This window comes from Xenopus laevis, chromosome 5S, assembly GCF_017654675.1.
Source record: "Xenopus laevis strain J_2021 chromosome 5S, Xenopus_laevis_v10.1, whole genome shotgun sequence".
NCBI lineage: Eukaryota > Metazoa > Chordata > Amphibia > Anura > Pipidae > Xenopus > Xenopus laevis.
The window spans coordinates 128,306,248-128,378,336 of NC_054380.1; the positions used below are offsets into that span (position 1 = coordinate 128,306,248).

At 40.1% G+C, this 72,089-nt stretch overlaps 1 long non-coding RNA gene and 2 other non-coding genes across 4 annotated transcripts; all 3 read left to right on the forward strand.

The window, feature by feature from the left end:
* The first annotated feature begins 19,854 nt into the window (after positions 1–19,854).
* LOC108718254 lies at positions 19,855–26,682 on the forward strand. Of its 2 annotated transcripts, XR_005961658.1 has the most exons (6): positions 19,855–19,960; positions 24,548–24,680; positions 24,990–25,166; positions 25,693–25,757; positions 26,403–26,441; positions 26,544–26,682. It is a non-coding gene; the product is annotated as an uncharacterized LOC108718254 (long non-coding RNA). The 2 variants fall into 2 exon arrangements; XR_005961657.1 differs by lacking the exons at positions 24,990–25,166; positions 25,693–25,757 and having other exon boundaries at positions 26,544–26,665.
* Positions 26,683–27,797: 1,115 nt separating this feature from the next.
* Positions 27,798–27,931, forward strand: LOC121394384. Its single transcript, XR_005961705.1, has one exon.
* A 2,521-nt stretch (positions 27,932–30,452) lies between these two features.
* LOC121394385 lies at positions 30,453–30,587 on the forward strand. Its single transcript, XR_005961706.1, has one exon.
* Positions 30,588–72,089: the final 41,502 nt, after the last annotated feature.

Below are 72,089 nucleotides of genomic sequence, written 5' to 3' on the forward strand. Positions count from 1 at the left end.
TCCCAGCTCTCCCACTAACTATCGACTGGTCTCCCTTCTTCCATTCGCATCCAAATTACTAGAAAGGCTTGTTTACAAACGCCTGATCCAGCATCTCACTCACAACTCCCTCCTCGACCCCTTGCAATCTGGCTTCCGCCCATCACACTCACCAAAGTAACCAATGATCTTCTATTGGCAAAGTCTAAAGGACCACACACTCCTCCTTGACATTCTACACTCAGCTGGCATTCGGGACACTGCTCTTTCATGGTTTACATCTTATTGGTCTGACCGTTCCTTTAAAGTTTCCTTCTCTAACTCTACTTCTACTACTTTCCCACTCTCTGTTGGAGTTCCTCAAGGCTCTGTTCTTGGCCCCCTGCTGTTCTCGCTCTATACAACTTCACTAGGAAAACTTATTCAGTCATTTGAACTTCAGTATCACCTTTATGCTGATGACACCCAACTCTACTTGTCTACTCCTGATCTTTCTAATTCTGTCCTTTCCCAAGTCACAGACTGTCTCTCTGCTGTCTCCTCCTGGATGTCACAGCGCCACTTGAAACTGAACTTTCTAAAACATTATATTTCATTATATTTCCTCCATGATCTTCCCCTGTCCCTCAGATATCACTCACCGTAAACAACCCACCTTTCATTCCACCACACAGGCACGCTGTCTAGGAGTTATCTTAGACTCTCATCTGTCTTTTTCACCACACATTCAAACACTTGCAAAATTTTGCCGTATTCAACTGCGCAACATTGCTTGAATACGACCATATCTCAGTTCTGAATCAACTAAAACACTGATTAATTCTCTCATCTCCCGCCTTGATTACTGTAACTTACTCCTCACAAGTATTCCAAAAAGTCACCTTTCACAACTCCAATCTGTTCTAAACCCGGCCGCTAGACTCATTCATCTAGCTCGCCGCTCAACATCAGCTGCTCCCATTTGTATGTCCCTTCACTGGCTCCCAATCTCTTCTAGAATCAAATTCAAATTACTTACACTCACATTCAAGGCCCTTAATAATGAAACCCCTCCCTATAGTTCATCTCTGATCTCCAAATACTCTCCTTCACGAAACCTACGCTCTGCTTCTGATCTTCGCCTCACTTCTCCTCTGATCACTTCTGCCCATTCTCGTCTACAAGACTTCTCTCGGGCTTCTGCTTTTCTCTGGAACTCTCTGCCACAAGCTGTCAGACTTTCTCCTTCTTTCCAAACTTTCAAGTGCTCCTTAAAGACCCACCTGTTTAAAGAGGCTTATTCGATGTACCTTAATTAATCATTGCTGTATCAAAAATGACAAAGTGTTTATATAATCCTAATGTCTCAATTGTGCCCTAACCTTTAGTTTGTAAACTCTAATCTCTAGGTCCTTCTAACCCTATTGTACTCTGTACTCTTATTTGTTATCCACCATTTATTCCCTGTTTGCTATAACTGCAGTAAAGCACTGCGTATCTTGACAGCGCTATATAAATAAATGATGATGATGATAGGGATGTAGTCACAACTCGACCCAATCACTGCTTACAACACCCTTTTATCACAAGGTACAGTTCTTGGAACCAACCAACAAAAAAAAGCTTAAAAGAACATACCTGTACCAAACATACTGTAGCATATAAAGTGCAGGACCTACAAGGGAAAAAATGAGGAGTGATTCTTTCAAAACTTTTATTATTCAGACAGACTAGGATTAGAAAACAACAAGTATTTGCTCCAAAAATGGATATAAGAACACTGAATATGGCTTAATTGTCCATTGTTCACGGTTTAGGTAATCTGTAACAGTTCCTACAGAAATAGGACTTGATCTTGGGGTAGCAAATACTCTCATTTTGTTTCACTGTATTTTGACTTGAGATTTCAAAAGCATTTAGGTACATGCTACCCTGGCCAAGAAGCCACTGGATGCACAAATAAGCATCTGGAAAATATCTTGTTTTTATGTCTGGCCAAAACGCGAAAGACATCAGTAGACCCTTGGAAAAAAAGGACCCGCACCTTCAACTATAGAACAAAGGCTTGGGTCTCTGGAAGGGGAATTTTATGTTCCATAAAACTGTAGTAATAATGTAAAAAAAAGTTCCCTCTAGACTGGAGACTAAAGGTGACCATACAAAGGCAGATTTAAGATGCCAATTCAGACCCTTCAGAAGATTTCAGCAGCTTAACTGTCCATGAATGGGGCCTTCTGATGTGCCACCTTACTGAAAATCAGGCAGATGTCAATTGGCCAGGTTTTATTTTCCTGATGTATAAATATAGGTAAAGACTTCCCTCAAAGTATCCGGTTCATCAACACAGAGCCAGGTATCGTCACACCTCCTGGAGAACCGTTGCAGCCAAACAGTGATCCTTTATTATCCATTATTTTCCTGATGGATTGAGGTCTGCATTCGCTGGCATAACACCAATTATGATCCAATATATGGATACGGTTTTGGTAAAAGACTTTCTTTCCATTCTCACATTATTAGGTTCATCACACAGAGTTAGGAGACGCCAATTCCTTGTCTTCACAAATTAAGATACATCACTCTGGAGAACCATATCCATCAAACATGTGATCTTTATTCAATTGCACTACATGTTTCGGATCTAACTGATCCTTCTTCAGTGAACACTGGGACCTGAGGAAGGATCAGTTAGATCTGAAATATGTAGTGCAATTGAATAAAGAATCTTTAACGGTCAGCATCCAACACCAGAACAAACACCAGGCACTACAGGCTTCACCAGTAGTGTGACCGCCTTTGGGCCTCAGGAGGAGCCCTCGGCTTACTTGGATGCCACCTGGACTTAAACGAGAGGTGCAAGATGAGGGTTCTGGATAGGCAGAGGGGCACAACTGTAGCGCAAAGTCTTTTGGATAGAAGGTCGTAGTACAAAGGGTTAGGCAATAGAGTAGTCAGATCAGGCAGGGTCGAGGCAGGCAGAGAATAAACATAGTCAGGCAGGCAAGGGTCAAACCAGGAAGTCAATCAGAGGGGTTTTAGCAGAATCGAAGTCAGTAATCAGGCAAGGGTCAGGATTCAGAAGTCAGGATCATCAAATAGCCAGGCAGGGGTCAAAACAGGAATCAGAATCAGAATAACAAGTTAGCACACGGCTCAGAAAGCACCAGGAACAATACCTATCATGGGCAAGGTCCAGTAATGAAAATGGGCTATTTAAACTTTTGAATTTGGCGCCAATTGCACGGTGATGTCATCACGCCAGCGCGCCTGCGCCTTTAAGAACCGTCGAGGCGCACGCACGCTCCCTAAGTGACGAGCGCCGGCGTGAGGACAGAGATGGCGCGGTGTGGCGGGCGTCCCCGCTTACGGTGTGGGTAAGCCCTTACAGAATCACTTGTTTGACGGCTATGGTTCTCCAGAGTGATGTATCTTAAATTATGATCCGATCTTTGGCCCAAGGGCCAAATGGTCAAATCAGCCCAATATTCCAGGCATACCGGGGATAGATCCTCTCTGAGACCTTGCCAGACATCCAGATCTAATTTTGTATGGCCAATTTGAGGTCTCTATGTTTCTTCTGTCAAGAGACATAAGAAGAAGACAGTAGTCTATTGCTTCAGAGTACCAAGGGTTTTTTTCTTTTTACTAGCTGCGGGAACTGATGTCTGCAGCAACAAATAGAACCCCTCCTGGAATATTGCATGGTACCCTCAGCAGCCTTATGGCACATGGAAACTATTCCTTTGCACTATATGTTACAAATGAAACAGAAATGATAGAATGGATGCCATAGCCAGGTCAGCAGACTGGGCAGTCAACCCTGAAAAAGCCACGATACAGCACCAGAAAACGAAATGAGCAAGAAAGCACAATATCCCAGCGCAGAAATGATTTGGCCAGTGTATACATTTCCATTTACCTGTAATTGCTTTTGTGAGGACAAATACATTACCGTGTATAGTCATTAGGAAAACAAATGGACAAAAGCGGTTGTTTGCATTGACAAAACTGGCAAAATTTAGGCGCTTTAAAGAAAAAATCAAGAGCATTATATCAAAAAGCTTATTAAATTGTACTTTGTAAGGGCCTGGACAGGAATCATAATGCACTGGGACTATATTTGATCCAGTAAATAAAATAACAAAATAAGTGCTTCACCTTTTCTTCCTCACATTCACTCTCTAGGTCATGAATTCAGCCATGTTAACCCTTGGGGACCCCTATTCTACCATTTGGATGAACACCCCTTTTAATGTACTTTTTTGAAAACCATCTGTAATGCTGGTGAACCAGGAACCCAAGGAGACCGCTAGGAAGCACCTTGACGACCCTGGTCTTCACCAACACCCTTTTGGGGCCCTGGGCTTTCTGCAGCAGAATTGACAGGGAACCTGAACACCTATAGGATACTTAAAGTACAGAGAATGAGAAGGCAGAATCAGCGTCAATGGCCAGGCAAGGGTCGGGCCAGGCAACACGGATCGGAGTCGAAGGCCAGGCAGAAGTCAAAACCAGAATATCAAACACGGACAAGGATTAGCCAGGATTGGAGCAAAAGGCAGGAAGAAATCAAAACCAGATAAGTAATCAAGAACAAAGCTTTAGCAGGAACTAAACAAACAGAAGCCAGCTTGGGCAAGGAGGGAACAAGGAAGAAGCTATTTAAATGCAAAAGAACCTATGGGAAAAGAGAACTCAAAAAAAAGACAAGTAGGGGAACCAATAGCAGAAAGGATCTGAATCAATCAGCGTTTAATTACTTATTAATTAATGTGCCATGCCCTGAATCAGAACGCGCCGAGCGAGCATTTGCAAAAGTGCGCTGGAATTAGAAGGCGGATGCGCTTCAACCCGGAAACACGCGTGTCTAAAAGTAAGTGTGGAGGAGCAACCGGCGGGGCGGGTCACACCATCTAAGAAACTGGAGCTGTCATGGAATAGACAGGCAGCGAATGCTGTGATGGACATTGACATGTTCACTGTAAAGGAGAAAGAAAGGCTAAAGTAAGTAAGTAAGCTTATCAGAAAAGCAGTGTTGGGCTGGGCCAGCGGGACACAGGGAAAAAACAAGTTGGGCCCCCGCCAGCCCAGACCTGCTCCCTCCGGCTGCCGCATAAAGAAATAAGCCTGTGCGCGCCGTGCATTTGCATGTGCGTACATCGTGTCTTGTTCGCGCATTGCGCTGTGTCCGTGTATGCACGCTGCGGACTAGGGAATCGGAGGTCGGGAGGGGGCTCCTAGGGACTGTGAGGAGGGCCTTTCATTTGCAGCCCCGGTAGGCCCCAAAGGCTCTAGTCCGACCCTGCAGAAAGGTCTATATAAATAAACCAGTAAACCCTCAAAGTAATGCTGCTCTGAGTCCTCTGTCAAAAGAAACAGCACATTTCTTTCCTTCTATTGTGTACTCATGGGCTTCTGTATCAGACTTCCTGTTTTCAGCTTAAACCTCCAGGGCTAGGGCTTGAGCATGCTCCGTTTGCTCCTCTTCCCCCCCTCCCTTTTCCTCCTTCCTTTCCCTATTCCCTGCTGTAATCTGAGCCCAGAGCTATGAGAGAGCAGGGAGAGACCCAGGGAGGAAGTAATGCCACATTAAGCTAATATGGCAGCTGCTATCCTAAACAAACAGAGAGCTTCTAGAGCTGGTTACTCAGGTACGATAAAGGATTCTGCAGAATAAATACAGTGTTATAGCCTGTACTATTGTGGCTAATCTATTGGCAATAAACTTGCCTTCATAGCTTTCCTTCTCCTTTAAGGAACCGTTGTTTGTTAATGCCAGCACACAAATCTAAAGGGAAAATGTCACTGTGAGGAGCGGCATTACTCTATCAGCCTGACCTTTGTGAGCATTTCAAAACAAGCCAGGTAATCAATGCCTTCTGACATTGGGACCTACTGTAGACATAACCTTCCTGTCTGGCTTTCAAACTAGAGAGTGGAATATGGCCACAAACAAATAAATGCTGGCGTGTTAATGATTATAAATAAGGCAAATGTCTGTGTATTGTAGCACCATGACAGCCATATAATATCTTGTAGTCCTCCCTGCAGCTCATCAGGGAGGCAACTGCTCTGACACATCTCATGCTGGTTTATACACAAAGGGCTTTAAAGGAGAAGGAAAGCTACCGAAGCAGTTTATTGCCAATAGATTAGCCACAATAGTGCAAGCTATAACATTATATTTATTCTGCAGAATGCTTTACCATACCTGAATAAACAGCTCTAGAAGCTCTCTATGTTTGTTTAGGATAGCAGCTGCCATATTAGCTTGGTGTAACAAACAAGGGAATGTTGTGCTCACCACTAATTTTTAAAACCATTATGCGGGGGTGCAATGAGGCTGTGACCACAAAATACACATAGACACATACAAGAGTCCTGTGCACTCAACCCATTATCAATATATTTAAGACAGAGACATTTTGTGCTACTGAAAAATGTGGTCACAGCGTCATTGCATCCCCGCCTAATGTTTTAAAAATTAATTGCCTGATATCTTGGCGACAATCGGTCAGATATCAATTGAGCAGGAAATTCCTGTTGAACAAGGAACACATCAAAATGCTGATGTTTGTTGTCCCCACTGCATGATCCCCAGGATCAATGATCAGTAGCGATGGGCGAATTTTTCCCTTTTTGCTTCGCTGATAAATTTTCGAATTTCCCGCAAAATTTGCGAAACAGCGAAAAATGTGCGAAAAATAGTGAAATCGGAAAGTTCACAAAAAATTGTGAAATTCTAACATTTTCACGGAAAAATCGAGCAATTCAAATTTTTTCACGAAAAGAATGAGCAATTCAAACGTTTTCCTGGAAAAATTCGAAAATTTTCACTGAAATTGAGCAATTCTAACGTTATCACTAAAAAATTAAGCAATTCGACTGTTTTCACAAATAAATCGAGCAATTCAAACATTTTCACGGAAAAATCGATCAATTGGAACATTTTCGCATAAAAAATTTAGCAATTCTAACGTTCTCACAGAAAAATTGAGCAATTTGAACTTTTTCACGAAAAATCACGCAATTTGAACGTTTTCACGAAAAAAATTAGCAATTCAAACGTTTTGCCGGAAAAATCAAGCAATTCGAAAATTTTCACTGAAATCGAGCAATTCTAACGTTATCACTAAAAAATTAAGCAATTCGACTGTTTTCACAAATAAATCGAGCAATTCAAACATTTTCACGGAAAAATCGATCAATTGGAACATTTTCGCATAAAAAATTTAGCAATTCTAACGTTATCACTAAAAAATTAAGCAATTCGACTGTTTTCACAAAAAAATCAAGCAATTCAAACATTTTCATGGAAAAAACGATTAATTGGAACGTTTTCGCGAAAAAAAATCAAGCAATTCGAACGTTTTCACAGAAAAATTGAGCTATTCGAACTTTTTCACGAAAAATCGGATATTGACGGACGAATTTTCACCGGCGAATTTTCGAATTTATTTGCTGCCCGTGAAACATGGAAATTCGCCGCAAATTCAGGCCAGGCAAATTTATTCGCCCATCACTAATGATCAGATCAACCTGCACATGAATGGGCAAATCAGGGCCAGAGGTTATCAAAAGAGTAGATCTTGCTGTGTATGGCCAGCTTCACAGTTGTAGCATTGCACTCCATTGTTATCTGATGCCCCTTCATTAGTTCTTCCCATATGCTGGGAAATGATTGGAATCATGACCAACTCAAAATAAGCAGAAAACTCCATGTATACCTGTAACAGAATGAATGTTTGTTGCTATTATTGCCGATACTGAATGACACCATAAAATAGCCATTCTACTATTGGAACCCAGTTTAGTGGGAACATTTGGGAGCACATTAGCCCTTTAAAAGTCTTCCTTGACCGGATAGCAAGTGCTTGGCATTTTTCCTGCTCTATAGCTGAGTAGTTCGGACCTTTTTAAGGTAACATTATGATTTTTATTACTAAAATGGCTATTATTTTTTTGATTTTCTTTAGGATTTACAGTAATTTGTGTTCTCTGAGCCTGTAACAAATACTAGCCAAAATATATCTCATTCATTTTTATGTTGTGTTGGCAGTAGTTGCCATTATAGCATATGTCACCCAGTAGGACATCTGTGTAGCGCTGCTTGGGTTATTTGGACCGGCATTTTGCTTATTGTGACAAGGGACAGGCACTTGGAAGAGGAGGCAAAGCTACAGGGAAAGGCTGCCATTCCTCACACAGCTGGGTTATAATCCGACCATCATTATAGGGGGGAATGTAATAAAAGTCGCAAAGAGCAAAACAATTCGCGCCAATAAGAATAAAAATCCACATCTCGCAATGTAATATTGAATAGGTCCGTATTCGGCCGTATCCGAATCATACGAATCGAAGGAATAGCGCATTCGATTGAATTTGATTCAAAGTTTTTCGCCAAAAAAACTTCGATTGACTCCAAATTGGTTCTAGGAGGTTCCCCATAGGTAAAACAGCAATTCGGCAGGTTTTAGATGGCGAATGGTCGAAGTCAAATTTTTAAAGATATTCAACTTCGATAGTCAAATTTTCTAATTTTTTTCAAATCAAATTTGTACTTTTCCCTAGACACAGTATACAAAAAATCGCTCAGAATTCGAATTTTTTTCATTCGAAAATACACCTCAACCGTTTATAAATCTGCCCCTTAATATATTATAGAATGCCCAATTGTAAGCAACTTTGTCATTGGTCTTCATTATTTATTTTTTTATAATAATTATAATTTTTTTTAGTTATTTGATTTTTTCTTTGGATTCTTCTCAGCTTTCAAATGGGGGAAACTGACCCCATCTAAAGACGAATGCTCTGTAAAGTTATACATTTATTGTTATTGCTACTTTTTATTATTTATCTTTCTATTCAGCCCCTCTCCTATTCATATTCCAGTCTCTTATTCAAGTTAATGCATGGTTGCTAGGGTAATTTGGACCCTAGCAACCCGATTGCTGAAACTGCAAACTGGAGAGCTGCTAAATGAAAAGCTAAAGTAAGTAAAAAACCACAAACAATAATAAAATTTAAAAAAAATGAAAAATAATTGCAAATTGTCAGAGTATCATGCTCTACATCATACTAAGGGGTATATTTATCAAGAGTCGAATTTTGAATTGAAAAAACTTCGAAATTCGAATTCATAAAGACCAAGCGAAATTAAGTCAAAGGTTTTTTTTTGGTCAAATAGGTCCATTTTCGAACAAATAGGTCCGTATTCGGCCGAATTCGAATGGTACGAATAGAAGGAATAGCGCATTCGATCGAATTCGATTCAAAATTTTTCCCAAAAAAACTTTGATTTTTCAAAGTCCACCAATTGACTCCAAAAAAGTTCTAGGAGGTCCCCCATAGGCTAAAACAGCAATTCGGCAGATTTTAGATGGCTAATGGTAGAAGTCAAATTTTTAAAGAGACAGTAAATGATAAATTTCAATATTCAATATTTTTTTCAAATTTGAATCGAAATTGGACTATTTCCTAGTCGAAGTACACACAAAATAGCTCGAAATTTGAGTTTTTTTCATTCGAAAATTCAACTTGACCTTTGATAAATCTGCCCCTTCATATATTAATTTTTTTGAAATTCGATTCAAATTGGACTATTCCCTAGTCGAAGTACATAAAAAATAGCTCGAAATATGATTTTTTTTTCATTCGAAAATCCCCCACGACCTTTGATAAATCTGCCCCTTATTTTTATTTTGCCCATTTGAGGTTTTTTGAGTTATTTCACTTGTTATTCAGCAGTTCTCCAATTTGCAGCTTCAGTCATCTGGTTGCTATGTTCCAAATGACCCTAGCAACCATGCATTGATTTGAATAAGAGACTGGAATATGAATAGGAGAAGCCTGCATAGAAAGATGAGTAATAAAAAGTAGCAATAACAATACATTTGTAGAGTTACAGAGCCCCATTTCCTGGAAAGAGTCAGAGAAAGAATTTAAAAACTCAAATCAAAAATAGGGGGGCCCTGGTCACCACTAGCTTTTTATAACTTGTGTGTGGGGAGTTACCTTTTTGAGCGCTGATGTCTACGTGGTCTTTTAACTGTGTCTTTTTTATTCGCAGGTTTAATTTGGCGAAGTATTGAAGTTGAAGTTTTTTTAAAGAGACAGTACTTTGATTATCCAATGGTCGAATATTTGAACGATTTTTACTTAGTAAATTCGAAGTCGTAGTATCCTATTCGATGGTCGAAGAATCCAAAAAATTACTTCGAATTTTTTACTTCGAAAATTCACTTCGACCCTTAGTAAATCTGCCCCGTACTGTAAGTTGAATTGCCTGTGCATAGCAAATTCTGGCATGGGTAGGTCTAGACTAGTGATCCCCAGTCAGTGGCTCATGAGCAACATGTTGCACCCCAACACCTTGGATGTTGCTCCCAGTGACCGCAAAGCAGTTAATTTTTTTTTGAATTCCTGGCTAGGAGGGAAGTTTTGGTTGTATAAAAACCAGATGTACTGCCAAACAGAGTCTCCTATTGGCTTCCAGTCCACATAGGAGCTACCAATAGCCAATCACAGCCCTTATTTGTCATCCCCTGGAACTTTTTTCATGCTTGTGTTGTTCCCCATTCCCCAACTTCTTTTACATTTCAATGTGGCTCACAGGTTGGGGACCCCTGGTCTAGAATCTTCTTTTAACCAAGTGGCTTCTTCCCTCCAGCACAGGTTGCTAAGGGGGATGCTATACATGGGCAGATTTAAAGGGGTCCCTTCACCCGAAAAAATTATTCCAAATCCTATTTTATCATGTTAGTCAAGCAAAATGAACTTAATTACACTATATAAATTATTTGAATCTTGTTTCCTTCAGTCTAGGAATTCATAATTAAAGCAAGCAGGCAGGAGCCATTTTGTAGACACTGTTATTAAGATAAGCCTTGCATCATCTCAGAATCTTGTTTGTGCACCAGAATGGGGGACCTGATGTCCATCCCCATGTCCTGGCTACACAATTAAATGGTAAAGAGAACGGGGGAATGTGGGGAGAGCAGTGACATCTAGGAAGTGCTGAATGGAAAGTGAAAGTAATTGCCTGATCTGCGTCTATGCCTAAGGCTTAGAGGAGGGGCAGGCAATAGTTGATTGACAGCTGAGATTTTTAAATGCATTTACAACAGCTGTGAATGCTTTAATAAAAAAAAGAATTTGGATTTCATGTTTAATTTGAAAAGGACTTTTATCATACAGCTTTTTATGTCTGGGTGACAGGTCGGCTTTAAGCTGCTGACCCAGCCCCACTGGAGTTGGCAATTTATCTGCCCCTGTATGGGGTCCACCGACAAGTCTGCTTGACTGATATCTGGCTGGTGTCAATCAGGGCAGGTGTGAAAATCCCATTGGACAATGACTGCATTGGTGCACTGATGGGAAACCCTTGGGTTTCCCTGGGCTCCAATGCATGCAAGTCCCTTAGGAACAATGATACTGTTGGTAGCAAAATAAAAGAGGTAAGCTCCCCGACTGCAAACAATTGTGTGTGTGGATCCGTTTAAATATGTTCCCCTGTAAGTGAGCGCAGACACTGAGCTTTTGCCGGGAAGCTCAGAAGATTGCCGTAGAAAACAAGAGGATCTGAAGATGGTGCCCATGAGCTCTGCATGCTCTCTGCTCGAATATGCCAACATTAATGCCAAGGGTACTATGGAGGGAGAAAGCAGGGACGGGTGGGGTGTTTTGCTTAACAGGGGTTTAGTTCTCCTTTAATCAATAAACCCAACAGCCGTATACAGTAAAATAGTAATTTAGGTTGAAAAAAGACACATGCCCATTGAGTTCAGTCTTCTATGTCTTAATGAAACCCGCCTTAATCCGTAGTACAGGTATGGGATCCATTAATGCGGAAACCTGTTATCCAGAAATCTCCAAATTAGGGGAAGGCCTTCTCCCATAGCATCTTTAATAATAAAACAGTATCTTGTACTTGATCCAAAGTAAGATATAATTAATCCTTATTGGAGGCAAAAAAACAGCCTATTGGTTTTTTTTAATGTTTATATGATTTTCTAGTAGAAGGGGTGGTTCACCTTTTAAGTAACTTTTAGTATGTTATAGAATGGCCAATTCTAAGCAACTTGTCAATTGGCCCTAATTGTTTATTTTCTATAGTTTTGTAATTATTTGCCTTTTTCTTCTGACTCTTTCCAGCTTTCAAATGGGCGTCGCTGACCCATCTAAAAAACAAATGCTCTGTAGAGCTACAAATGTATTGTTATTTGCTACTTTTTATTTATCATCTTTCTAGTAAGGTCCTATCCTATTCATATTCCAGCCTCTTATTCAAATCAATGAATGGTTGCTAGGGCAGTTTGGACCTTAGTTACCAGATAGCTTAAAATGCAGATTGAAGAGCTGCTAAATAAAAAGCTAAATAACGCAAAAACCTTAAATAATAAAAAATGAAAACTGATTGAAAATTGTCCCAGAATATCACCCTCTACATCATACTAAAAGTTAATAGTATGAAGATCCAAATTACAGAAAGTTCTGCTATCCAGAAAAACCCAGGTCCCAAGCATTAAGTATAACAGGTCCCATAATTGTATCCTTATGAATATAAACATCATTAAAGTGGATAAAAATAAAGTAAACAGCAGAATAGCCCTATGAGCAAGTTTACGATGAGTTTATGGATGACTTTACATCCCATTTAAAAGACTCCCTTTGTTATAAAACAGGCTCTGTTTCCCCTTTACAATAAAGTATAACTTCTTTTTAAAACCAGTTTTATATACTTTCTGTTTTGTACCCATAAAAACCAATAGCACAGAACATAACATCCGCTGTCCCTGTAGTCGAATTTATTGGGGAGTTTGTAGCCACGCAAGCTCTATAATGCATATTTTCTGCTCTCCTTGTTTTAATAATACAAATAGGAAAATAAATTGCAATGCACGATTTTGGAAAATAAAAAGCATGACACTAAGGGGAAACCTATGATGGATTCCTAATATCGTGGCAATGTGTTAGAAGACTTTAAGGCATGATGCTTTTCTACAGTATCACGTCTTTTTATCAAAGAAAGTTTTTTTCCCCTGTTATTATTTATTTGAGGTATTTGTCTGCACTCCATCAAGGGGCCGAGGCTCTGTGCAGTTATAAGAGCAATGAAATGGTAATAAACTAATAGAAGTAATTCTCATGCTCCTTGACAGGCAGCAGCCCCTGGCCACAAGGCTTCATCTCTCATCTGGAAATGGAAGATAAATGTTTTTTATTGATCTTGGTGCTCAAAACCCCAGAAAGATCTGGGAAACGCTGAAAAGTAAACAAACCATTTTTCTCATTGGTGGAAACGAGATGATGGCACTTTACTGAAATGTTGCCATCGAATCATTAATTACATTTCAATCATTGATTTTAGTTCCTTCTTTTCTTCTCTTCGCATTTATTCCTTCTGCAAAGAGGCATTTTCCCATTTCAGCAATTTGTTAAATTCTAATGGTAAAAACTAAAAATTCACTTTCGAATGTTTCAAGATTTATTATACCCCAAGGTCAATAGGCATTTTTCAGCGCAACAATTTTTTTGGCTCCAAATGCATTAAATTCAATGGGCATTTTTTCTTAAGGTGACTTTTTTTCATCCAAATGCATTAAAGTCAATGGGCCTCATTTATCAACACTGGGCAAATTTGCCCATGGGCAGTTACCTATAGCAACCAATCAGTGATTAGCTTTTTGAAGCCAGCTGCAAGTAGGACAATGAATACAGCAATCTGATTGGTTGTCATGGGTTACTGCCCATGGGCAAATTTGCCCAGTGTTGATAAATGACCCCCAATGTGTGTTTTGGCGCCAATGGACGGCAAATTTTCGCCACGGTTTTGAGAAAAAATTTGCAGATTGGCGAAGGGAGGAATTTTACCGCAAATCATTTACTGCTGAAAAAATCCGCTCATCACTAGTGACAGAAATTCGCAATGACATTTATACATCTATAAACCCAGTGAGGATGAGGAATGAATGGATAGTGGCAAGTTGTTTTGTGTTATATTGTTTCAGGAGTTGGAACCAGCAGTGCAGACAGTAGCAATTACAGTTACACCTGTCTATAAACCCAGTGAGAATGAGGTATAAATGAATGGGAATTTTCTTATAGCTACATTGTGTCAGGAGTCAGAACGAGCAGTTCACCCAACAGAAAGGGACAGATATAAAATCGCAATGACAGTTACAAATATCTATAGACCCAGTGAGAATGAGAAATGAATGAATATTGGGAGCTACATTGTTTGAGGAGTCAAAGGCAGCAGTCCAGGGAACTGTAAGTGGCGCACAGACACTAGACATCACAGTTACACAGTACAATGAGGAATTAATTAATATTGGGAAGTCAAGGTTTTGTCAAAACATAAATCAAAGGGTGGTCTAGGTTTCCCTCAGCTTAAAGCATACTACCAGGCTACGCATTTGAACTTTTTGCAAAGATTTTTGGACTCCAATAACCCCCCTCAATGGGTTCAACAAGAAATGGAAATTTCTGCTTGCTCCATTGGCCACATATGTGACCTAATTTGGTCCCATCCTAGATTGAGGTCAAACCGTTTGAAATCTTTCCCAACGACCAATACTACTTTTAGAGTATGGGACTCATTTCAATTTAGAGACAACTTAACCTTGGGCCTGCACCCCTTGCATTCTTTAGTAACATTTCGATATGCCCTTCCACACTCCAATTTTATCCCTTGGCTTAGAGTAGGACTTTTGAGGATTTTTTTCAGTTGACAACTTTTATGTCATTTAGCCAACTGCAATCAAAATATAACATACCGCAACATTCATTCTTTTCGTATCTACAGTTCTCTAGCTTTCTGAAATCTTTTGCGATTGATAAAATTAAACAGATGTCTCCAGTTCAATCTAAACTCACCAATTTGGTTATTCAGCAGTCTAGGATCTCGAAATATTATTTGACGTTGTTAGATTGTACTTCTTTTCCCTCAGATTCTCATCAACTAAAATGGGAGATGGAATTGAAATCCCCAATTGATCCCATAGATTGGAACAATGCCTTTCACTTACTTACTTCCACAACACCATCTGTTCGAATCCTTGAAACCAGTATTAAGTTGATGTACAGATGGCATATGGTTCCGACTAAACTATTTACAATTTATCCCTCTACCACTACGAATCTATGTTGGCGACAGTGCGGTTGTGTGGGTTCTTTCTCTCATATATGGTGGGATTGTTCAAAAATTGTACTATTTTGGCAGTTCATTTTTCATATTTGCTCACATACTTTGGGTGTTTCGATAACTCATTCTCCTAAACTAGCTCTTCTGAATATGGAAATGGACCTTATCCCATGGAAACGTAAACTTTTGACTACGCATATACTATCAGTGGCCAGGCTAGTAATCGCGAGAAATTGGAAATCACCACAAACCCCAGATGCCAAAGAGTTTCTCAATATAATGAATGATTCTAGCAGGATGGAATATTATATTGCAAAGAACAAGCAGTCTTTATCCAAGTATAATGATAAATGGCTACCTTGGATCAATAGTACTTATTCAGATAGCTCTGATTTTCATAATTGACTATTGAACAGATATAATCTGCTAAATAATTGCAATGTTTTTTTTTTTTTTTGTATGATTGTTCCCACAACTCTAAGGTCGGTATCTGGTATCTGGTTTCTGGTATCTGGTATTTGGTACTTGATATTTGGTTTTTGACACTTGATATCTGGTTCGAGGTTTTGGGAGTTTCATGCTCCATCCCTACAGCTTCGCATCATCCTTTTTTTCTTTTTCTTTTTTATTTGTTTGTTATTTGTTATGACTATGTTGTTAACTGCCACTCATAATAACTTATTTTGGGCAATGTACTATCTTTCAATATACACGCTATGTATAAATGACATTTGTCCTTTGTCAATAAAAAATTGTTGGAAACGAATTAATATTGGGAAGTTGCTTAGAGTTACATTGTTTCAGGATACAGAACCAGTAGTTCAGAGAACAGCAACGGACATAGAGACAGTGACAGACAATCGCAATGACAGTTACACATGTCTGTAAACTCAGTGAGAATGAGGAATAAATAAATATTGTAAAGTTGCTTAGGGCTACATTGTTTCAGGAGTCATAAGCATCAGTTCAGAGAACAGAGAGGGGCGCACACATAGGGGCCCATTTACTAAGGGTCGAAGTGAATTTTCAAATTCAAAAACTTTGAATTTCGAAGCAATTTTTGGGTACTTCGACCATCGAATAGGCCATAATTTGATTTGAATTGAAAATACTTCACAAATTCGACGATTCGAAAAATCGAAGTACTGTCTCTTTAAAAAAAACTTTGACTTCGACACTTCACCATCTTAGACCTGCCGAATTGCTGTTTAGTCTATGGGGGAACCTCCTATAACCTATATGAGCCATTGGCTAAGTTTTGAGATTTTGTAAAATCATACGAATCGAATGATTCGAAGGATTTCATCATACGATTGCACAATTTCAATTTAGCAGAATATACCTTCGACTTCGACTGTCGTACTACACCTATTCGATGGTCGAATTTCGAAGTTTGTTCACTTCAAAATTCGACCTTTGATAAATCTGCCCCATAGTGACAGACAATAGCAATCACAGTTACACATGTCTATAAACCCAGTGAGAATGACGAATGAATGGTGTGACGTTGCATAGAGGTACATTATTTCAGGAGTCAGAACCAGCAGTTCAGAGAACAGTAAGGGGCACACAGACAGTGACAGGCAGTAGAAATGACTAGCGATGAGCGAATTTGATGGGAATCTACAAAATGCAATTTTTAAAAGAAATTTCAGCGCAAGAATTTATTTTCACTTCAAATGCATTAAAGTCAATGGGAGTTTTTTCTTAAGGCGTCTTTTTTTGTCCAAATGCATTAACGTCAAACTTCTAATGGCAAAATGCGGAACTTCACGCTGGTGAAAAAATTCGCTGATCGTTAGTTCTAATAAAACAATGTTGCAGATGCAGCTAAATAACAGACAGGTACAAATAGCTATAAATGTGCAGGTGTATCTAATGGAGAAGGGGGATATGTTTTTTTTTTTACTAGATACAGTCCGTACAGTCTGGCATTTTAATGGAATAAACTCTGGCTCTGCCTGTTCAGGGATGGGCTGGTAGAATAAAAAAGAAACAAAGAAAGTAGAAAATAAGAATAAAATGGTAGGGAACCTATTGGGGGTTTATGAGCTAGTTTTATAACCAGCATTTCTTTTCTGAAAGAGATTTGAGCCTGAGAGCGGTGTGTTATATTATTTAGCTTGCATTTTGTAGGCTTCTTTTTAAACACACGCATTAATGTACAGGCTGAACAATCTTACCAAAGAGAATATATAAGTCTAGACTAATAGAAATATTATAGAAATAATCTCCAGTTTGCACTAGAGTCGAGAAAAGAGTCCCCTGAATAAATAAAAGGACAATAATGTAGAACAAACCAGAAAAACAAGCTTAGGGGCTAAGTATAAACATTTAGGGACTTATTTATCAAAATGTGATTTTTTCTCAGAGTCCAACCAAACTAGAATCCATGATTTACCCTTATTTATCAAAACACGACAAAATCGCATGAGGGTAAACCACAACTTTTTCCAAAAGGCGCAGATCATAATCATTCTTACCTTCCCAGTCTGATCACGTGGGTAGGCTCAAGGTTGGAGAGCAATGCATGAGCTGCCCATGAGTTCTGCCGCAATCTGTAAAACTGGTATTCTGCCATCCCCTAAATCAGGGTTTATTAACCTCTTTTTATGGCACCTTGGGACCAAAGAATCAGTATGGATTATATTTCCATTTAATTACTATTAACTGTTGCATAAGAAAATTTCATTAAAGGGGCAGTTTCAACATAGCGCAATAACAATTGAGAGGTTTCCACCTTTCAGCACTTTATTCAGTTCTGTTGGTTTCAGAAAGTTCACCAGAAATAAAGACTTTTTTTTCTATTACTTTCCATTTTCCACTTGTGGCAGTTTTTCTAATTTTGAAGTTTAACGTTTCATTTTTAACCTTTTCATGTCTTTCTGAAGCAGCTTATGTTTGTCCCTGCTGAGTAGTGATGTGCGGGCTGGCCCGATACCCGCGGGACCCACAGGTTTACGCACCAATCAGGCGGGTTCGGGTCGACCTCGCACCTCCTGATTGAGCTCTTCTTCCTGCTCTCCCTGCTGGCCACCTTGCACTGCCGATCCGCCGGCTACCTTTTTTTTTATAGACCCGTGCCTTATCGCGTGGGTCTATAAAAGGAATCCAGTAGTCACGGTCGGGTAAAACCGACCCACATCACTACTGCTGAGCAGAATCCCTGAGTTTCATTAAAGGCAGCTGTTAAAATTGATACAATAGTTGCTAATATTGCACAGATGCTGCTGAGAAATGTATCAACTAATGCAGCAAATTGTAACCGTAACCAGAATCTGAATCTGAGCTGCCAGACTGAAACACCAGAAACAACAATAATGAACCTTAAACAGGGATGTAACTACAGAGGAAGGAGACTTTGTGGCTGCATGAGGGGCCCAGGAAGTACAGGGGCCTGCGGTGGGCCAAACTGCTTGGGTGACCAAGGCAGAGTGCGCGCATCACCCCACCCCTGTATGGGCGTATGTCTACGCACGCTCGTTCACGCGTGCTTACTCCTGTGTCTGAGTGGCAGAAGTGCGCATCAGAGGCAGGAGAGGACGTCCTCCACTTCAGGTGCTAGGAATTAGGAGCAGCCAGGGAAAAGAGGTACATGCTCGGCGCCCATTCACCCCTGCGCCCAAGGCACGTGTCTATTCTGCCTACCCCTAGTTCCGGCCCTGACGGGCCCCATAAGGCCCAAATTAATGAACAATTGTAACACATATTGGTAAAAAAGGACATTTGGGGGGCCCTAAAATTAATTTGTTGTAATTTGTTGGGCCCAGTAAACGCCCCCTCTCTTCCGCTCCGTGCTTAAAGATCAGCATCGGAGCGGGTCAAAAGGGGGCAGCATTGCTAGTTCATTGGGAACAATTGCGCTCTTGCCACTAGCGGAGCTGAATTTCTGGGTTAAAACACAGAAATTTGTCTCTTAAAGTTACAAGAGGCGGCTTTTTGTCGCCCCCTGTAACTAGAATTGCCAACTTTTTTGGAAAAAGATACCAGCCTATACATTTATCTTTTTTCCCTATTAATAACATTGTTCTCAGCCATCATTTTTACCGGCCAGGTGGCAACCATACTTGTAACTGGCCACTCACTGCCGCCTAAGGCAAGGTTCTCACCTTAGCTCATGGCAGGAGCGGCCCTGGGCCCAGTAACATCTAGTTACGCCACTGACTTCAGTGACTAAACTTCTGATTTGGAAACACAGTCCAACGTAAAACACGGAAAGTAAAAAAAGAAAAAAAAGTCTTTATTTACGGTGAACAATCTCAAAGCTACTGAACTGAAGTGTTTGGAAGGTGAACAACCTATTTAATTAGAAGATATTTTACTAAACAGGAAAACAATCTGAAACGAAAGTAATATTCTACTTCTGAGCACAATCAAAAATCACCCCTTGAATAATGAACTGCTCCTTGGCTTAGAACCTAACAGGCTGCAGCTGGGGGAAGAAGGAGGCTTGTCAGTTCAGAACAAGCTCTACTTACTGAACTAATAAAGGGGTTTTGTTGACTCTTTAAGGGGATCAAAGGAACACACTATTGAAAAAAACCACACCCTATCCATAAATAAAGTAAACACGACGCACTGTGGTGTACTGAACACTGTAACAAGGATCAGGGCTTATGAAAGGGAGATATAACTGCCCCAGTGAGGGATTGCCGAGGTTTTATATCTCGTTTGGGTTGTTGCCAGAATGAAACATGGCCGCCAATACAATTCATTGAGACGCGTCACATAGTACAGAGCCTTCGGGCGCCGAACGACGGTGACTACTTCCGGGACTGGCTTTTTTAAAAGCTTCCGTTTCCGGTGTGTTCCTTTGTGGCTCTGCGTTTGTAGGCGGAACACATGCGGATTTCTCAGGTACAGCGGGTTTGTTTGTCATTTTTTCTTATTTTTTTTCGCGCTCTTATTCTAAGTGTCGGTTCTTGCGATATCAATTGGCAAATGTAATTTTGCTTTGGAAGAACAGAGTGAAGGGTCGCAGTGCACTTGCAAAGTTCGGGGATTCGCAATGTTCGCCTGTTGATCGCTTGATGAGAGCTGAAGTTAAGCAACACACGAAGGATTGTCTCTGCTTCTTTAGGAGAACATTTAACGACAATTCCAGAAAATGGGGTTATTCACCTTTAAATTAACTCTTAGTATCATTTTTTATTTGTGGTTTTTGTTATTTTGCTTTTTATTCAGCAGCTCTCTTGCTTGCAACTTCAGTAATCTGGTTGCTAGGGTCTGAATTCCCCTAGCAACCATGCACTCATTTGAATAAGTGACTGGAATATGAATAGGAGAGGGACTGATGATGAGGAATACAAAGTAGCAATAATAACAACACATTTGTAGCCTTACAGAGCATTTGTTGGATTTTTTGGATAGGGGTCCGGACAGGAAGGGCCAGGAGAATAAAGCAAATATTTTATAAAGTGAAGACCAATTGAAAAGTTGCTTAGAATTAGCCATTCTATAACGATGTAAAAGTTCACTTGGTGTTATCCACCTTTGGCTTAGTGATGGTTCACCTTCAAACAACTAATTGGTTTCAGATAGATCACCAGAAATAACAGACTTTTTCCAATGACTTTCTATTTTATATGTGTGAGCGTTTTTCTAATATTGAAGTGTAATTTTTTTCACCTTCTGAAGCAGCTCTGGGAAGAGGGGGGTCGCCGACCCGGTAAACTGTTCTGAATGGAGACATTTAGTTGATACATTTATTTGTCCCTGCTGAGCAGAATCTCTGGGTTTCATTACAGGCAGCTGTTAGAATTGATACAATTGTTGCTAATACTCCAGAGATGCTGCTGAGAAATGTATCATCTCGTTGTTGCAAAATTGTAACCAGTTAGAGTCTGTGACTGAATTACTGAGCTGCCAGACTCAAACACCAGACACGAACATTCACCTTTAAACTTAGATTTTGGGAAAAAAAAACAGTAAAAAATAAATAATGGAAAGTAATTGAAAATTGTCTTTATTCCTGGGGAACAATCTAAATAACAACTGAATTGAAAAAAGTGTTTGGGAGGCGAACAACCCCTTTAATTTTTCGTATGATGTAGAGATTGGTATTCTGAGACTACTTGCAATTGGTTTTCATTTTTTATTCTTTTCAGTTATTTAGTTTTTTTATTCAGCAGCTCTCCAGTTTGCAATTTCAGCGATCTGGTTGCTAGGCTACAAATTCCCCTAGCAACCATGCATTGCTTTGAATAAGAGACTGGAATATAAATAGGAGGCCTGAATAGAAAGAGGAGTAATAAGTAGCAATAACAATACATTTGCTGCTTTACAAAATGTTTGTTTTTAGATTGTCAGTGACAAACTGGACAGAATCAAAAGAAAAAGGCAAATAATTAAAAAAAACTCTAAAATAATGATCAAGTGAAAAGTTGCTTAGAATTTTCAACTCTGTGACATAATAAAAGTTAACTGAAAGGTGACCCAACCTCTAATTTCTGCTTTTCGTATTCGTTAGGCCTCCAGGTTTTTCTGGGAACATTTTATATCTGCACCATTGACACTACTGCAAATTGTATCCCTGTGTAGCGCTATATAGTCCAATGTAATATCATTTAAACCCCACCCCTCCACTGTAAGCCCAGAGCTCAAGATTGGAACAGTTACAGTTTGGATGGAGTATTCGCGCGCCCCCCCCCCCAGGTTCCAGATAAGTCTATCTTAAAAGGGGTTGTTTGCCTTTAAATAAACTATTAGTACAATGTAGAGAGTGATATTCGAAGACTATTTGCAATTGGTCTTCATTTCTTAATTGCAGTATTTGCGTTATTTAGCTCTTTTTTTATCGGCTCCTCTCCAATTTGCAGTTAATGCAAGCTGGTTGTTGAGGTCCAAATTACCATAGCAACCATGCACTGATTTGTATTGGAGACCAAAAGATGAGTAATAGAAAGTAGCAATACGAATACATTTGTAGCCTTAAGGAATTTTTTTTTTTTTTTTTTTAGAAGGCTCAGTGACCCCCGTTTGAAAGCTAAAGAGCCAGAAGAAGGCAAATAATGTGAAACTATAAGAAAGCAAAATTGAAGACCAATTGAATAGTTGCTTAAAATTGCAATTCTATAACATACTTAAAGGGATACTGTCATGGGAAAAAAAATCAGTTAATATTGCTGCTCCAGCAGACTTCTGCACTAAAATCCAATTCTCAAAAGAGCAAACAGATTTTTTTATATTCCATTTTGAAATCTGACATGGGGCTAGACATATTGTCAATTTCCCAGCTGCCCCAAGTCATGTGACTTGTGCTCTGAAACTTCAATCACTCTTTACTGCAGTACTGCAAGTTGGAGTGATATCAACCCCTCCCTTTTCCCTCCCAGCAGCCAAACAAAAGAAAGCAGCTCCCGAACACAAGATAACAGCTGCCTGATAGATCTAAGAACAGCACTCAATAGTAAAAACCCATGTCCCACTGAGACACATTCAGTTACATTGAGAAGGAAAAACAGCAGCCTGCCAGAAAGCATTTCTCTCCTAAAGTGCAGGCACAAGTCACATGACCAGGGGCAGCTGGGAAATGGACAATATGTCTAGCCCCATGTCAGATTTCAAAATTGAATCTAAAAAAATCTGTTTGCTCTTTTGAGAAATGGATTTCAGTGCAGAATTCTGCTGGAGTAGCACTATTAACTTATGTGTTTTGAAAAAAACATGTTTTCCGAAGACAGGATCCTTTTAAAGGTAAACCACCCTTTACCCACTGTAAAATCTATGGCTTCACCATAAAAGTATCATTGACAGTCATAGGCAGCGAGGGGAGCAAAGCCCAAAAATTCCCCCATAGAATGCAGTATAAAACATACAATGTCCTATAATGGGCTTTCACACCAAAAAAAAATACAAAACAAAACCGGAAGTGACATCAACTAATGGCATATAAACGTAATTAGTTACACAACCGACACTCGGTACATATAAAATCAATCAATCAATCCATACAATTTACAACCCTAATTTGATCAAAGCAAAAAGTATACAAGGAAGCAGATAGACTGGGTATAAAATGAATCCCCACTTGAGAAAGGCTGAGACATACAGGTAATTCATGAAAACGTTGGAAAGATCCAGCCAGGAGAAATTCTGTAAATGCAATTAGCCTGCAATCCTGTCAGCCCAGCAACTTGCGTTTATTAGCCGTGCCTCTGCTTTTTCAGGTGACATATCCACTGGCCCTTTTCATAGACATATCCACAGGCCCCTAGCAACACCAGTGATTTAGACAGGAATGAGATGTTTATAGATCAGAACTATCAGATAATCCGCTGTTTCTCAGGTGTTTCATGTCCTGTCTCTTTTTGCAGAAATGGGGTTGATGCCCGAGATACCGTAGGAATTGCAGTTCAGATGAGTTCTTTAACAAACCAAGTACAGAACTTGTAGGTAGATTACATAGAAGAGGGTATCCCCCTGGACCTGCTCCAAGCATCCCGTGACAAAGTGTAGCCATCACATGATCTAAGGTAAATGACAAAGAAAATAGGAGTAAGCGTTTAGATAAAAACCCTAAGGAGGATAAAGAAAAGCATAAGGATAATAAAAAAATTTTTCACGGAATACAGTGAGGAGTATAACTGTCTGTAAAATTATAAAGAAATACCTCCTTATCTTATACAATGATAACAGGCTTGGCAAGACGCTTCCCCTTGGTAACATTAAGTTTGTATCCGGAAAAGCACATACTCTGGGGAACATACTGGCCCTGAGTTTGGTTTTGTCCCCCGCTACTAAAGGAGGTAACAATTGGCTTTCTCTTTAGTGAATTTAGAAATACCAGAATAAGGGTTTCTATAATTGTAATTCAAAGCGCATTGTTTATCTTCTGGAATGCACATGCTGTGCTAAACAATATGTTGGCCGGTCCATTCGCTGTTTGAAGGACAGGGTAAGAACATATAAGGGCCATTGAGAACAAAGATGAAAAGTAAGCACTTTGAAGTCTGTTCTCTGGGGGGGGGATTCTGGATTTGAAAGTGAGTGTTACAGAACAGGTAAAGATCCCCCATAGAGGAGGTGATACCCTCAGACCCCTGAATATAAGAGGCCTTTTGGATTTTCAATCTAGATACAAGGGTACCGAAAGGTATCTCTATATCTCCATCTATATATCTCTATCTATATGTGTGTTAACAGGTTATTTTGACTTTCAGCCTTTAAATTACATCACAATAAAAGTAATTTATATTATCTGTTAGATTTTCTCAATTAACAACATATCTTACTGATTTATTTTAATTGTGATTCACATATTGCCCAGCAGATGTCATTTATGTTGCCTATTTAAGGAAATGACACTGTTTGACCTGAAAGCCTATGATTAAGGGATTTGGTTCCCGAAAACGCGTAAGGCCATGTGATCCTCTAACTGTTGGAATAAATTATTTTATCTCATGCGGAGTGCGGCCTATCTGCTTTTATTTCCATGTACTACAGCTGGGGGCTGAGCACCTGGATTTGGAGTGGAGCAAGTAGAGGATATTGACCCATGAGGGTTGAGTCAGGAGCGGCCATCTAATTGACTGTTGATGCCCGAGATTGCCCAAGCAGTGGAGGAAATGGATTGGCTGTAAGTAATTAAAGAACTCCTATAGAAGGTTTTATGAGGGTCATAGGATGTTTTATGAGTGTGATACATTGTTGCTGTTGGTTTAACCAAGTGACAGTAGCTTGTGATGAGTTCTGCAGTGGGTCGGGTATCCGCAAAGAAAGCGGGCACCCTGCAGAATGAGAGGAGGAGTTTCAGGTGCGGGGATACCCGCGGTTCTGCGGGCTGGCTTGCGGGTCTCATCTAAATTTCTTATCTTATGTAATGTCTGTTTTACAAAACTTGTTCCTGTCCCCACCCTCTTTTGATGATGTCACTTCTGGTTTTCAGCACAGTCACTTCCTTTTTGATGGTGGTTGCAGGTCTGGGTCGGTAGCGGATCAAAGTGGGTAAATATACAGTGTCCGGGTCTTAGAAATTTAATCCAAGCAGGACTCTAGCTTGAGTGCCTGTATTCCTTTGTGATAATTTGATCCTGAGATCTCCATGTCAAGAGAGGTGAACCAGGTAAACAAAAAACAACAAAAAAAAAAAAATCTTCAAAATGCGAAATGTAAGGATTCATACAGTCAGCCCAAAATATGCTGTGTTAATGTAATTAGTGGCACTGTGTAGTTGTGGGATCTGTTATCTGGAATACTTGGGCATTTTGGTTTTTTTAGAATAGTTTCTGTAACTTGCAGCACATGCCATAAGAATACTGAAGATATTAAAGTAGACCTGTATTGCAATGTACATGGATTTATTTAGCTTGGTTATCATTAATGGCCTTATAGTGGAAAGAATTCTAGTCTTTGAAAAATAAAGGGTTGTATGTTGAAATAATGGCAGAATAATATTGTTGGATTCAACATTGTATATTATCACAAACCAGACTTATTTTCATCATTGCAAGGATTTATTGGGTTCTGTAGAAAAAAGCAGCCCAATTTGTTAAACCTGAACCCGACCCGCAACCTGCATACTTACTCGTTTGTACCTGAATCGCAAGTACATTATCTGCAACCTGATCCTGTTTCTTGATGGTCAGCAGGTCACGAAGTTCTGTCATTGTACATTGGAAGTGACATCATTAGAAATGGGCGTGATCAGAAAAAAGTGAGTAAAACTCGCTATTGAGAAGACCCGCTACCAGCAAACCCTTAGAACCGCTGACCCGCGTCTATACTCGCTCCCGAAACTTCTACCTGCAACCCGCAGGTACCCGACCCGCTGCAGGGCTCTAGCCCAAGGCAATAGTTTGGGGAGCTCTGAGGTTCTGCAATACAAACCCATGAAAAGCTTTTTACTAAAATGGCTAAAGTTAGTAGCTGATTAACATTTAGCTTTTATTGCTCACATTGTTATGGGTAATGAGATTTTTTTTCAAATCCCTGATTGTTTTGCTACCCAACCCGAGGTAGTAATTTATTAAGTCAGAATGTCAAAAACTTAATAAAATACAAATTTTTAGAGTGGGAAAACTTTGTGATTTACTATACCCCGAGACTGCTAAAATTCCGAATACGAAAGTACTCCATCTCCAAGCTGTTGGGGTCCTGTAGAGGTCAGTGGCAAAGGTCCCATTTCAAATCAAATTTGAGTTTTTGGCATGAAACCTGAATTTTCTTTTTTTTTTTTTTACTAAAGTCGAATTATGATAAATAACCCACCTAGTGTCTGGCATAGGAGAAATGTCTAAAGTTTTGTCAGGTCTATGCTAACTGCAGTTAATCTACTCTTTATTGCTCTGTCTTCCAACAGATATCCAACCTGATCCTTGGTGATGGGGATGTTCTGATGGTAGGTCAACTCTCTATAATACATATTTACAAAACTGTTTTATAGATATATATTCATAAATTCATAGAGAAGCCCTTGCCTTTATTTTTCTGTTATGTTCAGGCAGGAATGAGGAGAAAATGAGTCCTCTGTTGCTCCCACCCTTCCCAGCTATAGTCAGGTGATCCCACTGGTGTCTAATGAAAGGGCAGCCAAGTTTAGGAGTTTTACTTTGAAAGCAGCAAGTAAGTTGCAGGTAAAACTTAGTCCCTTTGTAAAATGTATAATTAATCAATTGAATTCTTAATGAATCAGATGAAAATTAAGCTTAGGACTGGCCAGATATGGGATGACTTTGACGTAGTTGGCCAGCTTAAATATATTGCAATATATGGACAAACAATCCCTGTGTTGTTTAAAGGGTAAGGCATTTTTTAGTAGCAGTATGCACAAAATGTCTGTCTTAAATATATTGATAATGGGTTGAGTGCAGAGGACCTCTTGTAGTTGTCGTCTGTTGCAAGGACACAAGAAATACAAATTACAGTAGTTTTATTGCCATTAAAATCCGAATGGATTTATAAAGGTCAGACCAGGGAATTCCATGGTGACTTCTAATACATTATAGGAAGTGTGAATCTCTGAACAACTCTGCTGTCTTCCTCCAGCTATTCTTCTCCATGCAATTGAAATATATTAGACGTTTTCAATGGTTAATCATTTTTTACAGGATTTCTGGTTTTGTCAAAAAATCTTACTGGAAAATGACACTATGATAGGCTGGAAGCTGCAATATTTTGTGTGCAGTTAAGAGTGTCTGCGCATTTTAATAGCAAGTTTCCTCCAGTAATTAGCCAGATCGTTCCTTCCCATACATGGTTTAAAGATTACTTTACAAAATAGTAAGAAAGGATATTATAGTTTATCGGATTTATTCCCACAGAATGCTGAACTGAATCTCAATTCTGGTGAGGAAGACTTCAAATTTCCCCTGAACAATGTGATTGTGTGACACTATCAAAGGCTCCAGATGGACATGTAGTGAAATAACAGAGCACTGGTATGTCTTGGCGATACTATACATAACATTGGCATATCCCCATCTACCTTTGTAACTGCAGCTTAGTTGTTTTTATCTACCCGTTGGTATCTTCCCAGAATGATATAAACAAAAGGAGACAAATTCTTACACCCCAATCAAACTACCTTTAATCTGCTCTATAATGTACGCTCTTCCCCCAACGTTACTTATTTAATGCTTATTTAAAACTGATCCTGCAATGTGTGTTATGCCCAACAATTCTAAAGTAGTTTTTGTTGTAGCTCCCTTTAAACGGTTGGCTTCATATCTGTGAAATGAGATTAGAGGCATAACTATCTGGAAGCTGCTGTATCTGTGTGTGCTGTACAAGTGTCTGCCCGCCTAGCAGCCTTCCTATAGAAATATTGTGGAGATCTCTGTCTGGTTCTGCAGAGTATGGGCTGAGCCAGATCGTTCCCCTCCATACATGGTTGAATAAATAAGCAAGAATACCCCATCTATGTCTTAAAGGAGAAGGAAAGCTACTGAAGCAGTGTATGGCCACAATAGTGCAAGCTATAACACTATATTCTTCAAAATGCTTTCCCATACCTGAGTAACTAGCTTTAGAAGCTCTGTTTAGGATAGCAGCTGCCATATTCGCTTGCTGTGACATCACTTTCTGCCTGAGCCTCTCCCTGCTCACTCATAGCTCTGGGCTCAGATTACAGTAGGGAGGGGAGGAGGGAGAGAGGAGCAAACTGAGCATGCTCAAGCCCTAGCCCTGGAGGTTTAAGATGAAAACAGGAAGCCCATGTGTACACAATTAAAGGAAAGAAATGCTGTTTCTTTTAACAGAACTCGGAGCAGCATTTGTTTGAGGGTTTACTGGTGTATTTATATAGACCTTTCTGATGAAGCTTACTTATATTTAGCCTTTCCTTCTCCTTTAAGGGTCCCTGCAGCTATAAATTTTGTTTTGCAGGTGCTGATCGAATAAGGCTGAGCATACTAGGCAAGATCTGTTTGGTGTAGGAATGCACCAAATTATTGCACCATTATATTTTGGATTAGGCCGAACACCTGAATCCAACGCTAAAGGTTCGGCCGAATCCTAATTTGCATATGCAAATTAGGAGTGGTAAGGGGGAAACCTTTTTTTACTTGTTTTGTGACTTCCCTCCTGCCCCTAATTCGCCAAATCCTGAACCGAATCCTGGATTCGGCGCATCCCTAGTTCGGTGTAGTCCCAAAATGTCATCAGGCCTCGCTACTACCAGTCTTTGATTAGCCAAATGGACTGAGTGCCGTGCAGGCACCGGCGCTCTGCTGAACAGCGCTCATGCATAGTAAAATGGAAATTTAGACTAAAGTTATTCTGCATCCGTGCAACAGCACAGGGGAATTCTGGGGCATCTGGAAATCACAGCACACTCATGGAATGTGTATTAATTATATTCACTTTTGGGAACCTGTGACACTGGCACCCCCTCACTGTATATTACTTTACTTGTCTTTAAAAGAGTAAACTCTTGTATAATTACACCCCCATATTAGTTTAATCTTTTAATAGGGTTATTTTTTGGTTGTGCTGGAGTTTTAAGTTTGTTTATATAGTTTAGAAATTGTATTCTCTGTCAAACCTTCTCACCCTCGTTCAGCAGTGTAGTAAGGCCCATTGCTGACTTCGGGTTGTAGTTTATATACCACAGACTCTGATACAAAAATAAGAAACAAGTCACACACAGCAAGACCCCTGCTTCTCGCATGGGTAGATTTTGCAGGCTGGCAATTACTTAAATGGATTGTTCACCTTTGAGTTAACTTCTAGTAAGATGTAGTGAGTGATTTTCTGAGAGAATGTCTAATTGGTTTTCATTTTATTTGTGGTTTTTGCGTTATTTAGCATTTTTGCTTTAGCATTTTATTCTACAGCTCTCCACTTCGCAATTTTAGCAGACTGGTTGCTAGGGTTCAGATTAACCTAGCAACCATGCATTTATTTTAATAAGAGACTGGCATACGCATAAGAGGCCTGATTAGAAAGAAGAGCAATAAACCATAGCAATAACAATTTGTAGCGAGCATTTGTTTTTTTTTTAGATGGGGTCAGTGACCCCTATCTGAAAGTTGGTAATGGTCTGAAGAAGGAAAATAATTAAAAAAACAGAACAAAAATAAAAAAAGAAAACCATTTGAAAAGTTGCTTCGAATTGGCCATACTATAACATACTAAAAGTTAACTTTAAGGTGAACCACCCCATTAAGTTAACTTTTAGTATGATATAGAATGACCAATTCTAAGTAACTGTTTAATTGGCCTTCATTTTCTATTTTTTTTTTTTTTTTTGTCCTTTGCCTTCTGACTCTTTCCAGCTTTCAGATGGGGGTCACTGAACCAATCGAAAAACAAATGCTCTGTAAGGCTACAAATTTATCGATATTGTTACTTTTTATTACTCCTATTTCTATTCAGGCCTCTCCTATTCATATTCCAGTCTCTTATTCAAATCAGTGCATGGTTGCTAGGGGAATTTGGATGCTAGCAACCAGATTGCAAAAACTGCAAACTGGAGAGCTGTATAACTGTAATGTTACATAACTCCACAAATAAAATAAATAAATAAAGAAAAAATGGAAACGAATTGCAAATTGTCCGTAAGTCTAAGTGTTATCGGTAATTCCATGCAATCAATTTTTTTACTCTAGGAAAGTGTCTCAAACAAAGATTTTACCAAATGCCCCCAAAGCACTTATTATTGAGACCTCCCAGGAGCTGGCAGAGCAGACCCTAACGTCAAGCAATTTAAAAAAAAAAATACATCGTTCACCCCAAACTAAGGTAAGATCATTTGCACAATCTTCCAAGTGTTTTTCAACTTTGTATTTTTTGATTTTTTTTTTTTAAAGAATTGTTGATTATCGGTGTTGCAGCAAAGGAGCAGCTAAACCTTCTTGAAAATGGTGTAAGTTTTTGCAGTTGCAATCACTTCAGTTACTAGACATAACGATCTGGAAGCTGCTGTATCTGTGTGTGCTGTACAAGTGTCTGCCCGCCTAGCAGCCTTCCTATAGAAATATTGTGGAGATCTCTGTCTGGTTCTGCAGAGTATGGGCTTAGCCAGATCGTTCCCCCTCCATACATGGTTGAATAAATAAGTAAGAATTAACCCATTTATGTCTTAAAAAAAAAATCCCTGCAGCTCAAAGAAAATGTCAAGCCTTGATGGAACAGTAACAATTTCAAATGGTTGTTTTAAAGGAATGACAATACAATATAAGTACAGGTATGGGACCTGTTATCCAGAATGCTCGGGACCTTGGGTTTTTCCGGATAACTGATCTTTCCGTAATTTGGGTCTTCATGCCTTAAGTCTACTAGAAATTAATTTAAACATTAAATAAACCCAATAGGCTGGTTTTGCTTCCAATAAGTATTAATTATATCTTAGTTGGGATAAAGTACAAGCTACTGTTTTATTATTAGAGAAAAAGGAAATCATTTTTAAAAATTTGGATAAAATGGAGTCTATGGGAGACAGCCATTCCGTAATTCAGAACTTTCTGGATATTGGGTTTCCGGATAAGGGATCCTATACCTGTACTACTACTATAGTTTATATATAAACAAGCTGCTGTGTAGCCATGGGGGCAGACATTCAAGCACAGGATACACAGTAGATAACAGATAAGTATTACTATAGTTTATATATAAACACGCTGCTGTGTAGCCATGGGGGCAGACATTCAAGCACATGATACACAGTAGATAACAGATAAGTACTACTATAGTTTATATAAACAAGCTGCTGTGTAGCCATGGGGGCAGCCATATGCTTCTTTAAGTTAATGTCCCTGATTAACTGTTTTGAGACCTGCACAGGTTTTATGCAGATGAAATCTACAATGTTCAGTATACACAATAAGCCAACTCTAGTTGGTCAGTTTTCCCTTTAAGATAATGGAGGACTTACTGTGTCCTACACTCTTATGTGCTAGGTGATTGTATTTTCATGCTGCATTGCTTTTGATGTGAAGAAGAAAAAACATGCATTTCCCAACATACCAATGTTAAAGGACCTTAGGGGGCAGATTCCCTAAAGGGTTGAAGTTACTAACGCTAGTGAAAATTTGCCAGTGTGACATCTCGTAACTACGCCGATTCCCTAATGGGCGCAGGCGTCACTTTGCTAGCGAAGGAGAGACGCTACCATTACTTTGCACTCTTAATGGCAGACGCATTTGCGCTCTGGCAAACTGACGTATGTCCGCAAATTCACTAAGATACGAATTTTACTCAACGTTGCCTCATTTGCCAGACTTGCCTTTGCCAACTCAGACAAAAAAAGCCTGCAAAGGTCCATAAATTTTTTGGGTAACCGGGTTCCCCCCTACATTTCTAACATATGGAACATAAACTATACACTGGGCTCATATGTAGGGCGTTATAACAACTCTATTTTATTTATTAAGGTTCCCTTGACATGTGTAATATAATGTATTTGCTGCAACATATAAGTCTATGTAACTTTATCCTTTCCCACCATATGCAAATTAGGCAATGCTAGTGCATCTTCGCTTTGATTGCCAAAGTAACACTAGCGAAAATTCACCAGCGTTCAGTGCCCTGGACGCAGCTTCGCACTTTATATAGAATTGGCTTTGTCCTAGCGAATTTACGCCTGAGGTGTTGTGATGGCTGCAATGCAGTTGCTGGCAAATTTTCGCTGCCTAAGGGTCAGGGCACACAGGCAGATTCAGGGAGATTACTCGCATGGCGACAAATGTCCTCTTCTTTGGGGCAACTAATCTTCCTGAACTGCCTTCCCGCCAGCTAAAATGTAAATAGCGGGCAGAATGACACAAAATGTCAGGAAACTTTGGATGACTTCGGAAAACAAATCGCTCATAGTGCCATCTCGCCCGCTATTTACATTATAGCCGGCAGGAAGGCAGTTTGGGGAGATTTGTCTACCTGAATGAAGACGGCAAGGAAATGAACGCCGAGACTACATCCGGCTCTTGTATATAGCGCCAAGCACTATGGGATATAAATAGATTCCTAACAAAGTCGCCTGAAATCTTCCCTGCATAATGACAAGTGCCTTGTCGCGGTGACTTCCTCTTTAAAAAATCGCGGATGACTAATCTTCCTGTGTGCCCTTACCCTAAAGGAGTGTTCTGTGCCAGAAACCGTGCAGCATGTTGTTAATCCTGTGAATCCCAAGAAAGACAAACTGGGAAAGACTTGGCAAAAATCACATTGGGGTAATTGGATGAAAGTAAAAAAATAAATTATGATATATTAATAAATATATATATATTTATTTATTAATATATAATTTTTTTTTTTTTTACAAAAGACCTTCTGAAACCCTGATTTGCTTTTTTTTTTTTTTTTTTTTTTGTTTTCTCCAGACTGATGGTGTGCATGATAAAGAGAACCCAAGGCCTGGTGGTAATTCCTGTGTTTTAATGCAACAAAAGGGGAACTTGACAGCCATGAGGCCATTGTTGACAAGCGCTGATATTTTTTGTAAATGTTCCTTCTCTTACAGAGATGTTGTCAGAAGCTATTAAAGTATTCAAGGGAAAACACACTGTGCGTGCCATCAAGGAACATAAAATGGACCAAGCAATTAAATGCTTAAAATGAAACTCTAAAAAAATAAAGGATGATTTGCTTGGAAGTCGTTTGATCGTATTGTGTGTGTTATGGTTTGGAACATGTGTAGCAGCCGTGGCAAAGGATGTTATAACAGCAGGCTGAAGGAAGATAAGAGGGTTTTTTTTTTTGTTTTTTTTTACGGAGAATATGTAAAATGCATCTTTAACATGTTTTAATTTTTGTTTTGTTGGGTACTGCCTGTGATTGAAGAGCATCTCACTTGCACTATATCCCAATTAGAACCTGATATAAAAGTGCCCTTCAATGAATTTGATGGAAAGGTGGTAGAAGGGCTGCCAGAGGTCAGGACTGAACTGTGACCACTTTTTGTTCAATTTACTTCCTCTGGTTTTATTTGTCTTAGGTGGACTTTATAAGGGTCATGTACATATTTTGCCTCAACTGCAAGAGTTGGCATCTCTAGAAAAAGATGCTCAGACGTCCTTCCTGCACCTGGGATACCTTTCTAATCGGCGCTTCCAAATATTCTAGAACATTTTGTCCTAATGTGAATATGCTCCGCACCTTATAGTAGAAGGGCACCTTGGTTATCCTTCTACTAAAAGATCTGGTTATTAAAGGGCAGAAAGACAATTCAGTCTGTGACTCGAAGGCTGGTTCCTATGTTTCTACTGAACTAAGGAAAAGTTAGTATAAAAATAAAAACTGGGTAAATAGGCTGTGCAAAATAAAAAATGTTTCTAATAAAATAGGCAAAAATGTAATGTATAAAGGCTGGAGTGACTGCATGTCTACTTCCTGCTTTTCAGCTCTCTTAACTCTGAGTTAGTCAGTGACTAAGGGGGGGGCACATGGGACAAATGTTCAGGAGTTTGATCTTCCGCATTCAGCTCCGATTCAAAAGCAACAGTTATGACCCATGATGCCTCTCCTCATGTCTCTGATTGGTTATTGCCTGGTAACCAATCAGTGGAAACCAAGAGATCTGCAAAGCAGGAAGTAGAGTTCTGTTCACCTCGTTTTTATCTTTATACTGAACAATTCATTTAAAGGGGTTGTTCACCTTCCAACGCTGTTTTTTCAGTTCAATTGTTTTCAGATTGTTCACCAGCAATAAACACTTCTCAATTACTTTCCATTTTTTATAGTTTTTCCAATATCTAAATTTAAAGGCGTTGTTCACCTTTGAGAACTTTTAGTAGGATGTAGAGTGATATTCTGAGACCATTTGCAAATTGTTTTCATTATTGAAGGTTTTTGAGTTTAGCTCTTTATTCAGCAGCTCTTCAATTTACATCTTAAGCAATATGGTAACTAGGGTCCAAATTCCCCTAGCAACCATGCATTGATTTGAATGAGAGACTGGAATATGAATAGGAGAGAGTCTGAATAGAAGGACCGGTAATAAAAAGGAACAATTTATTTGTAGCCTTACAGAGCATTTGTTTTTTTAGAAGGGGTTCAGACCCCCATATGAAAGCTGCAAAGAATCTGAAGAAAAAGACTAACTAAAAAAATAATGAAAACAAATTGAAAAGTTGCTTAGACTTGATCGCTCTATAACGTAATAAGTTACCTTAAATGTGAACCACCCCTTTAATGTTCATGTCTCTGGTGTTTGAGTCTGGCAGCTCAGTAATTCAGGTGCAGACTCTAAACTGTTACAATTTTGCTCCATTTAGTTGATACATTTCTCAGCAGCATCTCTGGAGTATTAGCAACCATTGTATCAATTCTAACAGCTGCCTGTAATGAAACCCAGAGATTCTGCTCAGCAGGGACAAAGATAAGAAATGTATCAACTTAGAACAGTTTACAGGGTCGGCGACCCCCCTTTTCCAGAGCTGCTTTAGCAGGTGAAAAATGACATTTTACACTTCAATATTAAAGAAACGGTCACATTTAGAAAATAATCGGAAAAAGTCTTCATTTCTGGTGAATTATCTGAAACCAACTAACTGAAAAAAGTGTTTTAAGGTGAACCCCTTTAAGCGGTGACAGTAGTTTTTGGGGATATTTGCACATGGTTCTCTGTTCCAGTATAAGTAGCAGTCCGAACCCCAAACGCTAACGTAAAAGAACTGTAAGACCCCAGTGCTCTTCTTGGCTGTGTCTGTACCTTGCTATTTAGGGTGTGACTTTTTGTCTGTTAAATATCCCATAGTGTGTGAGGCCGTGACACTAAACATATTGTTATTAGGAAAGAAAGTATATTTTGGTTACGCTTAAAAAAACAGCACATTTCCATATTTACTATAAATAGTAAAAAAAAATAATAAAACGTGTTTTAGTTCCTTTTTCATTACAATGTGCTGGAATCCCATTTATTTATTCTGTTTGCCGCAAGGCAGCTTCTGAGTCAAACAGGCAACATTGGATCAACAATAACTTTCTCATAGGATTTCCTTTATAACTTCACTGATGTTAGTTGCCAGCTTTCTGCATGCAGCACCTACAGACCTAAATGCATCTCAATTTCACACGTCTCTTTATATTTGTTCCTGTTCCCTTCCAGCATTTTGGGACGTCTGTCTCACAGGAAGGGGATTGTAGGCTAACTGCATTATTGGAGCCCAAGTACTATGTACAATTATTTACACGTATAGGATCTTTTATCCAGAATGCTCGGGACCTGGGGTTTTCTGGATAACAGATCTTTTTGTAATATGGATATTCATACCTTAAGTCTACTAGAAAGTCATGTAAACATTAAATAAACCAAATAGGCTGGGTTTGCTTCCAATTAGGAATAATTATATCTTACTTGGAATCAAGTACAATCTACTTTTTTATTATTACAGAGAAAAAGAAAATTTGGATAAAATGGAGTCTATAGGTGACAACCTTTCTGTAATTTGGAGCTTTCTGGATAATGGGTTTCCGAATAACAGATCCCATACCTTATATTAAGCTTGAAGCACTCCTAGAAATCATGTTAGACTGATCCAAAAATGCGTTCTTTGTTTCCAAAGGCAGCTGTTAACTAGTGATTCACCCTTTTTCAGCAGAATTCGGCCAAATCCTTCTGCCCGTCCGTACTGAATCCTAATTTGTATATGTAATATGTAAATTAGGGGCGGGGAGGAAAATCGCGTGACTTTTTATCATTAAACAAGGAAGTAAAAAATGTTTCCCCCTTCCCACCCCTAATTTGCATATGCAAAATAGGGTTTGTATTCTGGCGAAACTTTTGCAAAGGATTCGGGGGTTCGACCGAATCCAAAAAAGTGGATTTGGTGCATCTCTACTGAAAAACTCACAAACTCCTTGCTGTTTTTTGTGTGACTGCAAACTTCATTTTTTTCTACCCAAGATCTCCTCGCATTACACTAATAACAGATTTGATCTAGCAGATGAGAGTAATGAAAAAGTCTTGGTGCATATTAAATAACCTTACCAAACTGGAATAAATATTTAAGTGAATATTGTCCTTTTACATTTCGTGATGATCTGTGTGCTGCCTCAGAGATCACCTGACCAGAAATACTGCAGCTCTAACTGTAACAGGAAGAAGTGTGGAAGCAACAGACAAAACTCTGTCTGTTAATTGGCTCATGTGACCTAACATGGTTTGTTTGTGTGCAATGTAAATCGTACGATCCCAGGTGGCGGCCCTTATTTTTTAAAATGGCAATTTTCTATTTATGATTACCCAATGGCACATACTACTAAAGTATATTATTATGAAAATGATTTATTTACATGAAGCAGAGTTTTACATATGAGCTGCCCCATAATGTGCAGAATGTGCCTTCAGTTTGACCATTCATAGTAACCTAGTTAGGTTAAATAAAGACACACGTCTCTCAAGCTCAACCTAAAGTCTATATATAGCCTACCTCACTGCTTGTTGATTCATAGTTATCATATCTCCTCTTAAGCTCCTCTTCTCCAGCGTGAACATCCCCAATTTGGCCAGTCTTTCCTCATAGCTAAGATTTTCCCTTTACCAGCTTAGTTGCCCTTCTCTGTACCCTCTCTAATACAATAGTGTCCTGTTTGAGTGATGGAGACCAAAACTGTACGGCATATTCTAGATGGGGCCTTACCAGTGCTCTATACAGTGGAAAATGACCCCCTCCTCCCTTGACTCTATGCCCCTTTTAATACAGCTCAAGACCTTATTTGCCCTTGATGCTGCTGACTGGCATTGCTTGCTACAGACAAGTTTATCCTCTACAAGGACTCCAAGGTCCTTTTCCATAATGGATTTGCCTAGTGCAGTCCCATTAAGGGTATAAGTGGATATTCTTACATCTCAATGACTTTTACATTTATACATACATACATTTATCAACATTGAATCTCATTTGCCACTTAGCTGCCCAGATTGCCAGTTTGTCAAGATCCTGTTGCAAGTGCCACATCCTGGATGGAATTAATTGGGCTGGATAATTTTGTGTCATCTGCAAACACTGATACATTACTTACAACACCCTCCCCTAAGTCATTAATGAACAAGTTAAATAAAAGTGGACCCAATACTGAGCCCTGGGGGACCCCACTAAGAACCTTACTCCAAGTAGAGAATGTCCCATTAACAACCACCCTCTGTACCCGATCCTGTAGCCAGTTTCCTATCCACGTGTAAACGACTTCATTAAGCCCAACAGACCTTAGTTTAGAAAGCAGTCGTTTGTGGGGCACAGTATCAAACGCTTTGGCAAAATCCAAATAGATCACATCTTCTGTCCCCCCACTGTCCAGAATCTTACTTACCACATCATAAAATGCAATCAAATTCGTCTGACATGACCTATCCTTCATAAAGCCATGCTGATTGTTGCTCATAATGCCATTCATTAGGACAACATTTTGAATGTGATCCCTTAACAAGCCTTCAAATAATTTGCCCACCACAGATGTCAAGTTTACTGGCCTATAATTGCCAGGCTGAGATCGTAATCCCTTTTTAAATATTGGAATAACATCAGCTTTTCTCCAATCCATAGGCACCATACCAGATGACAGTGAATCTGAGAAAATCAGAAATAAGGGCTGGTCTAAAACTGAACTAAGCTCTCTTAGAACCCAGGGGTGTATGCCATCAGGCCCTGGAGCCTTGTTTACATTCATTTGTATTAAAGCTTTTTGAATCATATCCTGAGTCAGCCACTGACTAGATTGAGCTGAACCATTCGTGCAGTTATTAAGTGAGCCTGTGAACCCAGACTCCTCTATTGTATACACTGAAGAAAATAACTGATTTAACACATTTGCCTTTTCTGTATCTGTTACAACCATACTGGTACCATTATTTAATGGAGCAACACTCTCAATCTGCATCTTTTTACTATTAATATATTTAAAAAACTTTTTAGGGTTAGTTTTCACCTCCACCGCCATTAACTCTTCATTTCTTTTCTTAGCCTTCCGGATTGCTGATTTACAACATTTATTACAGTGTTTATATTCATTAAATGCAGCTTCTGTCCCTACAGATTTGTAGTTTTTAAATGCCTTTCTCTTCTTCTCCATCATTAAGCTTGCAGACGATACCACGGTGATTGGTCTCATCAGCAACAACGATGAGACTGCCTACAGGGAGGAGGTCCAGCATCTGGCCACTTGGTGCACGGACAATAATTTGCTGCTTAACACCACCAAGACCAAGGAGCTCATTGTGGACTTCAGGAAGAAGAAGAGAAGAGGTTTTCATGATCCCATCCACATTAATGGGATGGCTGTTGAGCCTGTGTCATCCTTCAAGTTCCTGGGGACCCACATCTCGGAGGACCTGTCCTGGACTACCAACACCTCCAGCCTGGTCAAGAAGGGTCACCAGCGCCTCTTCTTCTTGAGAACACTAAAGAAGAACCAGCTGTCCTCAGCCATCCTGGTGAACTTTTATCGCTGCACAATAGAGAGCATCCTGACCAGCTGTAGCACAGTGTGGTATGGGAGCTGCTCTGTTGCTGAGCGCAAGGCGTTGCAGCGGGTGGTGAATACTGCCCAGCGCATCACAGGGACTCCGCTTCCATCCATTGAGGACATCCAGAAGAAGCACTGTCTTCATCGAGCATGCAGTGTTCTTAAGGACTCCTCTCACCCTGCCCACAGACTGTTTTCTCTCCTGCCTTCAGGCAGGCGTTTCAGGTTACCCCGGACAAGAATCAGCAGACTGAGGAACAGTTTTTTTTTCCCAGAGCTGTCTCCATACTGAACTCTGCACCTTACTGACTCCTTTAAACCCCCCCCCACCATACACTCTCCCCATTACCATTGCACTACCTACTTGGCACATTCAATATTGCACATAGTCAACTGTACAGACCCACTTGTAAATGTACATATCCATTGCACATATACATTTGTAAATTTCTAATTATACATTTTTATACATATGTCAATCCCTGATAAATAAACCTGTAAATGTTGTTCATATCTTTTGCATATTCATAATTACTGCAGAAACCTGTACATTTGTTCATCTGCTCGTAACTCCTGATTATAGTTACTACAAACTGTATATTATGTTCATATGACTGTATATCCCTCTGTAAATATTATCCAGTTCATTCTTGTACATACCAATTATAATTTATAGCTTATCCTGCACTTACTGCTTATTGCACTCCTGGTTAGACCTAAACTGCATTCCGTTGCCTTGTACTTGTGTAATGACAATAAAGTTGAATCTAATCTAATCCTTCATTCCCTATTCCTCCCTACTGCTACAGGTACTGCTGCATTGTGCAGAGCTACAGTTAGAAAGTGATAGAACATGGGAGTCCCCTGGAATGTTCCTTGTTACTCGGGATTCACAAGTTGGGGAGAGTCAAGTGCCAGGGGACACAAGGTAATAGGTATCCATATAATTAATGCAACATATAGAAAACGTCATGTACAGGGGTCCCTTGTAACTGAGGTTTAATTCCATACATGGTGCAGAGTCCAATTTACTTGTGCCACGTGCTGACAGTAATGCAGCCTGTAGGAACACTAAGTTGCGCAATATTGTGCCCTATACTTCTCCAGCACTTGGGTCTCTATCATTGCTAAATAAACTCTATATATAAACTCTATACATTGTAATGTATACGTTGCACACCATTTCTTCACCAGGTGTCCTTCTGCTCTTGAATCTCCAGCTGTGTAATCCTCTCAATGACAAAGTCTATTCCATCTTGTCTGGCAATGCTGCCTCTGGTCTTCATTGGTACCAATCTCATTGGTCTGTCTCCCTGCTGGGTCTCCTCTGGTTACCTAGCAACCAGCAACATGACTGTTATCCCACGGTTACTATAGGCACCATCTCTCCCTATTATACCTGCTATCGAACAGTCACGCTCCCTTCCCAGAGAGACTATTATCCACTGTTACTATAGGCACCATCTCTCCCTACTATACCTGCTATCCCACAGTCACACTCCCTTCCCAGAGACTATTATCCACTGTTACTATAGGCACCATCTCTCCCTACTATACCTGCTATCCCACAGTCACACTCCCTTCCCAGAGACTATTATCCACTGTTACTATAGGCACCATCTCTCCCTACTATACCTGCTATCCCACAGTCACACTCCCTTCCCAGAGACTATTATCCCACTGTTACTATAGACACCATCTCTCCCTACTATACCAGCTATCCCACAGTCACACTCCCTTCCCAGAGACTATTATCCACTGTTACTATAGGCACCATCTCTCCCTACTATACCTGCTATCCCACAGTCACACTCCCTTCCCAGAGGACTATTATCCCACTGTTACTATAGACACCATCTCTCCCTACTATACCTGCTATCCCACAGTCACACTCCCTTCCCAGAGACTATTATCCAGTGTTACTATAGACACCATCTCTCCCTACTATACCTGCTATCCCACAGTCACAGTCCCTTCCCAGAGACTATTATCCCACTGTTACTATAGACACCATCTCTCCCTACTATACCTGCTATCCCACAGTCACACTCCCTTCTCAGAGACTATTATCCCACTGTTACTATAGGCACCATCTCTCCCTACTATACCTGCTATCCCACAGTCACACTCCCTTCCCAGAGACTATTATCCCACTGTTACTATAGACACCATCTCTCCGTGTCCTCCCTGAGGTCATTAATTTCAGCTAGAACTACAATGGCTGGTGCTAGTAGTACACGCAGGCGGAAATGACTTATGTTATGTTAGGATAGCTGAGTTAATATTTATTATAAAATTAGATTTTTCGCAGAAATAATCATTGTTTTGTTTCAGATTGTCCCTAGGGTGGTGTGGCGAGGCACAAGGGATGTCTCTGCAATTGAACGTGCCAGGAGATTGATAAATCTCACGGGGCTGGGTGGCCATACGGCACCAACAACTTGAGGACTTGATGAGACCAGACGGTGTTCATCTGACTGATATTGGCCTGGACATTTTCCTCTCAGGTATACATGATGGGGTGGAAAGAGGGCTATTCTTGATGGGTGGAGTTCGGTGAAGGTGTACACAAACTCCTAGTGGCGGAAAGTTTTGATCCTTGAAAAGAATTGTTCTCATATGCCCATTGCTCTGGCAATGGCTGGCATTGGTGTTCTTTGTTTTGAGCTGGAAATTATTATATAATAAAGGGTTAAGTGGGTTATAGAAATATGTGTTTACAAATGTGCAAGGATCATTTGAATAACTGGACTGGACAATCAGCCAGTACAAACTTGGCCAGCAGTTCAACTGCAGGACCAAGTACCACCTCTTCTGTGAGGAAAAGAGTTCATTCTGCTGAGGACCAGACTAGCAGTAATAAATCTCAAAGAATTGCTAGGACCCAGGAGGAAGAGGCTCCGAGTACCAGCTGCTCTGTGAGAAAAAGAACTGCTTCTTCTTCCAGTAATGAAGAGCCAACAAATAAGAAAAAACATAGAAAAGGAGCAGAGAAAGAGGAGCAGAGAAAGAGAAGCAAAAAACCTAAAAAATCTACAAGACATAGGAAAATCTCACGGCCCAGTTCATCTACCCAGCAAAAGGCTGATTTTAAAGTATTCCAGGATGCAATTGCCAAAGCTCTTGGACTATCTACAAGTGCAGCAAACACTAGTGTTGTCACCAGTCAAACATCTGCTCCACCAACAATGACTGTAGCCAATGATACTAACGCTATAACAAGTACTAGCAGTGCAGCAAACACTAGTGTTGTCACTAGTCAAACATCTGCTCCACCAACAATGACTGTAGCCAAAGATACTAACGCTATACCAAGTACTAGCAGTGCAGCAAACACTAGTGTTGTCACTAGTCAAACATCTGCTCCACCAACATTGACTGTAGCCAAAGATACTAATGCTATTCCAAGTACTAGCAGTGCAGCAAACACTAGTGTTGTCACCAGTCAAACATCTGCTCCACCAACAATAATTGTAGCCAAAGATACTAACGCTATACCAAGTACTAGCTCTTTGGTGATGAAGAAAGGTGGATTTGAACAGCACACTGTGAATAACACTGGGAATATTGGTGGAATTTCAGCAACTGATACAAGAATAATGCCTAATATTAGTTATTCCATGGCCCAGAAAGGCAATTCTACACAACAACAACAACAATATAATTTTATGCAACTTAATCAGTGCAATTTTCAAAATAATGTCATGTTCCCTCAGAATCCCTCTACTACAACCAGGGGAATATATGAATACATAACTTTAAGTGACATGGAACGTGCCACTCGTGCACATCAGCAGCAGGTGGCTCTACAGCAGCAGATGAAATATCTGAGAGAGTCACCATTTTCAGTACAGGAAAGGACCTAAGGTACATCCCAAAGCCTTAGAGAGAAAAGCAGATGCACAGAAAATAGAAGGAAAGGAAGAGTGTGCATCACATGATATATTTCCACCCAGTTCAGTATTCAGGGCACGAGTGAAGGAAAGAGCACAAAGGATGAAAATAAAAGATTTGCTTGGAGTCATCAAATCTCAGCAGTCTGAGAAAAAGGATGGATCACCAACAAATTAAATATTTCTAAATAATAAAATAAAAATGAAAAAAAAAATAAAAAAATCCACCATATGGGGGTTACCTTGCCGTGGTATGGTGGCTTGGCAATTTTGTGATCATAGAATTGTAGCTAAATGCTTGTGAAAGAAAACATTTCTAAAATGTATCAGCCAGATCTTCTGAACTTCTATTATAGATTTCTATTTATTGTGGCAATTTTATGATCATAAACTTGTAACTAAAACCCCTTTATTTTGAAATGTAAACACTTTGCATGGAATATTATGCATGGCTATTATTTTCTCTATTTTCATTATTGTATTTCTTCAAGCCATTACTTCAGGCCCATTAATAAAATATGTCATGATTGTTTTGGAAGCCTGCAGTGTCCCTAGAAGCATAAATAATAATCCTAGATAGATAGTTAGATAGATAGATAGATAGATAGATAGATAGATAGATAGATAGATAGATAGATAGATAGATAGATAGATAGATAGATAATAGATAGATAGATAGATAGATAGATAGATAGATAGATAGATGACAGAGAGATAGTGTGATAGATAGATAATAGATAGATGATAGATAGATACCAGTATTCTGTATATCTTTTATCTATTTAAAAAGAGTATTTTTTTATAATCTGAGAGTAATCTGTATATATGATTAAACCAATGTCTTGTTTGAATGCTTTCACTTAAAAAAACGTAACATAATTTCTAGAGATCTAAGCTGTTTCTTTAGTTTAATGTTGAAGGCTGTCCTCACAGCACCAATGATCATTATACTGATATACCCCTCAGGGTAAGAGAGAGAATAAACAGCTTAGACAGAGGCACATCCAGCTCTCAGTGTTTACCCTAAAGGAAGCCCCCAAGTGTGTCTCTTGACCCCGGCTCTGACATTTAGTCCCTACTTCCGGGCAATTAGTACCTGGGATCCTAATCCCACTCAACACTCCTCGGAGAACCCTGACTGTCCATAATTCCTAGAGTGATCTGTTACATTGAGTAGCCTATCTTTATGGGCCATAAACTGGCTATAGATGCAAAGATCCAATCATATGAATCCTCAAACGATCGGACTCCCAACCTGCCAGTAACCATTCCGATCAAATAAAGTAGTAAAATAACAGATCAGCCGATGTTCTGCCCCTGACAGCAATCGTACGAAAGTTATGTCAAAGTTCAGTCTCCCACTGAAAATCTTCCAATCAGCAATACATGCAGAGATATTATCGGCAACCTGTCCGATCGACCAAACGACTGATCTCTCCACACACGGCCCGAAAATCATATGAATCCTGGATTCGTACAATCGGATCTTTGCGTCTATGGCCAGCTTTAGTCCTGAATGTGTGTAACAGCTGAAGCACTATAACAGTAAAGCCCAGCTAGCAATCATATCACTAGAGAGGGCAGAACAAAGGGTAAGATCATTTGTAATTAAGGATATATTGGGTGTCATAGGGGAAAACAGGGCCTGACTAGGTGGCAGCATTGTGGCATCATAAAATGTTGAAATCTCACACTTAGAAATGTGTATGTATAATTATGAATATACCGTATGTAATTTGGAATGGCTGTATCTTGGAAAGTTGTTTAGAATTACAATATGTTTCCTCAGGTATAATTGCATGTTTGGGTATAAGTCCCCTTTAAGTGTTCTTTAGAGCTCTGATCTCCCGTGATTGGTAAAAACACAGCTCAGATAACAAAAGTGAGGCCTCAGTACCTTCTATGTCAATGAACCTGAAAGGGTAATATATTCAGTTTCCAACCCAGTCCCCAAGGATTAGGTTGCCTTTAATTTGTTGAAGGTAAAAGCTTAATGAATTTCTGTGTTTTATATAATGTTGTCTATGGTTTATATAACTGAACATATACTAAATTAAGACTGAATGCTCTACATAATGGTTCCACTCACTATTTCTACTAATGCAAAACAAATGATAATAGTAAGACTGTAACTGTGTGAGCTGCATTTATCAGGGGATCTACCAGGCACCGGTGACTTGTCCTAGCATTAGGGACCCTTGGAACAAGAGGAAAAGAAGAAATCAGCAATTAGATAGGCTTTCCTCCAGCAAACATCTTTTTGTGTGAGTTGGAGAGCTGCCTCGCCTCGCACACCCAACGCTTTCTGCTTTTCTTCTCTGATCACACAGACTTCTTCAGATCACCAGTCTTTTCTATCACCCAGTATCATGTAATTACGTGCTTAATTTGGCAGACATTGCATTAAATACCTGCCTGGTAGGCTGAAAGCGAGAGGAAAAAAACCTAACACCTGCCTGTTTTCTTTTTTGGCAATGTATGAACTAGATGAAAAGCAACAAGAGCTGACACTATTGTGACACTTTTCCCACAAATTGCCCTGGATGTGTTCCTCGGGGATTCGCTCCTGACACCGTGAGTTAAACAAATAAATATTGGGCCTTACATGTTGCCGAGCTCCGGTATTTGTACTTATTTACTTTTTAGCGGGTGTTTGCTTTGTACAAAACAAAAGGCAAGTTAAAGATAAAGGGGGAGGATATTTTTGGGGCTGATATATGAACATAGGTGCCAAATTTCAGTATATAGTACAGGTATGGGATCCATTATCCGGAAACCACTTATCCCGCTATATTACTGAATGGCCATCTCCCATTGACTCCATTTAAATGCTAAAGACAGTGTACAAAGTGGAAATGTTTTTCTTGCACACTACGTGGGGTATTGTAAGTAACCTGTATGGAGTTGCATCCCACATAAAGTCATAACAGGTAGCAGTGGAGTAAAATACTGGTAACTTCATTGAAAGCAATGCTAGAGTGTACTGACCAATGAGCTGGGGGAGGTGTGTTTAGCCTAGGAGGAGGGTTTGGCTGGTTTGTTATCAGCCTGGTAGATAGAGTTGCCTGGAAGGCATCTAGAGTTGATGGGACTCTCTCCCATCAACTCTAGACCCACACCAGTTTGCTTATCGTAGCAATAGGAGCACAGTAGATGCAGTCTCCATAGCATTACACTCTGTGCTCACACACCTGGACAATAAAAACACTTATGCACGGATGCTGTTTGTTGACTTCAGCTCAGCATTCAACACTGTCATGCCCTCTAAATTAATCACTAAACTTAGAGCCCTGGACATTAATTCCTCATTTTGCAACTGTATTATGGACTTTCTGACCAACAGACCACAGCATGTCAGGTCAGGCAACATCTGCTCCACTACCATCACACTCAACACTGGTGTAACACAGGACTTTGTGCTGAGCCCCTTCCTCTACTCCTTCTTCACCCACGACTGCAGACCTGTAAATGGATCTAACTCATACATAGTAACATAGTAACATAGTAAGTAAGGTTGAAAAAAGACATGTCCATCGAGTTCAACTTTTTTTTTTTTTTATTAACTACCTATCTGCCAGTTGATCCAGAGGAAGGCAAAAAAAACCATCTGAAGCCTCTCCAATTTTCCTTAGAGGGGGAAACATTCCTTTCTGACTCCAAAATGGCAATGGGACTAGTCCCTGGATCAACTTGTACTATGAGCTATCTCCCATATCCCTGTATTCCCTCACTTGCTAAACACTATCCAACCCCTTCCTTAAGCTATCTAATGTATCAGCCTGTACCACTGATTCAGGGAGACAATTCCACATCTTCACAGCTCTCACTGTAACAAACCCCTTCCCAATATTCGGAATGGGTGACTGTGTGTCAGCTGGAAAGATCTACTGGTAAATAAAGCATTAGAGAGATTATTATATGATCCCCTTATATATTTATACATAGTTATCATATCACCCCTTAAGCGCCTCTTCTCCAGTGTGAACATCCCCAATTTGGCCAGTCTTTCCTCATAGCTAAGATTTTCCATACCTTTACCAGCTTAGTTGCCCTTCTCTGTACCCTCTCTAATACAATAATGTCCTGTTTGAGTGATGGAGACCAAAACCGTACGGCATATTCTAGATGGGACCTTACAAGTGCTCTATACAGTGGAAGAATGACCCCTCCTCCCGTGACTCTATGTCCCTTTTAATACAACTCAAGACCTTATTTGCCCTTGATGCTGCTGACTGGCATTGCTTGCTACAGCCAAGTTTATCATCTACAAGGACTCCAAGGTCCTTTTCCATAATGGATTTGCCTAGTGCAGTCCCATTAAGGGTATAAGTGGATATTTTTACATCCCAGGTGCATGACTTTACATTTATCAACATTGAATCTCATTTGCCACTTAGCTGCCCAGATTGCCAGTTTGTCAAGATCATGTTGCAAGGATCCCACATCCTGGATGGAATTAAAAGAAAAGTAACACCAAAAAATATAAATGCTTTAAAGAATGACAATATAATGTATTGTTGCGCTGCACTGGTAAAACTGGTGTGTTTGCTTCAGAAACACTACTATAGTTATTATAAACAAGCTGCTGTGTAGCCATGGGGGCAGCCATTCAAGCACAGGATACATAGTAGATAACAGATAAGTACTACTATAGTTTATATAAACAAGCTGCTGTGTAGCCATGGGGGCAGCCATTCAAGCACAGGATACACAGTAGATAACAGATAAGTACTACTATAGTTTATATAAACAAGCTGCTGTGTAGCCATGGGGGCAGCCATCCAAGCACAGGATACACAGTAGATAACGGATAAGTACTACTATAGTTTATATAAACAAGCTGATGTGTAGCCATGCAAGCATTGGATACACAGTAGATAACAGATAAGTACTACTATAGTTTTTATAAATAAGCTGCTGTGTAGCCATGGGGGCAGCCATTCAAGCACAGGATACACAGTAGATAACATAAGAAAAGGACAGACCCATGGATATTGACGAGTTCCTTAGAATTACATTTTCTTTCATTTGGCAACGTGTTATTTATGGGTCAATGTCCCCTTTAAGGTTATGTCGTTAAAATCACCATTTTTACCCCTTCACTCACAAAGGCTATTAATAAACATTTATGTGCTCGTCATGCGGGGACAGCACCTTTATTTTTGGATTTCAGCCCCCTATTCGGAATAAACGCGAGGCAACATTTGGCCTAGTTTCCGAGCTGATGTTACTATAGCAACATGGCTTTGTTTATCCTGGAGGATTGTCAACAAGTGCCCAAAACTGACCAATCCGGCTTGAGCCCTGCGATCCCACCTTCACAAACGTACAGTAGATGTTTTATTTTTAGAAACTGGACCCAGTTGCTTCACTCAGTTGGCCACAAGATGGCGACAGGCACCCATTCCAGCTGATTGTTTACCAGTAATGGAACTTGGATGGGAATGGAAATTTTGTTTTCATTTAGCAGTGGTGTAAGAATGTCTGCTTGAGAACCGAAGCCGAATTCAATTATTGTGAAATATTTCTGCTCTTCATGAAATTATTTCCTGAATATGTTTGAACAAATGAATTATAATACAGGTACGGGATCCGTTACGGAAAGGCCGTCTTCTATAGACTCCATTTTATCCAAATAATTACAGTTTTTAAAAATGATTTCCTTTTTCTCTGTAATAATAAAACAGTCGCTTGTACTTGATCCCAACTAAGATATAATTAATCATTATTGGAAGCAAAACCAGCCTATTTTTTTTAATGTTTACATGATTTTCTAGTAGACTTAAAGGGATACTGTCATGGGAAAAAATCTTTTTTCAAAATGAATCAGTTAATAGTGCTGCTCCAGCAGAATTCTGCACTGAAATCCATTTCTCAGAAGAGCAAACAGATTTTTTTGTATTCATTTTTGAAATCGGACATGGAGCTAGACATTTTGTCAATTTCCCAGCTGCCCCAAGTCATGTGACTTGTGCTCTGATAAACTTCAATCACTCTTTACTGCTGTACTGCAAGTTAGAGTGATATCACCCCCCTCCCTTTCCCCCCCCAGGAGCCAAACAAAAGAACAATGGGAAGGTAACCAGATAACAGCTCCCTAACACAAGATAACAGCTGCCTGGCAGATCTAAGAACAGCACTCAATAGTAAAATCCCATGTCTCTGAGACACATTCAGTTACATTGAGAAGGAAAAACAGCAGCCTGCCAGAAAGCATTTCTCTCCTAAAGTGCAGGCACAAGTCACATGACCAGGGGCAGCTGGGAAATTGACAAAATGTCTAGCCCCATGTCAGATTTCAAAATTGAATATAAAAAATCTGTTTGCTCTTTTGAGAAATGGATTTCACTGCAGAATTCAGCTGGAGCAGCACTATTAACTGATTCATTTTGAAAAAAATGTTTTTTCCCATGACAGTATCCCTTTAAGGTATGAAGATCCAAATTACAGAAACATCCGTCATCTGGAAAACCCCAGGTCCCGAGCATTCTGGATAACAGGTCCCATACCTGTATATTAATTATATTAGGATTTCCCGTCCTATTCTATTATTTCAATACATTTTTATTGTTTATCACAACATTTGTGTACAGACAATTATTGCTATCAAACAGCACAAAGCTACACGTCGACATGCACATACCTCAAGCAATAAGATCTATAAAATATTTAACACATATTTTCTTTGTGAACTAAAGTTCGTACGTTATAGTAAATGAACATATCGAGTACACAAGCACCGTATAATAAAAAGAAAAATGTAAAGAAAGACAATAAAGTAAAATAAGAAAATAATATAATATACCTCTTCTGCACTGAGACCAAATAAAAACTAGCGAAGCTATAGAGAAAAAAGAACATTGGGAGCTCCAGGCCCATATCTGTACTCAATCCATGGGCTCCAGGTTAACAAAAACTTCTGATGGGTATCTAATAGAATGCTGGTCATTTTTTATTGGGACATCCAGTCAACTCTAGACCTTACTGGGTTTATAGGAATTTGCTTCTGTTTCCAGGCCTCCGCTAAGGTCCTCTTAGCAGCGAGCATTACGAAAGAGAAAAAGCGAAACTGAGTATTAGTAAGCTCTTGAGGTTTAATGTTAAGCAGGGTCTCTGGGAAAGGAAACTTCAAAAACAGAATAAATCATGTTAAAAACCCTGATCCAAAATCTCAGAGCTCCCAGACAAGTCCACCATGTATGAAACATCGTGCCTATTTCCCCACAGCCTCTAAAGCAGCCGGGATCCACAGTAGGGGAGAATTTAGCTATACGTGCTGGAACTAAGTACCATCTAAAGAGTACCTTATAGTTAGCCTCCTGTAAGGGAACATTATTAGAGGACCTCTTAGTTGTGGACCAAATCTTTTTTTGGTTTCAAAGCTTCACGCATGGTGATCAAATATTGAATAGTGCTTTTTTTCCCCACCAACATACAGCAATTTGCCTGCCATTATTGATGAAGAACCATATTGGATGACTTTGGGCAGGATCCTCTTTATCTTTTGGATTAGTTACTGGTTCGTGTATGGAATGTGTATGTTGAATGTATACAGCCATTTATTGTACAGCACCATGGAATACGTTGGCACTTTTATTATAATTATTATAATAGTGAGCTAAGGAGTTAAAGCAAAAGCAAGACCTCATTTATTGCCCTTGCTGGGATAATTGTTGCTATACCCCAAGGGCAGGCAAATACGAGCACAGTCTATAATATATAATATCCCTATGGAATCTCGACAGATGCTGCCTTATGGCACTTTGTGCTCACGCCCTCTATTAAAGGACAATGTCATCTTGGAATGAACTTCAGAGAGAAGCAGGTTCATTCTGAGGATAGATTTTCGTATATCACTAATGTTTCTGTTTAGACCCTCCTTATTTTATTTAGTTGCCCATTTGACCTGTTGCTTGGTTCCTGCAGCCAGTGGAACCCTTGGCCCAAATAGACATTTCTATCTCAATGCTGGAGAAAATGATTTATCACGAAAAATCCAACAAATAAAGTCCAGATTCAGAACTCATCAATAACCATCAATAACTCATCAATAACCATGCTAAGGGGCACACATTCGAAATTGTACGGTTGTTTTGAGTTGTCTCATGTCATCACAATTCATCTTCATCTGTGCTGATACACCAAGTAGAGTCCTGCGCGGAACCAATTTGAAAAAGAACCGAAAAAAGAAAAAAAGGGTTTATTTATTCTTTAAAGGGCATGTATAGATAAAAAAATAAAATCCCATTTTTACTTTTTTTAATGAAAAAGAAACCTATCTCCAATATACTTTAATTAAAAAATGTCCACCGTTTTTATAAGAAACCTGACTGTATGCAGTGAAATTCTCCCTTCATTTACTGCTGTGGATAGGAATTGTCAGACGGTCCCTAACTGCTGAGCAGGGAAACAATCATACTTATGAACAGCAGGGGGAGCCCCCGCCTTACTTCCAAGCCACGCAGAACTCAAGCAGCTTTGTTTGTTTTCCTGTAGAGCAGTCGGCGGCGTCTGTGTAGAGATTTGTATTGGATTTTATTTTTGCCTTTACATCCCCTTTACGGTTTCCAACTCATGTTGCAGGGACAAAGATCATGGAGCCAGATTTAAACAGATAAACGAGCGTTCTATTTGGAGTATTATCTTGCTGCAGCCACTGGTTCTGCAGAGTTGGAAAAAGATTATATTAAACAGGACCCAGTGCAGTCTGTATATTCTGATTATTAATCAGTGTTGCTGAATCGGCTTCTGGCAGATATTATTGGACTTGAGCTGTTTTGATCATTTATGACGATCCCTAAGCAGCCCAGATCACACTGAGCATGTGCACAGTCTTGGTCTTGCAAAGATGTTTAACAAAGTTACAAGATGGTGACCCCCTGTAGCCAACTTTGAAAGCATAAATCATTTGTTTGATTAGGCTTGTGTTGCAGCAAGTTCATGTTTTTGTTTAGTATACAAAATACAGCATTTCTAGCCTTATTCTATTTTAGACTTTACTTCTCCTTTAAGGGTATAATTGGCTGCATATTTTTGTATACCAAATGCATAACCTTGCATTTTTAGAACATATAGAACTGTACAGAGCATTCACCTGCATGAAAGCTATTATGCCATATACTGTAGGTACCAGTATCATTTAGATAAAGACGTATGTATAAAGTGCCTTTACATAAAATAAAACATTAAAAATCAAACCCAAAAATACAATACAATATGATGAGAAACAATGTGAAAACCGTACATCCCAGTGACCTTGACAAAGTAATGGCTTTGCTCCTTTTCAAAACTACACTAAGGTCTCAAACCCATAAATGACATTTTTCCCCATTAAGTGCCTACACTTTCAACAAACCGAGCGTTTTCTCGTTACAATGCCATTTAAGAAGATGAACTAAAGCAGCGAATGTTGCTACAATACGAGATGTGACAAGGTACCGGCTCCACTAGAATGTTCTTCTAACAATGGCGAGGCCTTGACCAGCAAGAAAACAGACTCATCACAACTGCAGAGCTGAATGAAAACAAACACTTAGCAAAAGAACATTTCCTTCGAAGGCTGATAAACATCGTTGATTTTTGGAAAATATAAATAATCTGCCATTGCTCTTTTTTATGTGCTACATAATTAATTGATCTCTACGTGTAGATCCAATTGGAAGCATAAAAATTGTTCTTATGGCTCTTATAACATATGAGCAGTGGATAATAATGAACGAATCCATTCTACTTCAGTATCTGCATGAGTAAAGCTTAATATCCAAAATCCCTATCACATTTACTAGGGTTAGTTTGATCAGGAGCTATTATACCTGCCTGTTAGTGATGGGAGGGTTGACCATCTATTGGGCGGGTTCTCGTTTAGATTTGGCCAACTATTGCGGGTTTGGGTTGGGTGCGAATCAGACAGTGGAGGTACAGTCCCCAGGACCGGGTTTACATAGCTGGCACCCCTAGGCCTGCTGTCGTTTGTTGCCCCCCCATCCCCTCCCTTTTATTTGCTCACATATTCATCATCGGGACCGGAGCAATGAGGATTGTCTTACAGGAAATTTAAAAAACGATCGTATCTCTTGAGCATCACCAGTGTTTCTGAACCATTGTGGGTGTGGTTGGACAGTATGCCGCCCCTTAAAATCATGCCACCCTAGGCCCGGGCTTTGGTGGCCTCTCCACAAATCCGGGCTGGACAGTCCCCCGAAGATTACCTTTACTGGAACCAGAGGCACACATAGAAGAAGCATATTGAATGAGAAGACACGGGTACAGGTTGGGTGGGTCCTTCAATGGCAATATTTTGCAGGTTAGGGTCAAGTTTTTCCTGATTTGCACATCATTTTGGAGATGAAGCCAGAATACCCAGAGAAAACCCAAGAGAACATACAAACGTCTTGTAGATGCAGTGCCCCAAGCTGGAATCAAACACGGGACCCCATTGCTGCAAAGCAAAAGTGTGATCAAGTGGACCACAATGCTGCCAATGTGTTTTTGGATATTTGTATTGGATGAGTGTATGAATTTGATGTCCAACCAGTGATGTGGAATTCATTTTTGGATGAGAACGAAGGTGCTTGCTCTGAATCACAGTTGTAGTGTTTTTTTTCCAGAGCGCAGATATGTTATTTAGGGGTGCCATATGGATGCATTGGTGGCAATGCAATAAAAGGTTCAAAGGTTGCTAGCGGCTTGTAATCCTTAGTGGCCAATCAGCAGATGGCATTTACTGGTCAGCTCTTTTCAATTGGCCTTAAAGGAAAACTATACCCCCAAAATGAATACTTAAGCAACAGATAGTTTATATCAAATTGAATGACATATTAAAGAATCTTACCAAACTGGAATATATATTTACATAAATTTTGCCCTTTTACATCTCTTGCCTTGAACCACCATTTCGTGACTATCTGTGCTGCCTCAGAGATCACCTGACCAGAAATACTACAACACTAACTGTAACAGGAAGAAGTGGGGAAGCAAAAGGCAGAACTCTGTCTGTTAATTGGCTCATGTGACCTTACATGTGGTTTGTATGTGTACACAGTGAATCGTACGATCTCAGGGGGCGGCCCTTATTTTTTAAAATGGCAATTTTCTATTTATGATTACCCAATGGCACATACTACTAAAAAAGTATATTATTATGATAATGGTTCATTTACATGAAGCAGGGTTTTACACATGAGCTGTTTTACTCAGTATCTTTTAATAGAGACCTACATTGTTTGGGGGGTATAGTTTTCCTTTAATTTTTTCTATTTCTATTTTTTTTTTTTTTAATTCATATGCCTTCTTCTACTGACTGTTTACAGCCAGGGGTTATCCGTGGGCCGCTGCCGCCTGAGGCAGCAACCCCAATGTTGCCCCCCTCTCCTGCTCCACGCTTAAAAGTTTAGCTTGTGAGCGGGTCAAAAGGGGCTACATCGCTAGCACAATGAGCACTACATCGCTTTCTGCACTAGCAGAGCCGAATATCTGGTTTAAAAAACAGAAATTTGGCTCTTAAAGTTACAGGAGGCGGCTTTTTGACACCCCTTGTAACTGCCCGTTCACTGCTGTCCAAGGCAAGGTTCTCACCTTGCCTCATGGCAGAAGCGGCCCTGTTTTCAGCTTTCAAATGGGGGTCACTGACCCCATCTAAAAAGCAAATGCTCTATAAGGCTACACATGTATAGTTCTGGGTACTTTTTATTATCTTTTTGTTCAGGCCTCTCCTTGTCATATTCCAGTTGCTTATTTATATTAATGTATTGTTGTTAGGGTCATTTACACCATATCACTGAAATTGCAAACTGCTGAATAAAAAGCTAAATAACTCAAAATAATAAAAAATGAAAACTTATTGTCTCAGAATATCACTCTCTACATCATACTAAAAGCTCATTTAAATATGAACAACCCCTTTAAATCACCTTTTATAGAATACGTGTATGTGTATGGACTGACATGGGGATGGAAACTTGAGAGGCAGTTGGGGTTATTCCCAAATGCTGGTTCCAAAATAATGACAAAAGTATTAGAAAAGGGCTTTTTTTTCTTTTAATTTTAGTGAATATTTACAACTATCTCCTAAGTGGAGGGGGGGGGCGTTGTACTCCCTAGAGGACACTCTTGTATGTGAAACGTTGTGAATTCATTATGTATTTACCGTTTAGTCAAGAGAAATAATGTACAACCCTGCATCAGCAAAAGCTGCACTCATAATACTTAATAGGCCACAATATATTCATTGTACTGTCAGTCAAGTGGTATAGAAACAGGCAGTTAATGTTCCAATTACCCATAACCAAAGCCAGCCTCTGCTCTTCAGGAATTAATATGAATTAATAAGGGATGTAATTAATTGCCCACAACTGCCTCTCTATTCCATTGGCAAATATAGTTAATAGTAAAGCAGTGATAATTTATGAGCCTATATCTCCTGCTATATGTTTGCTAGTTTCTGTGGCTTCATTGCCTGAGTTTGCATTGCTCCACACCTATATCATGTGTCAGTGCTAAGCAGCCATAAGGCAGTATTGTTTAACCTCCATTGCATTTATTATTATCTTTATTCATAAATATAATACCTGGGTGGCAGCAAGATAAATCACATAATTATGATTTGTTGGGGTAGTACTATGTATCCCTCTGAGCAGAGCTTTAAGAGAAGAACCTCACAAATGGAGGTCTCCTGGACAGTGCTGCACACCAAGGTAGAGTCCTGCAGGGGGTCAGAAAAAATTGGGTACCCTGTGGGATGAGGGTAGGACTTTCAGGTGCTTGTATCGATGCGGGTCTGTGGGCCACGGGTCGGGTTGCAGGTCTCATCTATATTTCTTATCTTCTGTTATATTGTCTATATTTTATTCCTTTTAAAATTTAACAAAACTTTTTTTCTGTCTCTGCCACTTCTGGTCTGCAGCAACAACACTTCCTGTTTAATGGGGGTCGTGGGTTGCGGATCAGGTTGCTGATAAAACAGTTGCGGGGCCGGGGTCAAGTAGTGGATCCAAGTGGACAAATATGCGGGTTCAGGTCAGGTCCAGCTTTCAAAAGATTTTCTCCACGCAGGACTCTTCATCACGGGGGTTATTTATTAAAAACCAAATTTTTGAGATTTATTATACCCTGAGGATGCAAAAAGTCTGGATCCAAAAATACTCCATATACAGTATGTGTGTGTGTGTCCACTCTGGCTGAACGTGATGTCCTGGAGGTTACAGGGGGCACTGTAGAAAACAGATTTTCCATAGGACTATGTTTTGAGTCTTACATGTAAACTCAATCCTTCTCCTTGATAGCAAGTGTTAATGTATTTTTATATAAACACAACACACACCTGCATTTCCATGATGATGATGATGATGCACAATTGCACCTATCAATGCTGAGGAAAGGTAAAGCTACCTACACTAAGTGTGTGCTTCCGAACTAAGGAAACCCCCATTGTGAAAATGCTACGCGTATCTAAATTGTGCCCGTCAATGACACATGAGGTGCAACTTGGAGCGCAGATGCAATTACACAGGAATTAGAAGAGGCAAAGGTTGTTTTATGGGTAAAAATCATGCTGACTTACATCCAAACCATTGTTTGCGTGTGTAAATGACCTATTAAATTCTCGAAAATCGATGAGCTTTGTCAGGGCCGGACTGGGAGTAAAAAGCAGCCCGGGCAAAAAAATCAAAGCAGCCCTCATGTAAACACACAATAGTTTTGTACTCATTCACACATATATTGGGGTAAAACTGCAAAAATTATGTACATAAAGAGCTGCCTTTCTCGCTTAACTGTAATTAATGTAAAATATTAGTTATTCATTTATTATTATTATGTTACAGTACAGTAAAATATTCTTTACCGGCACCGCACCAATCTAGTGTGTCCTTATTAACTATTTTGTTGATTTGCCATTTATTATACGCTGAACGTCTTATTTAATAATGACAAGGATTCAATAGTTTACCATTACAGTAGGTGGTACATTACTTCTTTTAATATGCAAGTGATACTCAGAAACCTGCAGCCTGCATGTATACCTGCAGCCTTGTGCCTTTATATGGTCACAGAACCCCTCAGTGACTTCTAATATCCTTATCCTTTACAGTAGGGGGTACATTATTCCTTATAATACATGAGTGATACTCAGAGTTCCCTGTATAACTGAGCCTGCAGCCTTGTGCCTTTATATGGTCACAGAACCCCTCAGTGACTTCTAATATCCTTATCCTTTACAGTAGGGGGTACATTATTCCTTATAATACATGAGTGATACTCAGAGTTCCCTGTATAACTGAGCCTGCAGCCTTGTGCCTTTATATGGTCACAGAACAACCCCTCAGTGACTTCTAATATCCTTATCATTTACAGTAGGGGGTACATTATCCCTTATAATACATGAGTGATACTCAGAGTTCCCTGTATAACTCAGCCTGCAGCCTTGTGCCTTTATATGGTCACAGAACAACCCCTCAGTGACAACTAATATCCTTATCATTTACAGTAGGGGGTACATTATCCCTTATAATACATAAGTGATACTCAGAGTTCCCTGTATAACTCAGCCTGCAGCCTTGTGCCTTTATATGGTCACAGAACCCCTCAGTGACTTCTAATATCCTTATCCTTTACAGTAGGGGGTACATTATTCCTTATAATACATGAGTGATACTCAGAGTTCCCTGTATAACTGAGCCTGCAGCCTTGTGCCTTTATATGGTCACAGAACAACCCCTCAGTGACTTCTAATATCCTTATCATTTACAGTAGGGGGTACATTATCCCTTATAATACATGAGTGATACTCAGAGTTCCCTGTATAACTCAGCCTGCAGCCTTGTGCCTTTATATGGTCACAGAACAACCCCTCAGTGACTTCTAATATCCTTATCATTTACAGTAGGGGGTACATTATCCCTTATAATACATGAGTGATACTCAGAGTTCCCTGTATAACTCAGCCTGCAGCCTTGTGCCTTTATATGGTCACAGAACAACCCCTCAGTGACTTCTAATATCCTTATCATTTACAGTAGGGGGTACATTATCCCTTATAATACATGAGTGATACTCAGAGTTCCCTGTATAACTCAGCCTGCAGCCTTGTGCCTTTATATGGTCACAGAACAACCCCTCAGTGACTTCTAATATCCTTATCATTTACAGTAGGGGGTACATTATCCCTTATAATACATGAGTATTTTGACACTAGTCATAATAAAACATATAATTCAATGGTGCAGAACCACATTATTTAATCAAAATATCACATTAATTCACCTTCAAGCTGGACTTGTGTCACAACACACACCAAAATTCAAATACTATGTCAGCGTTTACTGTGACAGACCAGAAAAATAGCACCATGTTTAGGGGCCTGGATGCAGTATGGGAGCAGACTTACTGTTCTTTGCTCCTCTTCTGCCCAGCTACCTAGTTCCTTAGTTTGTGCAGAAAGTTTGTGCTTGCTTCCAGACTCCGCCCCCGACTCCGCCCCCATGCTCCGTGCAGCAGATCTGCACACACAGGCTGTCTAGTGTTGTGCCTGGTTTTTTTTTTTGCATAGCAACCGAGGGAGGGAGGAAGGTACCTCGGAGCAGCCCACTATCATAAAAAATTGAGCGGCCCGTCGGGCATTTGCCCGAACGGGTACATTGCCAGTCCGGGCCTGAGCTTTGTTGTCCGCAGTCACCCGAAGTTGCCTCACGAAGGTGACTGCGGAAAACGAAGTGCTTCGAGTGCCATCCCATTTAGATTCTAGCCGATCGGAACACAGGGGAAGGCAGTTAACGTGACTAATCTTCCCAAGAAGACGAGATTTCTCGACGGGTGACTAAATCTCCCCGAATCTTAGCATATGCCCTTACCCTTAGGTATGAAAGAAAGATCCATTATCTGGAAAACCCCAGGTCCTGAGCATTCTGGATAACAGGTCCCATACCTGTATATAATTTAGAGTTAATCTCCCCAAAGGCGTATGATTATTTATTGAGTTTCTTTCCTCTATGTGGATCACCAGGGAGAGTTATTTCTGCTTTTGAATCTATACCCCAAGTGGAGGTCAATTTCTTGTATTTCTATATGCAAGTTTGGATTCTTTAGCTGTGTTTGTGTTTGCGTGTCTAAACACTTTATAGAGTGGCCACTCAGCACCCAAGGCTATAGGTGGCCATATATGCACCGATTGGGCATCGATTTGATCGGGCTCCTTTGAAGGCACCCGCACATCGCCCATTGTTAGTGCTGAATCATCAGATACAGGTAGAATTCTATTGTTTGTATCTGATGATTCAGCTCTACACGCGTGTATTGGAATGAATGATCGTTCCTGGAAAGATTTTTTCCAGGAAATATTGTAATTGTAACATTGATGGCCAAACAGGGAGCTTCCAAACAGATACCCTTTCATCTGTAGGCAAATATTAAATAGGCATTGTTTCCAGTCCAATATATCTTTTGAAGTGGGACCACCTCCTTTGTCGTGAATATGAGCGAATTGTCTGGCAAGATAAATGGCGTCTGGGCTAGACGTACGTACGCCCTGCAATGAGACAAAGCCATCCCATTGATTGCCGGGACTGCAGACAAGTAAACCCTCGCTTGCCTCGTCTTCCATTATGCCTTTTACACACTGTTTTAGTCAAGGGCCTTAGAGGTAACAGTTGAACAGGGAATGAACTATGATTTTCTTTTCTTTCTTCTCAAAGCCAGATTGATAGTTTAATGTTCAGGGGGTCAGGCTGAATTGGTCTAAAGCAGGGTCACCGTTCATGCCGAATAAAGCCGTCTCAGACATTTTATAGTCAGCCAAACTGAAGGAATGTTGGTTTTAATTACACCTACTGCATACAGATAGGCCCTTAGTGAGCTGTGGGAGAAGTGGATGTGCTTGTTCGGCCGCTAGGACCCCCAGGTAGATTACATGCTTGACTGGTACCATATGTTACCATAGGATGACATGACCGACAAAAAAAAAAAATAAAAAAGATAAAAAGGCCCAGGCAATACTCACCGTGATATGAAAAGATTAAAACAATCTTTTTTTATTTGCAGCACCCGCTAAATTCCGAGCAGTAAGGAACTGCCTTCAGTCTCATCTGGAGGTGGGTGGGTGGGTGGGTGGGGGAGAAGAAAACATTTTTAGTCCAATTGATTTATGAACCTATTTCCAATATATGTGGTGTTACTGACAAGAGGCACATTACCGCAAAAAAAAAAAGGTAATTGAAATTTGTGCCGGGCTGTTCTGTGGGGCTCGATTATTAACTCCTGCTGTTGTTTAGAGAACCCCCGAAAGAAACCCACAGGGGCCGAAAGGAAACATTGTCACTTTGTCATGTGTGAAGTGTGTGGCTGTGCCGTGTGCCGGGACGACAGGCCTTACTGTAAACAGACTGAGCATGGGGGGGGGGGGGCTTTTTAACTCCCTTAAATATTAGGCCGACACAGTTTTCATCTGAGGAAGTTCCCAGTACTTTCTTCCTACCAACAGGGATGTCCATACTAAGGTCAAAGCTATTGCTGAACTGCAACCAGTGTTGGCACTTTAACAGCGTGGCTTTACCTGATTTGTATCATTTTCCTCCACAGATTACGCCATTTCCGCAATTTCTGGCTCTTTATTGGCCAACAGCTTGTTATGATTCTTCATTCTCCCTATATTGCTTGACTATAATGTGATGTTCCCTAATTCCCTTCTGTAATCGTTGTCTCTCAGATACTGTTTCAGTATTATTTTAAAGCACTATTAACAGGGAATTATGTACCTGTTGTAAAAAACTTACATGATCAAATAAAAGTACAAGGCTGAAGTGCATTAATGTCCCCCTACTGCAAAAATAAGGATAATCTACCATCTATCTTTTCTGCTCTCTCTCTATTCTTTTATCTCCCTCTCTCTCATCTCTATCATATCTCATATCTATCTATCTATCTATCTATCTATCTATCTATCTATCTATCTATCTATCTATCTGTCTGTCTGTCTGTCTGTCTGTCTGTCTGTCTGTCCATCCACTATACTACAGATAGGCCCTTATCTATCTGTAGTATGAGGCTGAAAAAAAGTAGTTTTTCAGTGACAGCATGATGGGACCTTGGGTGCCTCAATATAACCCCAGCCTAAGGCAGAATCCTGCTCTCAGTGTTTTCAGTTCTTTTATGTCCCGGTTGCTGAGTAAGAACATAATGACTGAATCCATGTAAACCCTATCCGTGTCCTCTCTGGGTGAACCTGATGTACTCGAGGTTACAGGGGGCACCTTCTGTTGAAAGCAGATTTTTGTTGGGTTATGTTCCTGAATCTTACATGAAAACTCAATCCTTTTGCCAGATAGCAAGTATTATGGTACAGTACTTGCATCCCAATGTCCAATCCAATCTATAGATCATCATTCCTCTTCTGATAATGCACAACTGCACCTATTAATGCTGAGTAAGCCTAAGGGCTCTTACAGACGAGCGTTTTTACCTGCACTCCCCTGCGTTCCGGTTTCATGCGTTCAGGGGAGTGCAGGAGTAGACGCAATAAATTCTTTTCAATGTGGCTGTATTCAGACGCATGTAAGCGACAAACGTAGGAAAAATGCAACATGCTGCATCCCAATTAACAGAGAATAATTAAGAAAAATGAAAAAATTCATTTAAAATCACTTTCTCTTGCCGATCTTCCCACAGTCTCTCAGCTGCACAAAAAAAGTATCCAAAAATGTATATGCAGATCTATGCTGCATCCCATCCTGCGTTTGGCGCTTACATGCATCTATGTGAGTACAGCCACATTGAAAAGAATTCATTGCGTCTACTCCTGCGCTCCCCTGCGGCTAAACGCATGAAACCAGAACGCAGGGGAGCGCAGGTAAAAATGCTCGTCTGTAAGAGCTGCACCAGACTTTCACCAGTGAATTAAATGCAAACGGCTTTTGAGCACGTGCTTCAGAAGTAATGCAACCCTTGCTCTGAAAATGCAAATTTGTGTCTTTCCATTTTGACAACTTGGAGCATGGACTCAATTACACAGAAATTAGAAGAGGGAAATGTTTTGTTATGGGTAAAAATCATTCTGACTTCTATCCAAAACTGTGTTCGTGTATGTAAATGACCCCTTAAATTGTCAAAAATTCTCAACAGTGGTTGAGGTGATAGAGATACAGCTCAGCATGAGTGTTCAACAACCGCTGTCATTATTGAGGTGAGACAAGAGTCAAAATCACTTCTTAAAATTTTTGGTCCTTAAAATCAGTAATCCCCACTCACAAACTGCATTGTGGGTTGGCTATTTGGATTAGGCATTAGAGATCAGAGCTTCCCTCTAGGGATGCACTGAATCCACTATTTTGGATTCGGCCGAACCCCCGAATCCGTCACGAAAGATTCGACCAAATACCAATCCGAATCCGAATCCTAATTTGCATATGCAAATTAGGGGTGGGAAGGGGAAATATTTTTTACTTCCTTGTTTTGTGACAAAAAGTCACGCAATTTCCCTCCATGCCCCTAATTTACATATGCAAATTAGGATTCAGATTCAGTTCATCCAGGAAGAAGGATTCGGCCGAATCCGAATCCTGGCCAAATCCCGAACCGAATCCTGGATTCAGTGCATCCCTACTTCCCTCTGACAGCCCATAGGACTATGCGTGCAGTGTCTATGCACTCTTGCTTCAATAGGTGCACTGCATGCGATTCATCAAAACAGACCTCAAGCCAAAATGCACAGGTGCACGGAGCAGCTTTACCGGCAAACTTCTACAGTGAACGGCGCTGATTTGTACAAAAACTGCGGCAAATCTTGAACTAATTGAGCCCTTATTCTTATAAGGGCCAGGAAAGAATGTTTTAACTGTGAATACCTGCATTTACACAGGGGGTATGTTATTTTTTATTAGGCACAAGTTTCAGAGAGTCAAGGGTTGCCACCTTGCCGGATTCAACCCAGACAGCCTGGTTTTCAGAAGAGCTGCCCTGGTCAAAACTGCCTGCCTGGTTTTCCAAATTAGGAAAACCGGGCGGGATTATCAACCAGTTGCCGATTGCTATGTCATCACTCCATGTCATCATATAACACAAATGATATCACTAAGTACCAATTATAGCTGATGGCATCACTAATGTCAGGGTACCTGTGCGGCGGGGTCGTCCGCCGCGCCACCGGTGGGGACGCCCGCCGCACCATTCTCCTCTCTAGCCACGCCAGCGTATCTTCGCTGGTGCCGGCTTCTCTCTAGGGCGCGCACGGCGGGCCCTAGAGAGAAGAGAATCCTGGGGATTTAAAGGCGCGCTGACGTCATACGTCAGCGCGCAAAGGCGCGAAATTCAAATAGTATTTTAAGCCCAGGGTTGCTGCTTGTAAATTGCACGTGATTTTGTTCCTGGTGCTTCTGAGCTTAAGCTATTTTTGTCTGAACCTGTTTGTGATTCTTGTTGTGACCCCTGCCTGGCTTTTGACTATTCTGACTTCTGGATCCTCACCCTTGCCTGAATACCAACTACCTCTTTTGATTAACCCTTTGATTGACAACCCGGTTTGACCCTTGCCTGCCTGACAATTCTTGATATCTGCCTGCCTCGACCCAGCCTGTCTGACGATTCTTTTGCCTGCTCCATTTGTACCGTGACCTTCGGCCCAAAAGACTGCAGTTACCTGTTAATTTTAAGATTTCCAATTCGTTTCATGTATCCCTTCTAAAACCTGCCTCTGTTATTCATTCTTTGTCTGTTCCTCCCCCAGTGTTGGTTGAGGGTCAGCCTGAATTTGAGATCCAGGAGTTCCTTGATTCTCGTCTGGTAAGGGGTAAGCTCCAGTACTTAATTAAATGGAAGAGCTATGGCCCTGAGGAGAACTCTTGGGTCTCAGTTGAGGATATCAAGGCTGACCGTCTCCGGAAGCAATTCCATCAAAAGTTTCCTGGGAAGCCTGGGGGTCCGGTGCCCCCCCCCCCGGAGAGGGGGGTAATGTCAGGGTACCTGTGCGGCGGGGTCGTCTGGCGCGCCACCGGCGGGGACGCCCGCCGCACCGTTCTCCTCTCTAGCCGCGCCAGCGTGTCTTCGCTGGCGCCGGCTTCTCTCTAGGGTGCGCGCGGCGCGCCTCCTGGGGATTTAAAGGCGCAGGAGCAGGCAGGCAGGCGCACTGACTACAACAAAGGCGCGAAATTCAAATAGTATTTAAAGCCCAGGGTTGCTGCTTGTAAATTACCCGTGATAGGATTTCTTCCTGGTGCTTCTGAGCTTAAGCTATTTTTGTCTGAACCTGTTTGTGATTCTTGTTGTGACCCCTGCCTGGCTTTTGACTATTCTGACTTCTGGATCCTGACCCTTGCCTGATTACCAACTACCTCTTTTGATTAACCCTTTGATTGACAACCTGGTTTGACCCTTGCCCGCCTGACAATTCTTGATATCTGCCTGCCTCGACCCAGCCTGTCTGACGATTCTTTTGCCTGCTCCATTTGTACCGTGACCTTCGGCCCAAAAGACTATCTACCTGCCATGCCCCATTTCCTACCTGTCCATAATTTTTGCCCAAGTTATTGAAATGTATGCAACCAATGGGATTCACCATTTTAAAGGGCCTGTAAAGTCTAAAATAGAATAAGGCTAGAAATGCTGTATTTTGTATACTAAATATAAACATGAACTTACTGCACCACAAGCCTAATCAAACAAATAATTGATGCTTTCAAAGTTGGCTACAGGGGGTCACCATCTTGTAACTTTGTTAAACATCTCTGCAAGACCAAGACTGTGCACATGCTCAGTGTGGTCTGGGCTGCTTAGGGATCATCATAAACAAAGCTACTTGAGTTCTGCATGGCTGGGAAGTAAGGCGGGGGCTCCCCCTGCTGTTCATAAGTATGATTGTTTCCCTACTCAGCAGTTAGGGACCATCTGACAATTCCTATCCACAGCAGTACATGAAGGGAGAATTTCACTGCATACAGTCAGGTTTCTCATAAAAACGGTACATATTTTTTAATTAAAGTATACTGGAGATAGGTTTCTTTTTCATTATCGAAAGTAAAAATGGGATTTCAATTTTTTGCCTTTACATGCCCTTTAATGCACTTTCCATTCAACATCGCCAACTATTTAAAGAATAATTATTTGGCCATTCCTACTTAAAGAATGTCAATGTATGAGGCTAATAATATTTGGGCTTTAGCCGTTTAGATTTGTAATGTTGGATGTAGAACACATCTGGTCTGTTTCATCTATTAACATATACCCCTTCTTTTGAAGGGACACAATTTTTTTATGGGACTTCCTTCATGTTGATAAGCTACATTGGCTACGATAAATTTGTGTTTAAGGGTAATTCATTTTCAATCAATTATTTTTCTTTTCCTTTTACATTTTCAAAAATATAAAATAAGTGGTAGCAAAAGAGTTAAGAAGAAGCCTAGACTTCAATTAAGCCTATAGCATTGAGGTTAGTGAGAGTTTGTGCGCCCCAACCAGGCAGTGAATCTATAAGCACTATCACCTCTTAATGAGATACACCCAAATAATCTTTAGCTTTTGAATGTGTAGGCATGTGCTACTTGCTTTATTGCCCCAGGGATAATGAAATCCTATTAGAAGAATTCCTAATTGCTGAACACAGCATTTCACCAGGGAAATAGAAGATGTTGTAAAGCAATCACACGGCATTGTGTCAAGATTATCGCATAGTCTGTGCATAAATTAACGCATTTTTAGAAAAAGGTGAAGATCTGTGTTGCGATTAAACCTAAGGAAATGAAAATGGGTGGAAAGAAAAAATGAGTCATAATTTATGACTTTCCCCCTCTACATCTCTTTTTCCAGATCACACTGATAAGTAAAAGCGGTGTAGCACAGGGCTACTGGATTTGAGCTGCAGAATATCTATTAGGGATGCATCAAATCCATAATATATGACTTCAATCAAATTCCGAATCCTCCACCAAAAATTCTGTGGAATACTGGACCAAATCTGAACTCTAATTGGCGTATTTAATTTTAAGAGGTTGCACCAACCTATTATTTTTGCACAAGAATGTGTACGACAACGTCTGTTCTGATTTTAATCATCTTTAAACTCTAATCTGCATAGTCAAATCTAAGACAAGTTTCTTTAGAAAGCAAAGAGTGAACCACATTGACTATTTTGTCCCCTACAGGTATATGTAGATGAGAGTCCACGTGTGAATGCTACAGTTTTGTATGCCATGTTTGACATGTAATGTGTAATAACTCACCCTGGTGGTCTAGCGGTGCAGCGGGGATGCCCGTCACGCTGCTCCTCTTCTTCCAAAATGCCAGCTTCTTAGGGCGCGCACAGCTCGCATCTCTTTCTTTTATAGGCGCATTGACGCTGCCGTTTGACGTCAGCGTGCAATGGTGCGAAACTCAAATGCTATTCAAAGGGACATTTTGTATTTGCTCATTGCCCGTTATAGGATCATTCTTATTGAGTTCCTAGTGCTTCTGATCTGTGATTTTGCCTATTTTCTGATACCTGTTGTGACCCCTGCCTGTCTTGACAATCCTGACTTCTGAAATCCTGACCCTGCCTGGTTACCGACTCTTCTATATCTGCATCCCTTCTGATTGATCTCCTGGTTTGACCCTTGCTTGCCTGACTCCACTTTTACTCCACCTGCCGCGACCCAGCCAGTTTTGACTATGCTTTCTGCCTACTCCTTGTACTGCGAATTTCTGCCCAAAAGACTTTGCTTTACGTTTGTGCCCCTTTGCTTGTCCAGAACCTTTAGCTTGGCACCTCTCTTAATAAGACCTGGTGGCATCCGATTAGCCGAGAGCTCCTCCCGAGGTGAAAGGCGGCTGTTAGAGGCAGAAGAAAGAGCCAAGACCAGGGTGCTTAGCATTGGTTCTGGATTTAGGGTGCCGACTGTGACATAATGCAAATGTACTCAGCCAGGTGAGTTGTGACACTTTATTGAATTACCTGTGAGTGCTCCCCACTTTCATTATGTCAACTGTCAACTATTATAACAAATTGAAATGGCATTAATTCATGCACATGAGCCTCTGTGGCCTTTATGGAAATCTAGACCTGTGCTTGCAATTTTACTTTTAATGCACATTTTTACCGATTTATAAAAAAATATATAAATAATATAAAATAAATATCAAATTATATCTGTGCAAAAATTCAGTCTGATTGGTAACATCGCTCGCCCACGTGGAATAAGTAAACGACTCACCATGCCCAGCACTGGGGCTGTTATTATAACTCAGGGGCTTGATGGATTATAGAAAGCGAAGCAAAAACATTAAATGAAAATTGCTACTTGTGTGTAAATCCCATCCAGAGAGCTAAATTATTCCTATTATGAAAGCCTGGAGTACATGTGCCTCACTGACATGCAAATAGGCTGAGTTGAATACAGACTTGTATTGAACAGAAAATTTAAAAAGACACACATCCATCAAGTTCAACCTTTTAACTCTATTTTAACCTGCATAACTGCTAGTTGATCCAGAGGAAAGCCAAAAAAAACAACATTTGAAGCCTCTCCAATTTGCCTCAGAGGGGAAAAAATTCCTTCCTGACTCCAAAATGACAATGGGACCAGTCCCTGGATCAACTTGTACTATGAGCTATCTCCCATATCCCTGTATTCCCTCACTTGCTAAACACCATCCAACCCCTTCTTAAATCTATCTAATGTATCAGCCTGTACAACTGATTCAGAGAGAGAATTCCAAATCTTCACAGCTCTCACTGTAACAAACCCCTTCCCAATATTTAGGCGGAACCTAATTTCTTCTAATCAGAATGGGTGACCTCGTGTCAGCTGGAAAGACCTACTGGTAAATAAAGCATTAGAGAGATTATTATATGATCCCCTTATATATTTATACATAGTTATCATATCTCCCCTTAAGCGCCTCTTCTCCAGCGTGAACATCCCCAATTTGGCCAGTCTTTCCTCATAGCTAAGATTTTCAATACCTTTTACCAGCTTAGTTGTCCTTCTCTGTACCCTCTCTAATACAATAATGTCCTGTTTAAGAGATGGAGACCAAAACTGTACAGCATATTCTAGATGGGACCTCACCAGTGCTCTATAAAGTAGAAGAATGACCCCCTCCTCCCGAAAATCAATGCCCCTTTTAATACAGCTCAAGACCTTATTTGCCCTTGATGCTGCTGACTGGCATTGCTTGCTACAAAGACTCCTAGGTCCTTTTCTATTATGGATTTTCCTAGTACAGTCCCATTAGGTTGTAAAGTGTAACAACTTGTCAGATTATTATGTTGAATGCCCATTGAATGCAAGTAGATATAGGAACTGGAATATCTACTGGGCAGTTACTCAAAAGAGCTCACTTATTGTCAAGGTAAGTGGTGATGGCACATGGAGTGTGTTGAGTATGGGAATCCTTGTAGTTTAATAAGTGAGGTTAAAAAGAACTGAATACAGGTTGATGGAGAATAATGATCTTACTCTTTACTTCTTGTCCAAGGATGACTAATGCAAGAAGTTATCTGAGATGACTTGATAGTTGGATAACTGATAATTCCACTCTTTATTTTGTGTCCAAGGACAATTAATACAAGTTAGCTGAGGTGACTTTATGATGGGCTACATTTGGTATGGTAGTGTTTTTGGACTTTTCGATTGGAGCCCCATTTGAGGTCTAACATTTGCTCTGGGTACATCAATCTCAGCACAGTTTGGGTTGCCACCTGTTTGGTATTTGTCCAATATAAATGATACCAGATAGCATTATTATTAAGAGTGAAGAGCAATTATAAAGATAGGAAGACCTGATGAAACCACAACCACCATTTTGACAATGTGTGAAATTATATGGTGGGTCAAGTGGTTGTGTGTCTCCTCTGCCTGTCATACAGTACATTGCCAACGTCTAATTGTATTGGGGATCATCGCTTATTAAAATGCATGAAAAGTAGGGATGTACCAAATCCACTTTTTTGGATTCGGCTGAACCTCTGAATCCTTCGTGAAAGATTCGGCCGAATACCGAATCCAAATCCTAATTTGCATATGCATATGAAGGGGAAAACATTTTTTACTGTAATGCCAAACCGCTCTGTTTTAGTTAGGAGCACATACATAGTAAAACATCAACACGTTTCTATTGTTGAAGGACCAACAATGAGGATCAAAATGTGTTAATGTTGTGCACAAAGTGAATGAAATTTATTTTTCACACGGTTTCATTGAACATTTTTGTAGCACACTAGTTAGCACCCCAATAGCTCCTATAGTAGAGTATTCTCTTGTAAAGTTGTCAATAAAATATATATATATTTATACACATATATTTTCCTTGCCTTTACTATTCCCATATGAAGTTATTGTTTAATGAATTCTTTTCCCACAGGGCAGATCTCCACAGAGCCCATCAGGTTGCACTAGACACACAGCACGGTGATGCATCATCTGTGTATTTTACCTTCCTTACGGCTCTGGTTCTGTGAGGATAATAAATCACTGGTGGCAGGATGACTACAGTAAACAGTGTTTTTATACTGGTGGGACTAAAGAGGACAGGCATGTATTTTTCTCTTTTGATAACCACATAAAAGCACAGGAAATTCACATTCATATCAGTCAAATGCCTTTTTTTCCCCTGACATGACAGGTGTGTAAAGCAGTACACAGTCCATGTTGGTGGGGCTGGGTTACAAATTTAATTAATTTACGATGCACCCCTATATTTGTATGCGTTTCATTAAACAACAGAAAAGATGGCACAGTAAACATATTTAGTGTTGGACTAGGATGCCAGGGGCCTACCTGACAACTTTAGTCCATGGGTCCACTCTCCAAACTATTTCTCCTCTTCCTCACCTCACTCAACCTCTATTCTTCAAGTCTCTTTTCTTTCTGTTCTATTATTTATTATTCTATATATTTAGCCTGTCTGTCCCCATACAGAAGTAGGTAATGACCATGAAACAGGTCAAATGGTTAGAAGCAGGAGGTTCCACTGAAACTTGGGCCCACCAGGAGTTTTCCTGGTATCCCGATGGGCCTGTCCAACACTGAACATATTTTTACGTAAGTGCGATGATAGAGGTAGGACAGTTGTAGCATTTAGTTAGCATGAAGAAAACATATATTTGGGAGTGTGACTATGACGATTTTCATTCATCCAGGTCATGGTATATCTAGTATAAGTAATTCCAGAGCAACTGGACTTGCTGAGTAATCATTGAAGACATTTCACTAATCATTCGAGCAGCTTCTTCAGTTCTACTGACTGGTGTGGGAAGTTCTCAGCATATAAACTCTTCCACTAATCATAACTAATGAAGAGTTACAATGTGCCATTGTGATTGGATTAGTGGAAGAGTTTATATGCAGAGAACTTCCCACACCAGTCAGTTGAACTGAAGAAGCTGCTCGGATGAGTAGTGAAACGTCTTCAATGATTACTCAGCAAGTCCAGTTGTTTTAAAATGACTTATATTAGATATAAATGGGGGAGCCTCTGCCATCGTTTCATTTAGCACACGTAGCAGAAGCCCATGGGGTGGATGTCTATGGACCATGGAATGTTTTAGCTGGAAAATAGCCGATTATTTTTACATCTCTGCATTAGGAGGCAAATAAACTTGCCCCAGTGGAGGGAACATACCAAGGAAATGTAACCGGTGAGATAATCCTCCCTTAAATTGGTGTAATTCACAAAGTTTACATTAGATCTAAGAATTCATTGCAACTAATCTAATGTTTACAGTCAACCAGGTGACCATTAAAGGGCAGATTTATCAAGGGTCGAATTTCGAAGTCAAAAATACTTTGAAATCCGACCATTGAATTTAAATAGTTCGACTTTGAATATCGAAGTCTACGTTTTTTTTCAGCGAATTTGGGTATCCTGCGGTCAAATTAAAATTGTTCGATCTAAGGATTTCAGCGATCAATCGAACGATTTCACTTCGACTTCCAAAAACGTAGAAAAATGCTCTAGAATGTCCCTATAGGCTAACATAGCACTTCAGCAAGTATTGAAGTTGAAGTTTTTTTAAAGAGACAGTACTTCGATTATCGAATGGTCGAATATTCAAAGTATTTTACTTCGAATCGAATTCGAAGTCGTAGTATCCTATTCGATGGTCGAAGTATCCAAAAAAATTACTTTGAATTTCTAATTTTTTTACTTAGAAAATTCCCTCTAATTCACTTCGACCCTTGATAAATCTGCCCCTAAGTGTTGCTTGCATATTGATTGCCAGGGGTTACTAGACCTGGCGCAAACCTTATGACTTTTAGGACCTTACTCCTTTAGAGTTCTCAGTATCCTATACTTTCCCTTTCATTTACTAACTCTTTTTATATATTTCCATTATTTTCCATTATATTTAAAAAAATGGGGAACATATTCAGACAAAGAATGTTAGATTGGGGAAGTCATACAACGGAAGCAGTGGACTTGCCCTATGTTTTATATAAAAAATTCAATAGCACCCAACTAATATAAATGTGATTACATCTCATGAACCAAGTAAGAAAGATAAATATATCAACTACTATAGTTTATGTGAGTTGGTTTGGCTCCTAGGCTCAGGAATGAGATCCTGAAACAACCTTGAACACATTGGTTGCGTTGATGATAAACACTATGACTCCCCCCCACCACAACACTATTGTCCTACAACAAAACCATTTTAGAGGCTCCAAAACATAAGGAATAAGGAATTGCTCATGAATCAGGGTCCAGTGGACCCATAGAAGTTACAGGGTCTGCAATGCCTAGTGTTGTAGTCCCATTCTAAAACCCAGATTTATTAAAATTTTTAAAAAAACGTAAGTTTCTTATTGGGTTCTCGCCAAGAGGCTCACATTGTCATGATTGATAAGGGTCCTAAACGTAATGGTATTGCAGTTTCACTACCCATCATGCTGGTGAGTGCATATCTGTAAATGTGCTTGCTGGGACATTTGGCCTTTATGTTTAAGCCTCTACACATGTTCAGTATTCTCTACTCATGGTAGCCATACATTTATAGATAAAATTGTACTTGTCTGTGCTAGTAAGGTGGCCCACTGATCCCAACAAATCCAGTTATTTTTAATATCAGTTTGGGAAGGTTTGAAAATGTAATCTGTCAGTTCCCCCATGGCGGCCAGAGCATGGCCAGAGGAGGACGTGAAGGGGAGCCACATCTCCTCCTCACTTTGTGGTGTTCTGATCCTTTGTGGTCTTAGCTATTGCAATGTGATTGCAATTTGGATACATATATGGGACCTCTTATACAGAACTAGTGTGGGGCGAATAAATGCACCAGGCGAATTTCCGTTTTTCGCTGCCAG